Source organism: Microcaecilia unicolor, chromosome 4, assembly GCF_901765095.1.
Source record: "Microcaecilia unicolor chromosome 4, aMicUni1.1, whole genome shotgun sequence".
Taxonomy (NCBI): Eukaryota; Metazoa; Chordata; class Amphibia; order Gymnophiona; family Siphonopidae; genus Microcaecilia; species Microcaecilia unicolor.
Window position 1 is genome coordinate 90229707 of NC_044034.1, and position 72089 is coordinate 90301795.

The 72089-nt window shown below is 43.9% G+C and overlaps 1 protein-coding gene across 3 annotated transcripts; it reads right to left on the reverse strand.

The window, feature by feature from the left end:
* Positions 1-476: 476 nt before the first annotated feature.
* Positions 477-52260, reverse strand: FAM124A (family with sequence similarity 124 member A). Of its 3 annotated transcripts, none has more exons than XM_030199413.1 (4): positions 52194-52260; positions 30437-30468; positions 17917-18656; positions 477-2122 (listed from the first exon to the last, which is right to left on the reverse strand). In XM_030199413.1, exons 1-4 carry the CDS (start codon positions 52247-52249, stop codon positions 1310-1312), a joined length of 1641 nt encoding a protein of 546 aa, XP_030055273.1. In that variant the 5' UTR covers positions 52250-52260; the 3' UTR covers positions 477-1309. The 3 variants fall into 3 exon arrangements, with proteins under 3 accessions (XP_030055273.1, XP_030055272.1, XP_030055274.1); XM_030199412.1 differs by having other exon boundaries at positions 477-2125; XM_030199414.1 differs by having other exon boundaries at positions 477-2125; positions 52190-52253.
* Between the last annotated feature and the right edge of the window lie 19829 nt (positions 52261-72089).

Below are 72089 nucleotides of genomic sequence, written 5' to 3' on the forward strand. Positions count from 1 at the left end.
GCGACTGTTCACGCTATCCAAAAATACTAGGACTAGAGGGCATGAGTTGAAGCTACAGTGTGGTAAATTTAAAACGAATCGGAGAAAACTTTTCTTCACCCAACGTGTAATTAGACTCTGGAATTCGTTGCCGGAGAACGTGGTACGGGCGGTTAGCTTGACGGAGTTTAAAAAGGGGTTAGATAGATTCCTAAAGGACAAGTCCATAGACCGCTATTAAATGGACTTGGAAAAATTCCGCATTTTTAGGTATAACTTGTCTGGAATGTTTTTACGTTTGGGGAGTGTGCCAGGTGCCCTTGACCTGGATTGGCCACTGTCGGTGACAGGATGCTGGGCTAGATGGACCTTTGGTCTTTCCCAGTATGGCACTACTTATGTACTTATGTACTAATCAGGTTTTCAGGATGCCCACAATGAATATGTATGAGACAGATTTGCATGCAATGGAGGTAGCGAATGCAAATTTATCTCATGCATATTCATTATGGATATCCTGAAAACCTGATTGGCTACTGTGTCCCGAGGACTGGATTGAGAACCCTTCCGTAGGCACTGGGACAGCCAGCTGCCCACTAAAGCTAAGGGGCCCCCTCAAAGTCATAAGCTGTGGCAGGCTCAGAAGGGTCCCCTTCAATGTCATGTCAGTTGATTAGCCTAAAGGAAGGACGGGTTCATGCAGTATCAGTGATTCCAGTGGCAGCGGCAGACTTTCAGTGAAGGGGTGGCTGCCATAGATGTTTATCTGCTCGGCCTATTGGGAAATCTACTTCTACTGAAACTTTTTTTTTATGGGATTAACTGAACACATTTCTTGACAAGCTTTTGGCAGCTAACATTCCCTTCCTTAGGTCAGAACAGAATGAGAAAAAGATGGCATTTACCATGTTGGACCCTAACTACCATGCTATCTTTTCTTCATTCTCTTTTGATCTGAAGGAATGTTAGCTCCCAAAAGCTAACCAAGAAATGTAGTTTTAGTCCCCAATATAAAGGTACCACCTTCTATTCTTTTCCCCCCATTTGTTACCCTTTTTTGGGGGGCAAGATTTGGTGAATCTTGAAAGAGCCAGCATAATGCAGGTTATCACGACCAGCAGGCACAGGTTCCTGCTGATTTTTCTTTCTTGTGCCACCTCCAGATTAAAGTTGTCTTCTAGCAAAATACCTTGCGCATTCATTTCTGCTTCTGGACTTTTCTTTAGAAACGTTATTAGTTATCTAAATAGAATTCATATTTTATGCTGTAGATATATAAGGCATACATTAGTCACTTCGTCAGTCTTAACTGCAGCAGCACAGGAAGACCTCAGATAAAGAATTCTTCTTCTTCGCCACCTGGAGACATTTGGATTTCCGAAGGCTGTCGCATACCCTTAGTTGTTTGACTGCTTTCCGAAGAGGTTGCTTTATGAGATGGTTTCATTGACAAGTCAGGCACACAGGGAGGTGTTGAAGATGATATGCAAGAGCTGGAAGACCAATCAGAGAGTGAAGGAAGGGAACTATTGGAAACCTCAATGACACTGCTTTTTGCCGACAGCAATTTCACCCTTGAGACCTCTTGTTTTGAACTACTGACACTATGCTCTTTTGAAGGCAGTGAAGCTTCTAGATCACTACAGAATCCATTAAGAGATGAATAGGCAGAGACAACAGATAGGTCAGAGCAAGACAATTTCATTCCCGTGTCGACATCTGTCTCTTGTGTGCCCTCCAGGTCATCTATACTAAATTTGGGATGACACCTCCATGCAGGTGCTCTGACTGTTGGGAGTCCATTGCTTAAAACTTGGAAAGATGGTTCACTCAAAGGAAAGGACTCACAGGATGGAAAGGAGGTTGTTGTTGGCAGGCAAAACAGAGACCTACTTCGCTGAAAAGACCACGAAGCACTGGATGCACTACTGGATCTTCTGGAGAGATCTCCATGATCATTGTCCATCAGATCCCACTGGGAACCACCAAGGTACTGGTCAAGACTGCTGGTGTGATGCAGCTCAGGTTTTTCAGGTGCAGATCTGAGATTGTGAGGGATGAGTGAAGAGGTGATACCACAACTCTTTGATGCACAGCTTAGGAGCCTACTCTGTCTGGCAGACTTCCTGTGTATCTGGCGTACCTGCTAAAAAAAAAACAAGAGAAGAAATTAGCATTAATAAGTAAGCCTTTGGCAGCATCATCATCAGGATCCTGAAATTCCTCACTACAGCAGGTCATTGATCATTGCACTGGTGGGAGCCATCGGGTATAGATTACTGCTCAGGATTGCAAAGTCACAAACATTGCCATGACATTTACAATAACTACTCCTGGGGGAGTGGAAGAGTAGCTTAATGGTTAGTACAGTGGCCTGAGAACCTAGGGAATTGGGTTCAATTCACACTGCAGCTCTGTCTGATTCTGGACAAGTCACTTTACCCTCCACTGCCTCAGGTACAAAATAAGTACCTGCATATTTATATGTAAACTGCTTTGATTGTAACCACAGAAAGGTAGTCTATCAAGCCTTATCCCTTTTCCAATGTGCACTGAAGAATTTGTACAGATTTCCCTAGGGTGCAGATAGAATTTAACTCAAGCTGGAAAGGTGGAGGCATGGTTCAAATGTAACTGTTGCTGAAGCCTTCCTGCACTGTGTGGCTCTTCCAGCATGTGAGACTTTGAGAGCAACATAGGATTTTGAGAACCACGTTGACTGCATGTTGCATAAATTGTATGGTGCAGGAAGGCCACAGCAGCTGCATTTGAACCAAGGAGCGACATATCATCCAACGATAGTGCTGGGGGAGACAAAGTTTATGGACAGAAGCTGAGGAAGATACTTATTGGGGGAACAAAAGGCTAAGAAAAAATGGGAGAATAAGAAGTGAATAAGTAGAGATAGTCAGCTTCCTCCTTTTCCTTTTGGCATCTATCTTAGTCACACCAGGCCTCTACGGCATCCATCTCAGTCACACCAGACCTCTATCAGGTTATGATATCATGCACTTTCATTCACATGATCTCTTATTTCATACCCCCACTCTATTTATTGGGATTTATTAACCACCTTTATGTAGAGATCAACCAAGGCAGTGTACAGCAGGTACATCTCCCTTAGCTTGATCACTGCAATGACAGCACTCAACAGTGGCTACACAGCTCAAAGTTGGTCTCTTTCTGGAACCCTGTAACTGAGACCTGTATTCAGCCATTCAGACTGGCATGATGCTTGGACTTCTGTCTACGATGTATAAAACAGTAGAGGAAAAAAAGAAGAGGAGTCTCTCACAGATGGTGTCCAAAGAACTTTAATTCAAAAATCTTCAGGAACATTAAAAGATACCCGATATGAATCGCGTTTCGGACCTACTGGTCTGCATCAGGGGTCTAAAGAAAGATACAGAAATTGCATAAACACACATTAAAACAATAACAATATTGTTTATATATATATATATTTATGTATATATTTTTTATGCAATTTCAGTATCACTGATGGCACAAAATAAGACGCAATGGTGATCATTTTAGGAGAGCTTGCATCTGTAGCCTGCATACATGCATATATGGTGATATCAGAAAGCTGCCATTTACACATGGAGATGGCCCACGATGTCCAGATTCAAATGTGGCATGTCTTGGGTGTGATTTAAGCAGGCTAAAATTTATAATCCTTAGTCCTTCTATCTTGGTCTTATTAGTCTTGCTCTTGCCTCCCAATTTTACTTTGTAAATGCTCAGATTTCCCTGATGATCTGTGGTATAAACAAGAAATATAAAATAAGTAGATCTCACACTTTACAAAGAGAATGCACCTATACTTTGGAAACCTTTGCCTTTTGCAGAGTGCTTGTTTGGACACTGTATAAATGAGTGATTTAGGAGGGGGCATTGTGCTTCGACCCCTCCCCCCAATACTGTACAAGCTTGGGGTTTTGCTCCCTAATTGGTTGCACTTATATGTATAAATGTCTGGAGTATGGCATTTATATGTGGAAAATGGTATAAAAATCAGCATTTTAACATACAGTCTGTATTAGGCAATATAACCAGCAATCAATCAAGAATAATCGCTGACAAATTCATGGAAACTTCTGGGTGATGCCGTTCTTTTTCTGCATTTCTAGGTTTGTAGCAGCATCAGAGAGGGCGGGGCCTGGAGTATTGAAAACACAGCCACACAGAGATTTTAAAGTTTAAACAAAAATAAATTCATAATGTGCAAGGAGATGACGCTCTAGTCTGGCTCTCAAAAGGTAGTACAAACCGCTTGTTTGTGGACTAGAATCCTACTACTACTACTCATCATTTCTATAGCGCTACTAGACGTACGCAGCACTGTACACTTGAACATGAAGAGAAAGTCCCTGCTCAACAGAGCTTACAATCTAATTAGGACAGACGAACAAGAGATAAGGGAATAGTAAAGTGAGGATGATAAAATAAGGGTTCTGAACAAGTGAATAAGGGTTAGGAGTTAAAAGCAGCATCAAAAAGGTGGGCTTTTAGCTTAGATTTGAAGACGGCCAGAGATGGAGCTTGACGTACCGGCTCAGGAAGTCTATTCCAGGCATATGGTGCAGCAAGATAAAAGGAATGGAGTCTGGAGTTAGCGGTGGAGGAGAAGGGTGCAGATAAGAGAGATTTACCCAGTGAACGGAGTTAAAGCTCTGGCATCCAGTCCAGCACAGTTGGGCTCATGGTTGGCCCTCAATTCCAATTCCAACAATACAGGGCTCCAAGATAAACTTGGACTACCTGAGCAGAGCTTCTCCAGCTTACACTTCTGTAGTGGAGGCATAGGGTGGAGGGCTTCTCTTCTAGCCTCTGAGCCTCCATGACTGATCTGTGAGGTGGGTCTTTATCAGGGCCGCAGAGAAACAGAGCTGGGCAGGGCTGCCACAGCTGCCCCTCCTCTCCCGGGCTGCAGTCACTGCACCCCCTCCACTTGGGCTGCTGCTGCCGCCCCGACTACCGCTGCCCCCCTCACTTGGGCTACTGCCTCCACCCCTTACCATCCTGTGTCTGTTTCTTCCTCAGTCTGTCACTCTCCTGCTCCTGTGTGATGAGAGTCGGGTTACCATGTTAACACAATCACCAGGGTCCCAACATACAGCATCAGGAGAGAGACAGACCAAGGGAGCAGAATCTTCTGCCTAACTCCAGAAGCCTTGTGGGTGTTGAGCTCCCCTTGGAGGCCAGGCCCAGGGAATCTTGTCCCGCCCCCCTCGACCCTGGCCTTTAAACTCCCTTGACCATGCCATCCCTAATCTGCTCCTGTTGAGTCATATCTTCCTTGCACTGTGATCTGCCTTTTAAGGTGGCTCTGTGATTGTGAGAGAGTGCTGTTAAGGGGGAATGGTAATTTCCTATAGACTCCTTCACAGGTTCTTGAAATCGATACTCCCCGCTGTATGTGCCAGCAAGTACACATTTGTTTACAAGTGTCCTTATACTGTACTTATTTTTTAAAAGGCTCTGTTTTTAAAAAATATATATATAAAATATTGGGGGAATTGTGAACACCCCAACCTGGACGTCTCAATTCTTAAGTCAACATTCTATGCGAAATGAGGCTTCCCATACTTAAACATTTGAGAGGTACAGCTTCATTGTTCGACAGGCATAGCATCGATACCAAATGTAGGTCTGTGTCCCCAAACATTGCTTAAAACATAATGTGCTTCTGTGGAATAAAGATAAAGGCATAATACAAACTGAATGTTTTTACAAAAATGAGGCCTATGGTTCTACCAATGTTAATACAGAGTGCCAATATGCTAATGAGTGAGGTCTAATTGGAAACCAATGGGACAAGCAGCACTTTTGAAAAGAAAGGAAACCTCTTTGGTGATGCTAAGTAAGGAAACAGGAGGCTATTCAATCCTGAACAGCAATCCCAGTGAAAGATAACAGATGCCAGGTTTCATAAAGGGGTGAGGGTAGTGAGAGGGGAAACTGGAGGCCAGCAAAGACTTTGCCTGCATGTTAAACCATGGCAGACTTCATAGCCTCAAACAAGACCTAGACAAAACACTTGTTTCTTCAATGTGTAGTTTTAATGTCTTCCCCATATGCTTTAATACATTGCACTCAAGTCGTACGGGTTACAAAATAACCCTACAGTATTCGGTTGAAATGCAAAGCATTTTGCCTTGTGAGAACCATTATAGTTTATAAAAAAATACAGGACAAGGAGGGGAAGTCAGTTTTGTGGCCCGATAGTCAAAAGCTCTATTTTTCACATCTTGCCTTAAAATTCTTAAGCAATGTTGTTGAGTTAGGCAGAATGCCTTGCGATGGAGGGCTTTATTGTCACAATAAAATTCCTAGTAACCTTTCACAACTAAAATAATGTCACACTACTACTACTAATCATTTCTATAGCGCTACTAGACGTACGCAGCGCTGTACACTTGAACATGAAGAGACAGTCCCTGCTCAATAGAGCTTACAATTTAATTAGGACAGACAAACAGGACAAACAAGAGATAAGGGAATATTATTATTATTATTACATTTGTACCCCGTGCTTTCCCACTCAAAGCAGGTTCAATGCGGCTTACATAGTAATAGGGATTACAGGATATTGATAAAGAAAATAAAAGTTATTAAAGTGAGGGTGATAAAATAAGGGTTCTGAACAAGTGAATAAGGGTTAGGAGTTAAAAGCAGCATCAAAAAGGTGGGCTTTTAGCTTAGATTTGAAGAGGGCCAGAGATGGGGCTTGATGTACTGGCTCAGGAAGTCTATTCCAGGCTTATGGTGCAACAACCCCTAATTTCAGCCTCTGCACTTTCCCTATCAGTTCCACACAAAGTAAACATATTGAATGATCTATTTACATCAGGAGAATCACAAGGGCAGAAAATGGCAGTAAACATACAAAGGAGCCAATACTAGAACTGGGCGCTTCTATTTAAGCACCCTGAGGGCGTTCAATAGAAGCCTACTCTACAAAGGACCTAGGCACCAAGGTTCCTGTATAAGAGGGGTCCCCAAATCCAGTCCTCGAGGTCCACAACCCAGCCTGGTTTTCAGGATTCCACAATGAATATGTATGAGATCTATTTGCATACAATGGAAGCAGTGAATGCAAATAGATCTTACACGTATTCATTGTGGAAATCCTGAAAACCAGGCTGGGTTGTGGACCTCAAGGACTGGGTCTGAAGACCCTTACTTTATACAATACTAACATAACCTGATATATATGTGCCTTAACCTTTTGTGCTCACAATTACACCAGCCATAGAGCTCGTGTAAGTGCGAGCCCCTACGTACGGCAGGGACATGTGCAACTTACACTATTCTGCAACTTACATGTGTAAGTGGAAGCCCCGCTTATGTCCTGCCCATGCCCTGCCACCTTGTATGCCCCTAGCAAATTATATAATGCAAGTCACATGTGTTGTTGGTACAGAATAGTGCTTAGGTGGCACGCTAGCATACACACATGTAAATGCACATATACATGTGTATATGCTAGTGTGCTAAACATGTACAAGTGTAATTTATTTTATTTATATCCCGCTTTAACCAAAACAGGCAACAGCCAAACATACATAAATAAAATCAGAAAAACATCAATTAACAATTAACTAGCTTTAAAACTAGCCTTAAACTCTGAGGCCCCAATGCTCAAAACTGCGCTGAAAAATAACACTGCAACAATGCTGGAAAGGATTTACCAATGCTCAATGCTAATGGCATACAAATTTTATGTGCACTTAGTGCTGAGCGATATGGAAGTAAGAAGGGGGGAACATGCCCGGCACATGCACACAAGAGGGAGTCCTGACTGGCTAGGGGCAGGAGGCACCAGCTCTGCAGTTTTGCGCAGGAGGAGGAAGAGGTAATAAATAGAAAAAAACTGTAACCATGGGGCTAGGTTTGCATCTTGCCTAGGAGAAGAAAAGTCCAGATTTTTTTTTTGTCATGCAATGCACTGCTTTGTTCCTTCTGAATTCACAAAAGAAATCGACTTTATCTTGGCCGCTGCCAGTTCTGTAAAGCTTGTTCGGGGGTGGAGGAGGGTGGAAGATGTGCTTTGGTAAGGCCAGCAGTTGAGAATAGAATAAAATCCCCCTGCTGCCATCCCAAAATGGCTTTGCTGGGCACAGAATCACCGTTATATTCATGGGATGTAACTCTCCCTATTCCTCTCCACGGCTTGGCACAACCCTAATGCCAGCTCCGAGCTGGCGTAGGGGTTATGGTGGGAGGAGCACCCTTGTTTGGCTTGCTGCCAGCAGAGCATTAGGGAGGAATACAGGATGACCTATTGTGCTCAGAGCCGGTGAGCTTGTTGTTTTGCACATTCTGGTTAGCTTGTTGTTTTGCAGGAGGAGTGGCCTAGTGGTTAGAGCACCAGTCTTGCAATCCAGAGGTGGCCCGTTCAAATCCCACTGCTGCTCCTTGTGATCTTGGGCAAGTCACTTAACCCTCCATTGCCTGAGGTACAAACTTAGATTGTGAGCCGTCCTGGAACAGAAAAATATCCAGAGTACCTGAATGTAACTCACCTTGAGCTACTACTGAAAAAGGTGTGAGCAAAATCTAAATAAATAAAAAATACTGGGCAGTTGGGGCACTTTTTTGGGACTTGTTCATGAAAAAAAAGGGTCCAAAAAAGGGACCCAAAATCGCAGTATAAACGCCTTTTTTTTTTGATTATCAGCTAAAGACGCCCATCTCTCCTCAGCTGATAACCACGCCCCAGTTCCACCTCCACCACGCCTCCAACACGCCCATGTCAACTTTATTCGTTTCCGCGACGGAGTGCGGTTGGAAACGCCCAAAATCGGCTTTCGATTATACCGATTTGGGCACCTTTGCGAGATAAACGTCTATCTCCCGATTTAGGTCGCACTATAGGCGTTTTTCTCTTTCGAAAATAAGCAGGATAGGGGCCCTTTTACTAAGCCATATAAGTGTCTACTTGTGCCCAACACGCACCAAAATGGCGTTACCGCTCGGCTAACACGTGGCTCTTGCAGTAATTTTATTTTTGGCGCACGTCTGACACACGTAGGTCATTACAGCCTGGTTATCGTGCGAGACTTTACCGCTAAATCAATGGCTGGCGGTAAGGTCACAGACACAAAATGGATGCGAGGCGATTTTGATTTTGCCGCATGTTCATTTCCGGCAAAATTTTTTTAAAAAAGGCCATTTTACAGGCGCGCTGAAAAATGGATCGGCACGCGCCCAAAACCCAAGCCTACACTACCACAAGCCATTTTTCAGCGCACATTAGTAAAAGGACCCCATAGTTGATTTGATGTTCCTGATCTCAAAGATAATTTCTGGTAATACACACTCAAAGCATTAGCAAAATATATGGGCACATTAGCATAGTCAAGTTGATGAATCAATACTAGAACGTTAAACATTACTCTGTATATTACTGGTAGCCAATGAAGTTTTTTTTTTTTAACACTGGAGTATTGTGTACTGATCTCAAAACTCCTGTAATTAAGCATGCCGAGACGATGACATACTTAAATAAAGTGAATTACAAAAAATCAGTTTTTGCTAATACCAGGCTCTGCACGATCGTCTGGAAGTCTGATGCTGGCACCATCCTTTTTAACTTACTCAACATCCGTAGTTGATAGAAAACATAAATGTTAGTATCTAGGTTACAGAATTGCCTTCAAAATGTCAAAACACAAAAGGGGAAGTTATCAGTGTGGGCTACTGTTAAGTTGGGTTATTTTAGCACCAAGTCACATTTTATGACATGAGACCCTGTGCTAAAATAAACCAACTTAACAGTAGCCCACGTTGTAGATAACTTCCCCCAAAAAAACTCTTAGCTAGGCCCCCTCAAAAACCTAGATGATATAAACATATTACAACAAATAAGTTTTGGGGTTCCTTAGAGTTCTAGCCATTAATTTTTCTTTTCTTTGATTCCAAAGAAGGTACATTTTTTGGAACCAATGTATTAATCGAGTATGAAGTACTGAAACAATGTTTGTTCTGTTTTTTTTTTTTTTTTGCTAATCTAGTATGTGATGGTTTATAGTGGTCTCATTGCTATTTACAGCAGCACCTCATCTTCTCAAGTACTCCTCTTCTCTGGAGTGTGGCAAGACTATGCGCGGCTTTTATTTTCAAAGCCTTCTGGAGTCTGCTTACAGAGAGGAGAGTGATATATTACTGCATTGAAGCACATAATCCATCTTAGTGGGATGCATTATTGTTTTACCCCCTTCAAGCCAAACGGGGACAGCAGTCTTGATGAAATAATGACCTGCCATGCTTCACAATGTGAGCCGCTACCTAAGCTTCCTGCCAGTTACCATTCAAAGCAGTAGCTAAAGCAATTAATTTTGACCAACAGTTCTGTGCAGTGATTAAAGCTGTGAAACTTGGAGACCCAAGCTTGATTCTCTGGTCACTGTTGTTTATCTGAGCTTAGAACAAATATAGGCTTTCTGGGATAGACATATTATAACCATGCCATACATTCTACAGCTGCTGTGCCCTCCACTCTCCATTTACTTCTAGGTCCTAGGTGTGGTTGCACCTAGACAGAAACCAGAATGATTTTCTTAGCTTTGTTCTCCATTCCTTTTTGGAAAATCTGTAGCATTTTATTTGCTTTGTTTGTTTTTTTGTCATCCATGGCTCATTGGGCTGAAAATGTCAACATATTGTCCACAATGACTTCAAGATCCTTCTTTTGGATGGCAACTCCTAACTTAGAACTCAGTATTTAGTATCTGTAGTTGGAATTATTTTTCCTTATGTGCATATTTGACATTTGTCCACATTAAATTTCACCTGTCATTTAGATGGCCTGTGGTCTCACAAGATCATTCTGTAATTCCTCATAATCCTATGCTGTTTTAAATAATGTTCAATAATTTTATGTCATCTGCAAATTTGACCCCTACCAAAATTAGATTGTTTATATTTAACCATTTATAAACAAATTATCTTGTACAACTTTCCATGCTCATTGGTGTTAATTTTGAAAGGATTAACTACTGTACTTTCTGAGATATAAGCTTTCATACCTAGAAAAGCTGAAGGGGTGAAATTCACTCTTTTGACATTTCAGCCCTTCTTTCTATGGCTTTCTTCAGGGTGAAGCAGTGGAGTCTGCTTCACCCATCTCTCTCCTCTTCAATCTGTTCAAAATTCTGCTGCACGATTAATATTTCGCAAACGTTGCTATGCCCATATCAGCCCTCTCCTGAAGTCACTTCACTGGCTCCCTATCCATTTCCATATACAGTTCAAGCTCCTCTTATTAACCTATAAGTGCATTCACTCTGCTGCCCCTCACTACCTCTCCACCCTCATCTCTCCCTACACTCCTTCCCAGGAACTCCGTTCACTAGGCAAATCTCTCCTAATTGCACCCTTCTCCTCCATCGATAACTCCAGACTCCGTTCCTTTTATCTCGCCGCACCTTATGCCTGGAGTAGACTTCCTGAGCCATGACGTCAAGCTCCATCCCTGGCCGCCTTCAAATCCGGGCTAAAGGCCTACCTGTTTGATGCTGCTTTTAATTCCTAACTTGTCACCTGCTCGTAACCTTTATCTTGTCTTCCTCTCTTCAATAGTCCCTTTTCCCCTATGAGTCCTATTTGTCTGTCCTACCCTTATCCCTTATTTGTCCTGTCTGTCTGTCCTGATTTAGATTGTAAGCTCTTTTGAGCAGGGACTGCCTTTTCTTCATGTTCAATTGTGAAGCGCTGCGTACGACTGGTAGCGCTATAGAAATGATTTGTAGTAGTAGTAGTAGTAGTAGTAGTAGACTGTTTCTCTTTAATACTTCTCAGTCTGGATTGTTTGATGTGGAAAGAGTCATTGATATCTGCCTAATAACTTTAGCACCTCCATAGACTAAGGAGGGGGTATGGGTCTTTGCCTATTCAGTTTTAAAAAGGTGGTGAAATTGTTGGCTGCTGAATAATTGGAGTTTACTACTACTACTCATCATTTCTCCTTCTACATTTATGTGCTAAGTGGAATGAGATTATCTTTAAACACGACGAAGTTACATACTTTTAGCGTGACCACCCAGTGATTTTCATGCACTGAAAAATGTTTGCACTTTAAAACTACTATTATTTGAAAAAAAAGAAACAGGGATCCAGCTTACTGTTAATGATGTCACAGTGACGTAGACTTTTGTAAATGATAATTTGAATCTGAATAATTTGTATTTTATAATACCCCCCCCCCCCCCCCCCCCGTCAGTAACCAAAGCAATCGAGTGTTGGCGACTGAGAAGAAACCTGACATCAAGCCAGCTCGTCTCTTGGTCCAGTGCGAAACGTTTGCACAGACAATGATGGTCTCAGCTGGTGTGTGTTTTGATGGCAGGGGGTAACTGCACTTTGTAGACAAGAAAGCTAAAATTGACTGTGCATATAACGTTGGCTGTCTTCTTCCTAATCTCGTCAAGGACCACAATTGACTGCTGCCCACTGGGTTGATCTTCCAGCAAGATGGTGTGTCAGCACACACAGCACGTATTACGCAGGACTAGCTCTGGGCCAACTGTCCAGATTTTATTATAAAGGACCAGTGACCTCCAAATTCACCAGACCCATAAGAGCTAACTTTCCAAAATGATTGGGGGGGGGGGGGGGCTAAATCCAACAAAACTTACCCCTCCCTGGACACACTCAAGGAGTATGCTCAATATTGGGGTGCTCAAGCCACCCACAGAGCTAGTTCCTATGGCCAGACCTAAACCTCTTGGATTACCATGTTGGAGGCCTATCACAAGTAACACCCAAAGTCGTAAAGAATTGTTGAACTCAAGGTAGCGCTGTAGATGAGCTGGGACAGCCTGCCACAGGGACCAATCGACAAGGTTGTTAAGAACTTCCCAAAGTGACTAAAGGCTAGTGCTGAAGCTGAGGGTGGACACTTTCAGTATTCACAGTGACTGCAAAATTCTGACATATTGTTAATTGTATCTTTTGAATGACGTTATTTTACTGTGTTTTAGCTTGAACATTTTTAGTGTGCAAAAATCGCTAGGGAGTAATGCTAAAATGTCAGTAACATAAACATAGTTAAAGTAAATTACCTTTTGTTTAATAGTAATATGCAAGTATGATGACTAAATAAGTACATAAAATTTCTCAATGAAATTCAAAGCGGTTGCTGAGAAAACTGCGAAAAACAGTAGCCTGCTTTAATACTGTCAAAAAAAATCAACAAACAGAGTGATAGGAAAACACAGGGGATATGCTCTGTTTGGTGGAGTTTTTTTTTTTGCTGTGATTTTGCTTATGGCAGCATGGACTTTTATTAATTGAGCTGTTACTTAAATCTGAGGTCTTTTTTTCAGTAGTTTTATAAGAACGTTCATTGAGAGTGTTTAAGGTATAGGAATCACTGGGCATAACATTTTATATAATTAAAATACCCCATTGTTAGCTAAATTTGTTATCCTTCCTCATTTCAGCATTTCACTGTCTGTCTCTTCCTTCTCTTGAGAAGGCTAGAAAAAGACGAGTACCTTGGGCTGAGGAAAAGAGACGGGCAGATATGGGTATCAGAGAGAAAGTCTGCTGGGTTTGACAGGAAAGAGAGAAAGAGATGCTGGGCCTAAGCTAGCAAGACTGGGGGGGGGGGGGGGGGGGGGGGGCTGCTGGGGCCAGAGAATGAGAGATGGAGGAGCTGGTAGCACTGAGATGGGGATAGTGAGAGAAAGGTACTGGAGGGGAAAGATAGGGAGTCTGCTGGAGAGGAAAAGAAAGGGAGGAGCTGCTGGGGCACAGAGAGGGACAGAGTGACTGCAGTTGGCATTAGAAGGGGGAATGGTGGCTAGGGAAAAGAAATAGGGAGTTACTGGGGCTGAGGGAGAAGAGAGAAGGTGCTGCTGCTGGAGCTCAGGAGTGGAGAGGTAGATGCTGTGCGAGAGTCATCACAGTAGGTAACTTTGTACCGGGGGAGGGGGGAATGAAGAGGGGGTACAAGACTGAAGGTTTGTCTATAGAGCCTAATACCTTTGCACTGGTCCTGCTCAGAAGAAGAATGGTGGAGAGATGAGAGGAAATACTGCTTTTGTCACCACTACTGCTGCCTCATGCCATGATTGCTGCGTTGGCCTGGCCTAGCCCCTGTGTTTCAGGGTGTGTTTTATGCTGCTTGCTTGCTCTAGACACTAGAATACTTAATTCTGGTTCTTGGGGTTTGTTTTAACTCTGTTTCAGAATCAGGCACAGTTGTACAGTTTTTGTTTGGCAATAAATTGTGTAAATCTTGCCTCCCAAATGATGCCAAGTCTTACTTAATAGTGCAGAGGGCTCCCAGAGTATTCCTATTGGCTGGAGTACCTGGGGAGAACCTAGGGAAGAGGAGCAGCCCTCACTCAGTAGAGATTGTTACCCTGTAATTGCCAGAAGCAGAGGCTTCCTTGGAGCCTAAGTTAAGAAAGTCTGAGTTGAGAGGAAGTGACTAGATATTTAACCTGTGAAAGCTGTGTCTGGGACAAGCTGCAGGGACCCTGAATCAAGAAAGAAAAGTAGTATGCATATGCCAAGGTTCAAAGACTGTGTTTGAGACTTTATTGAGAGTGCAAAATCTGTGAGGAAACAGACTTATTTCCATTTTGACCAGTAATAAAGCTTTCCTTCTGACCTTGCACTGCCCTCTGTCTGTATTTTATGAGGATTCCATGCCTTTCCGTCTCTCATACTACCACAACCCTTTCAGAGTCACTACAGAAAAACAAATATTTCATGCTGCTTTTTATCACTTGCAAAGCAATAGGTCACTCAGGGACCCTTTTGCTAAAGCTTAGCACACGCTAAATGCTAAGAAGCCCATAGATATAAAATGGGTTTCTTAGCATTAAGCTAGTGCTAATGGAAGCTTTAGTAAAAGGGCCCCTTAAATTTTTTTTTAGATTCATACCCCCGTTAAATCTACTGTCTAAAAAAAATCTCACTCTTTGGCCTTCTCTCTCACTCTTTGGGATAGGCAACTTTTGCCACCTTTTCCCAGGACTATCTTCTGTTGTTTCTTTCTAAGACTCCAAGCTACCCACGTCTCCAGAAGGCCCTAAAATGAGTTGTACACTACAGGAAACGCTTCCAGCCTTGGTCTGTTTCCTACTGTGTGCACATGCAACACTGCACGCATGTGTTCTCTTGGTAGTCATAAAATTGTGAATATTTGCACCTAATTCATACTCAAACCACAGCAAGTCACACAGGTACAGATAGTATCTAAGTTCATCTGCAAGTCTGTCCTGCTTTGTGACCGACTGCTGAGAACCTCTTTATCATAGTGGAGTGGAGGAGTGGCCTAATGGTTAGAGCACTGGTCTAGTTCAAATCCCACTGCTGCTCCTTGTGGCAAGTCACTCAACCTTCAAGTGTCTCCGGTACAAACAGATTGTGAGTCCTCCCGGGACAGAGAAATATCCAGAATACCTGAATGAGCTACTACTGAAAAAAGTGTGAGCAAAATCTAAATAAATAATAATAATAATAGTTTGGGGTTTGGATTCCATTGCAACCAATTTGTCCAATTCAAATAAACATTGTGATCAGAACAACATTTTCCATCTTCTAATGGTACAATGATGATCAGGTATGAATTGCCAACTAAAAATTAAGTCTGACGTGCCTAAATCTTCTGTACTGTAACATCAACAGGCTCTATAAAACATGAAAATCGTATTTGGTCTGGCCTTATGAAGTGAGGTATAAAATACTGTAAGAATCTGCATATCCTGCATTTAAAAAAAAAAGGTTTTCATAGTGATTGCTTTCATTGAAAAAAACACAAAGCCAGTGCTCTGTCTTTAACCCTCCCCCTAAACATCATCAGCTGTGACATTATTTTCAACCTGAATAGAGCTGTTTACTTTCTACTGTTGGCATTACCTCACTGCAGACTGAAAAGCACTACCTAGAATGGCTGCTCTGCTCATGCCAGAAACCAAACAGCTACATGGGGAAACACTCATCGGATCCCCTCCTATCTCCACCCCCTACAAAGAAACAAAGACTCTGTGTGTAGACTGACTCGCCACTTACTTCTCACCTTCTCAGAATAGCAAAAACACTGCTCTGGACCAAAATTCTCTCCATCTCCAAGGACAGCTTGCGGGATACCTCTATTCAGAAAACCTAATCCCTTGAGAGAATTCACATAATGAAAAACCTATTGACTAAAAAGATTAGTCTAATAACAAGAAAACTGTAACACCGTTTAAAGCTTTGGCGTTACTGGCTACCCATAGTTAGATCTCAACAAGTCTCTGGGAAGGCAACCAAGAATGGTAATATTGCCACAATCAAAAATTTAAAAATCTGCACAGAGCAATAATTCAAGAAACTAATCACACTGTTGCCCTGAACTCACGATATTGGCCATACAGTTCTAGGAATAATATTGCAATATATCAATTAATATATTTGAAATAAATAAAGCCTCATAAACCCAGGGTACCAAATGTTTGGACAACACCTTAATGGGCTCTCATCATTGGCTCCCGCCACCTCCAAAAACACCTGCAGAGCAAAACAACTCCAGTTGGAGAAAAAAGGTCTGCAGTAAAAAAACGGAGGAAGCTAACTATAACTATTTTATCCAAGAGGTGTACAGACAATAACTCAAACCCTTTCAGTATTAAAAAAATCGGAAGAAATAATCCTAAATGTCACACATGTGCACAGAAGAACAAAAAAGAGTACTCTCTGTCCAGCGGCAGCAGGAAATGCTTTCATAAAACAACATCTTCTCCTGCCATGGGGCATGGGATCAGCAGTAGCAGGAGAAGGTGCTTTATGAAGGCCCTTCCTGCTGTCAGTGCATGGGAGGCCACTCAGTGGGAGATCCCGATTTCTTGATGGGAAATGACTCGCGAAAGCGGGAGACTTGGCAGGTCTGCAGAGGGCTGCACAGGTGCAGAATTTTGAACTAAGCACTGAGTTCTGGAAAAGCTACATCATCCCAGAGATGTGCAATGATGTCATCCACTTGAATGCCTAACTCAGTCTGACTTGTTGTCAGAAAACAGTGATATTTATTACCTACAATGGAATATTATTCTCAGACCGCCACCTCCCTCCCCCAGTTCACAAAGAAAAGACAAGCCTGCCATACTCAGACCTCACAAGTCTCTGGCTAAGTAGGCTCAAGCCTTAAAAAATGTCCTGTGAGTGTTCTTAAAGTGGTAGGTGGCAAGAACCATCCACCTAATATTCAGTGCTATTTAACCAGCCAGGAACGTTTCTTGGCCGGTTAAATAGCACTTAACTGGCTATCCATGAATATTCAGTGGGAGACAGCTGGTTATCTCAAAGTGAATATTCCTGGTCAACACTTAGCGGGTAACCGGCTAAATCATGCGATATAGCCGGCCACCTGTGAATATTCAGCGCATCACCAGTTAAAGGCCCTGTTTACTAAGCAGCGTTATAGGCGTGTTAATGTTTTTAACGAATGTTAACCATGTACGCGCCTACAATATCCCTCCATGTTTAGCGCGTGTGCTAAGTGTAGGCACGCTAAACACACTAACGCACCTTAGTAAACAGGGCCCTAAGTTTGGTGGCCAAATTGGGCCACAGAAATAGCAGGCCTATCTTAAGCCAGTTTAAACTTAACTGGCCAGCGCTGAATATCAACTTGGCCAGTTAAGTTTAAACCGGCCAAAAATAAACCAAGCACTACCTTCATTCTGTGCAAATCTATCTCATTCACATTCCTTTTGCGTAACCTGAAATCCTGACTGGCTAGGTGTGTCCCAAGGACTGGGTTAGGATTGAGAACCCCCTGTTCTAGGGTACTGTGGCACACTTAAGACTTTCACTGTAATTAAGGCACAGTGGTGGAAGTACGAAGTGTTGAGTCCCGATAATGAAATTTACTCGCTGCTATCTAAAAAAAAATGAACTGACAATGTTATAGGAATGAAGAAGAGAATACAATACCTGTAAAAGGATCTTATTGCCATCATGGTCTTCTGTCTGCCATCTACCCTCACTAATTGGGCTGCTAGGATTAGGCAGGAGAGGAATGAGCTGCCCAAAATTCTTGATTCGGAATTCCAGTACTGCAGATTCCATAGGAGACACACTCTGGCCCTTTGGGAGCCTCTTGAGAGAGAACTGAATATCCACGTCCATGTTTGAATACACTGGAAAAATACAGAAATCAATTTTCTTCTGCCACGCTGCTCTTTTCAGAATCAGACTGTACAACTTCATCATGTCAGGAAAGTTTTCATAACGGCAATATATGGTGAACCGGACAATTTCTTTCCCATAATGCACCTGCCGGATGGCCCAGAGTGGAGTCCCAGTGGCTAGAGTGAAGAAGTCTTGATGACATGGCATGTAGGGAAGGAATCGACCATGCACATGCTCGGTGTGATGAAACTGCCAAGGTGACCGTTGGAAGGTTTCATGGAGCTGCAGAATCTGTTCTTCTCCATATTCCTCTTGCAGGAAAAGAATGACAGCAAGGGCAGGTTGGGATACAGAACTCTTGCAAGCCTTTTTCTTCTTCCGAGATACCCGTCTTTCTGAAACACGGAAGAGCTGGAGATCAGGGTGGATCCATGCTAGCAGCTTGTCGATGGTCTCCTGAAGAATTTTGGATTCCCCTGGGTCTGTGATAATGTGGATGCTGACAAGGAAAGGGTCCTGCACATCTTCTACTGAAAGCTCACCTGATAAAACAAAAGAACAAGTGATTTGTTTTATTTTCAAAAGAGTCACTTCACTGAGTTGTCAGGGGCATTTTTGGTCTGCAATTTATGAGTAGCGGTTCCAATATTTCAAATATGAAAATTAATTTGCATCTTACACCAACCTCATGCAAATATACCCCATGAATATTAACAGAGTATATCCGGAACAGAATAGATAAGACCTGCTATTTAAACTGGGCTTTGTGTATTGGGTATTTCTGCTGCTATGCAATACTAGGTTAAAACTAAAAATTGTGCACAGCATGCTAAATTAAACTGTTCTCGCTGGACATCCATGCAACAAAGTCACTGTTAGCATATTTCATGTTTGGTTTTAATAGCAACTGCAGAATAGAAAAATTTGTCCTGGTTTTAGAAACAATTCCGCATTTTTAGGTATAACTTGTCTGGAATGTTTTTACGTTTAGGGAGCGTGCCAGGTGCCCTTGACCTGGATTGGCCACTGTCGGTGACAGGATGCTGGGCTAGATGGACCTTTGGTCTTTCCCAGTATGGCACTACTTATGTACTTATGTAAAGGGAGTGCAGCGCAGCCACATGGAGAGTGGACCTATTGAGGGGAATTTTATAACAGGTTGCCTGGGTGGGGAAGTCAAGTAGGCATCCAGAGAGCAGTGGTAAATTGAGTTTGCTTTGAGGGAAAGGGTGTTGTCAGTGGTGTACCGCAGAGATCGATCCTTGTACCAGCTCTTAACATCTTTGTGAGTGATATTGTGGAAGGTAAAGTTTGTTTCTTTATGGATGATACCAAACTTTGTAATACGGTAGACACCCTGGAGGGTGTGGATAGCATGAGGAGTGATCTAGCGAAGCTTCAAGAATGGTTCAGAAATTGGCAACTATAAGATTTAATGCTAAAAAAATGCAGGGTCATGCACTTGAGTTGCAAAAATCCAAGGGAACAGTATAGTATAAAGGAAGTACTTCTGTGTACAAAAGAACAGCGGGACTTGGGGGTGATTGTATCTGATGATCTTAGAAGGATGCTCGGCTGCACAGGGAGAAGAATGGCCAGCAAGAAAAAAAAAAAGAGGCAATAATGCCCTTGTATAAGAACACTCTGGAATGAGAGGGCATAGGATGGTTATAGGCTCAGGAGTAATCTAAAGAAATACTTTTTTATGGAAAGGGTAGTGAACACATGGAATTGCCTCCTGGTGGAGGAGGTGGAGACAAGGACTATGTCTGAATTTAAGAAAGCATGGGACGGGCACATGGGATTTCTTAGGGAAAGGAGGAGCTAGTGGATGCTGAGGATGTGCAGACTGGATGGACCATTTGGTCCTTGTCTGCTTCTATCAAGACACATACAAAGTTTGTAAGCACAAACATGCCTTTATATGAATATCCAGACCTTCTATAAAACTACTTCATGCGCAAAAGTCTGTGCTATGACAAGTAGGTGCATTCCTGTACGCAGTCTAGGTGTAGGTGTGTTCAGGGAAGGAGTTTGGACAGATCATGGGTGGAGTCAAAGTATGCACACAGGTTATAAAAGTTTCCAAGTTTATTTAAAATTTGATACACCGTTCAACGATAGGCCTCCTGGGCGGTTTACAAAATTAGAATTTGCAAAACAAGACCCCCCCCCCCCCCAGGTTAGTGAACAAATAGTAAATGCACAAATACAGCAGGAAATGCAAAGTGTTACTTCAGGGACCATATGTGAATCAATACTGGATACATGAATGGTTAAGGAGAAGTAAAAGAAGAGAGGTTGATTGTTGCAGGCCAGGACAGTGGATTTCAGACATTATGGCACACAGCAAGCATCGGAATAAACTGGTAAAATAAATACAAGTCGATTTTGTTAGGAAAAGCTTGAAATGATTACTCCTCTCAACTGACCTAAAAGCTCTGAAGCCATGAACACTTGGGACATTCCCATTCCAACCAATAAAAAGCTGGATGCAAGAAAATCAGACATAGTAGTGAAGGAGAAAAAAAAATAAGAACAGCAGTGATTATAAAGGAATCAGTGCCAACTGATTATTCTGTGCGTTGAGTGGAGAGAGAGAAGATCCTCCAGAAAATGTGACAGAAAGATATAGAACAAACTTAGATTGTGAGCCCTCCTGGGACAGAGAAATATCCAGTGTACCTGAATGTAACTCACCTTGAGCTACTACTGAAAACGGTGTGAGCAAAATCTAAATAAATAAATAAAACCTCCAAACAAGCCATAATAGGTTGCCTATATGTATTATTTCCTGTGCTCCGGAAGGCAGCTCTCTTTGGTGCAGCGCAAGTTCTAGGGTGATCATTAACAGTAAATCTGAGAGACTGACATCATACTCCAAATCCCCTGGCTTAGGACTAAGGTTCATTATTGTCATGCCAAGACTAACCCATTTGGAGACACTGCCACCCAAGAGAGAGAGAGAGAGTGGTTATAGAACTGCTTCTTTGAAACTGCATCTCCCCTATCCTCTCCTCTCCTGTCACATCACACGTACACACACACAGATACAGACATATACACATACACATACACACATAGGCAGGATTGGAAATTATTCTATGAGACATACTCCACTTGCTTTCGCCACCAGGAATCCTCTCTTCCTCTTCTACAACATCTCTGTCCCTGCTGGGCTGCATCTTAGTGATTCAGATGCATATTTCATTTTGTTAGTTATAAATTCTACTAGGAATTTTACTGACTGAACTGTATAGTTTTTCTTTAACAGTTACTATATAGGATGACACAGGGAAGTAGCCAGACACCCAATTTTGTGCGGGTCTGAAGCCAAAGTGGGTGGGCACCATAACCCCACTGCTCCCCAACCCCACCCAGCATCTCTCACTACCCCCCAGGCAATTGGGGGAACTTAACTCCACTCCTTGTCCCCCCCCCACCAGGACCTTTAAATCATTTAGGTCTTCGCTGACAGCAAGTAGCAACAGATTCCCCTTGCTTGTGCTAGCTTCGAGCCTTCCCTCTGATGCTACTTCCTGGTCACGTGAAGAGATTTGGACGGACTTCTGATGGACTTCAGAGAAAAACGTCTAAAAAGAAGTTTCGAAAATACGGATTTGGACGTTTTTGTGAGAAAAAACCTCCAAATGCAGACTTATGTCACTTTTTGGACATTTTTCTCTTTTGAAAATGAGCCTGATATTAATTTTAATAAAATTTTTAAAAATCCTAGAACTTTTTAGTGCATATTAATTGATTTAACATGGGTTAATTCACAGGTTAAGAAGCATTAAATCAATTTAATTTGCACTAAATTTTTAAGGCACATTAACAGATTGAATGCAGTCTAACGAATGCACATTCATATTAGCAAAGGGTACACAGTGGCCTTTACCCCTTCTGCAAACTCAGGTGCCCTTTTATTAGGCTGCGGTAAAAAGTGGCCTGCGGTAGTGTAGGCACGTGTATTGGGTGTGCGCTGGAACAGATTTTATCGCATCTACAAAACGGGTTTTTAAAAAATGGGATGGGAAAAGGGCCTGTGGTAAAAATTAAACCAGCGTGCGCCCAAAACTGGCTTGAGCCCTTAATGCCACCCGTTGATCTAGTGGTACAGGCTCACACACTGTGACCGGTCGTCGTGTGCCAAGTGCCAATTACCGCTGGAACCAGAACGTATAGGAGGAAATAAATAAATAATTCATCCATTCAATATGGGCACAAGCCAAATCTGAAATTACTGCCAGGCGGGCACACTGGCCTGGTGGTAGTCTCATTTGGGCGTGTAGAGCCTACCGCGGCTTAGTAAAAGGGCTCCTCAGTGAGAATGCGTATCTACCACTTTGGGAATGCAATTCTTGAAAATTAGTATGTCTGTTTTATTTAGTTACTGTTTATAAAGAGGGGCGTAATCAAAAGGGGCGCCCAAGTTTTCCTGAGGACGTCCTCGCAGGATGTCCTGGCGAAGGGGCAGAGAAACCCGTATTATCGAAACAAGATGGGCGGCCATCTTTCGTTTCAATAATACGGTCGTGGACGCCCAAATCTTGACATTTAGGTCGTCCCTAGAGATGGTCGTTTCTGATTTTCTGCGATAATGGAAACTAAGGACGTCCATCTCAGAAACGACCGGCCTCGGTTTTTGCCCAAAATGGAAACCAAAGCCGGCGATCCCAAATCCGGTCAAATCCAAGGCATTTGGGCATGGGAAGGGTCAGGATTCGTAGTGCTCTGGTCCCCCTCACATGCCAGGACACCAACTGGGCACCCTAGGGGGCACTGCAGTGGACTTCAGAAATTGCTCCCACGTGCATTCCTCCCTTACCTTGGGTGCTGATCCCCCCAAAACCTACTCCCCACAACTATACACCACTACCATAGCCCTTATGGGTGAAGGGGGGCACCTACATGTGGGTACAGTGGGTTTGTGGTGGGTTTTGGAGGGCTCACATTTACCACCACAAGTGTAACAGGTAGGTGGGGGGGATGGGCCTGGGTCCGCCTGCCTGAAGTGCACTGCATCCACTAAAACTGCTCCAGGGACCTGCATACTGCTGCGATGGACCTGAGTATGACATTTGAGGCTGGTAAAAAATATTTTTAAAGTTCTTTTTTGAGGGTGGGAGGGGGTTAGTGACCACTGGGGGAGTAAGGGGAGGTCATCCCCAATTCCCTCCGGTGGTCATCTGGTCAGTTCGGGCACCTTTTATGCCTTGGTCGTAAGAAAAACTGGACCAGGTAAAGTCGTCCAAATGCTCATCAGGGACGCCCTTTTTTTCCATTATTGGTCGAGGACGCCCATGTGTTAGGCATGCCCAAGTCCCGCCTTCGCTACACCTCCAACACCCCCACCCCGGGAACTTTGGTTGTCCCCATGACGGAAAGCAGTTGGGGATGCCCAAAATCGGCTTATTTGGGTGACCCTGTGAGAAGGACGCCCATCTTCCGATTTGTGTCGAAAGATGGGCGTCCTCCTCTTTTGAAAATAAGCCTGAAAGTGTGCTTTATTAACTGTTGCTGTTTCTTGCTCACAAAACCTCTTCTGGTTAATGGGGTAGAAAAAACAAAAAAATCGGGCAGACTGAGAGTTACCAATGTATGAAGTTAGTCCAGTATAGCTGTGCTACAATTTAGTTGCTGACCTTTTTTTCATGCATCCAAAAAGACTAATGGGGCAGCCACACTGCTTCCCATCCTAGCTGTGGAAAATGAAGAAAATAAAATAATGTATCAGCTCAATTTCAAGAGAAAAAGGGAAGCCAACATATGCCAGTCTTGGATGCACTTTTTTCCTTGCTCAGAATAAAGCTGCCACAATATCTTATTTTGGCACTCATGCAAATTAAAGGGTCAGAATTGTAAGGGGTCGCTCAGCATCAAAATGTAGAGCCATTTTGTAAATTAGCTGCTTACTCTGTATTTAGACATAAATTCATCTAACCAGGATCTCCTTGGCCTCCTATCTTGGCGTATGATCCACGGCAGGGGGGGCTGAAAGATCCAAGTCTTTCTTTAGAAGAAAAGCCTTGTGAAAACATATGATACAATTAGTATTCCAAAGCTCTCTGAATGTGCCATCAGCGCAAGATCTAAAACAGCCTCAGAGGACCACCAGTGCTCTGAACAAAGCCGTCATTAGGAGCTAAGGTTATGTGTACACCAGAGAAAATCTTCTTTTGTTGAGCTAGGCAAAACCAAGAACCTAGCCAAAATGGGGAAGTGTAACTAATCACTGCTGAAAGAGCCTCGGTGCCCACTTCACAGAAAGAGAGACCCTTTTACTCTCACCCTGCTTTCTATATTCTCTACCTGCTATAATACAGCTTTTCAGATCCCTTCAAAAAGCCAGTCTTTCACTGAGGTGAGAAATACGACAGAAAGATGAAGCCATGGCCTCCCCGAGGACCAATTACATGGTGTGAACGGTTTCTATACTGCTAACCAGACTTTCAAATCAGCCTGCACTCATCCAAGAAAAAAATATGATGCTGGCACTTACACTGGCACAATTCAACCACCTCCCTAGCAAAGTGTGTGAAGAGCACAGAGAACAGTAAATATGCATTAGGTCTTTAACCTTGCTGGATGATCTCAAAGAACCACAGAAAGCCTCAATCCGTTCAACAGCCTGTTTTCTTACAACCTGCACTGTTATTAAACTTATATTCTATCCCTGGTTTTATGCTCTGTAATATAATTATTTATACAGTATACTTATTTCTCTAATTAAGTAAAACAGAGGATAGGAAGCAATCTTGAAAATGTTTATGAGCCTGCAACACAAAAGTTTCAGTCATGGTTGACGGACAGGGTAGGATGGGGTGGATTGGAGAAGTTAATGCTCTGTCATAGATTTTTGGACTTCAGCCAGATTAGAAAGCTCTTTTAAACTAAGGTTAAAAAAAAAAAAGTGTTTCCTTTCCACTGTGCGGTTCCAGTTGTGAGATTATTTTCCAAGCCCAGATCTTGAAACATTTTATTTGAATTTTAGAACAGCGCAAAAACGTAGGAACCAGCGCCTAACACCTCTATCAGTATCCTCTCTCCCTCAATTATCCCCACCAAAAGAGCTGAAGGGGCAGGGGTATCCCCTGTGAGGTCTACCACAGCTCCTTTACATCCTGATTTACTATTTTATTAGGATTTGTTTACTGCCTTGTTGAAGAAATTCACTCAAGGTAGTGTACAGCAAGCATAACAAATATTGAAATAACAGTTCACATTATAACACAGCATGCTACTTACAATATCCACATAATACATTAGATCATCCTAATAGACAGCAAATGGGACAAGAGGAGTTGGAACATGTGAAAAAACCCATTTTAGATAGATACTGGAATTGATATGTCCAGGTTGGGGAATGTATACTTCCCTTTATCGCGTTCAAGGTATGTTCTCTAGTTCATAAAATCATTCACAGAGATGCCCCAGACTACATGTCAGACCTGGTAGACTTGCCACCCAGGAACGCTACAAGATCATCCCGCACATTCCTTAATCTTCACTTCCCCAGCTGTAAAGGTCTAAAATACAAACAACGCATGCGTCAAGCTTTTCTTACCTGAGCACGCAGTTATGGAACGCATTGCCGCTCAACTTAAAAACTATTTATGAACTAACCAACTTTCGTTAATCTCTGAAGACCCACCTCTTCAACAAAGCATACCACAAAGATCAACAATTGTAAATGTAACACATCTCCTTCTTACCTATAATCGGAACTGTTTTTTCTTATATCTGCCTGTGGAATTCTATTATGTCACCCATGATCTCTATGTAACACCAATTGTAATCTTCCAATCTGATATCTACCAATAACGATACATTGTAAGCCACATTGAGCCTGCAAATAGGTGGGAAAATGTGGGATACAAATGCAACAAATAAAATACTTCTGGTAGTATTTTAGAAAAGGGTCTGCTAGAAATCTCAACATTGAAATATTGGTTCATACACATGCATTCCCTTTATGAAATGGGAAAATGCACCTGTAGATTTTTGACTCGCTCAAAACCATGCCCCTGAATATTTATACTTGGCGAGCATTTGCAGGCATAAATATCAGCTTTCTGAAATTGAGTTTTAAATGTGTTTACGATATATTGATGTAAATGTCCATATTTACATGTGTAAATAAGCTTCTAAAATAAGGGCCTTAGACAGATAAGAGAGTAACAGGAGTTTAGATAGATGAAAGGGTGAGTAATTCTACAAGGAAAGATTACACGGGCAGTCAAACAAGGTGCATGCAACTGGTCTCAGCATGAGAGATGGAGCTTGATGACCAGCTCAGGAAGTCTATTCCAGGCATATGGTGCAGCAAGATAAAAGGAACAGAGTCTGGAGTTAGTGGTGGAGGAGAGATTTACCCAGTGAACGGAGTTCCCGGGGAGGAGTGTAGGGAGAGATGAGAGTGGAGAGGTACTGAGGAGCTTTTCTATGTTTGATTTATTTCTATTTATTACCTTTAAAAATAGACTTACACAGCTACCATACCACTTTTCAGTAAAACAAAATCAGAATTTTAATTGATCTGTACTTTATCTGCTTTATCTTCTGAGCAGGATAAAATCAAGCCTGTGAAATTGCTAAGTCACACAAACAGCTGAATATCTGGAGATACACAAGTCTGTAGCATTTTTTTCCACACTGCAAAAAGAATGTTTGATTCAGCATGTGGGATATTTCTCTCTCCCGTGCAGAGCTAATCCTGGAGGCACCTCTGAATGTTACAGAATAGAGGCCAACGGGTTATGTTTTGTTAGAAAGATAATGCTTGGCAGGACCGGCAAGTGACTGATGTGAAAATAGGGTACTAATACCCCCCCCCCATGCAGAACTGCGATGACCAGCAGAGTTTCAAATGCATTGGAGCTCAGCCCCTCCAAACACAGATGTCATACTAACTTTACTGTTTATAGAATGGAAAACCTACTGAAAGACTCTGCAAATTCACTGGGCATCATAGTTACTAATGCAAGTAATTTAAGTCCAAATTTGGATGAAGCCTGTAGTAAAAACCAAAGTTATGGAGAGTTCAAGGCCCCCTCCTGGCCTGTTTATCTTTTCTATTTCTTATCTTTCTTGCTCCCATAAACTGCCCACACAGGAAGTTTCTTCTGCCTGGGTGCTGTAGAAAATATACTGTTCAGACATGGCTGAGTAATCTAAACATTCAAAGCAGTTTTCAGGGAGATAAGACCACAGTCTGCAACCTCACTCTCCAATAGGAAGACATCTAGGACCATTACATCCCTGCAGACCAACAGCACAGCTAAACAAAATCATTGACATTTCTCTTTTTTTCTGAAAAATGTCTCCCTAGAAATATCACCATTTCTAGTTTTTCAAAACTCTTCCTACTTTTTCTACTCAAGTAAACTGGGCCTTGGATTTACTAATTCTTCTGAGCAGGAGGTAGCTGTCTCACAGACAGAGGTACACACGCTGCAAGGCAGCTGAAGGGAAAGGATTTTTGGAGCCGGGTGTGTGGTCACAATAAAATGGGCCCGGGGTCTGTCTTTCTTCTGCTCCTATTGGGAACCGGTCCCAGCACCCTGGAGTAGGTGAGAGACAGACCGCGGTGCCAGGCCCCCCTTGGAGACTGGGGAGGAGCAGACATACTGATGTAGGGGGACGGGTGTCCCCACGTCAGTGCGTCTGCTCCTCCCCAGCCTCCAAGGGGGGCCCGGTGCAAGGTAGCAGCCTGAGAGTGAGTGAGGGGCAGCAATGGCAGCTGCGTTCTGGGTTGGGCCTGGTGGCTGTATCCCAAGTGTGGGTGGGGGGCCCAGAGGATGCGTCTCGAGTGGGGATGGGGGGCCTGGCGGTGGCGGCAGCCCTGCCTCTTGGGAGCCCTGGGAGAGCCACCAAATATCTTCCCATGTGGGATCGAAACTGCTTACCAGCATGTGACAATGACATACATCCCTTCAAGCCCACTTTTAAACTTTTCATTGGGTGTATCCTCAAGGAGATGGGCATTTCCAAGTGCATTCTCTTTCTCTATTAAGAAATGTCTTGTTCTTCAAACATGCAGCCCTCCCCCCCCCCCCCCCATCTACGTCCTGCTGTCACCAACTCAGGAATTGAGACAGAGTAGAGAAGCAAAAATAGAAGGATGATGGGGGGCCGCTCCAGGGGCCGCCAATGGCCCCTGGGCCTTGCGTTAAAGAGCAATGGCACATTCTTTTCAGTTGGGTGTTCACATGGGCAAAGTCTGGGTATAGTGTGGCTGGGACTCAAACACTTATAATGTAAGGAATACCTATCACTACAAGCTAGATATGAGCATTCACATCAGCTCTGGCTGGTTTAAGTACTCACGCCTCTACACTCAATTACACTAGTGTTCTATAAGGGAACGGAGGCACCTACTTTCTTTCATACAATAGGCTCCAAATAGGTGTTTTCTTGTTGCCTGAAAATAGGAGCCTTTTACACAATTACCCTCATAGTTATTAATGTGAGCTACCAGCTTTGCATGCGTTAACATGATTAACACAACTTCTGTTTTATGCATTGAGATCTAGTTACTCATAAAACACATGAGCATATGCAAAATTGGTAGCACAAGTTAGGAATTAGCTGCTCAATATTCCAAATTATTTAAGTGGGCAGGAGAGGGCGCTCGGCAGGCCAGCTGCTTATATTCAGCAGCACTTAATGGGCAGAGAAAATGAATATCAGCTCTGACTGACCATTCTTGAAGTGGGCTGGAGCTGGACAGGGGCAATTCCAAGACAGGAACTAGCACTTATGCAGGTTCCGGAACTTCGAGTCCCTGCCTGAAGTGTGCTGAACCCCCTCCTTCCCTCCCACCCCCCAAAACATCCAGCCACCTCTGCAGGATCTCCCTCCCTCCCTCCATGGATAAACATAGAACCCCCCCATTTGATCCCCCCTCCCATCCCTCTGGAAGAACATTCAGAATTCCCCAGATCCTCCCTCCATCCCTCTCACTCCCCCCAGAACATCCAGACCCCCCCCCCAAGGATCCTTCCTCCATCCCTCTCTCCCTCCTTCCCTTCTTCCACCCCCTCAAAAAATGCACCCCCCCCCCAGTGGCGTAGCCACAGGTGGGCCTGGGTGGGCCAGGGCCCACCCACTTAGGGTTCAGGCCCACCCAACAGTAGCACACATTTAGTGGTAGCTGGTGAAGATCCCAAGCTTTACCAGCTGAAGACTTCCCCATGATGGTAACAAAAACACTACTCTCCACGATACCGGCATCTGTACATGCTCAGTTTTCAGCGCATGCCTGCTGCAGACTGCCAAGGTGGAAAGAAGCGTTTTCTCATCAGCTGAGATATTTTTTGGTGGGGGGGGGGGGGAACACTTGGTGCCCACCCAGTTCTTGCCTAGGCCCACCCAAAATCTGTTTTCTGGCTATGCCCCTGCCCCCCCCCCCCCCCCCCAGGATTGTTCAAGCCTATCTGCCTGATCCTTGGTGGTCTAGCAGGAAACAGGCAGGAGCGACAATGCCCACTCACTACTGCCTTTCGTGACTACCTTTTCAAAATAGCTATCGCAACCTCTAGAGGTAACTGGGGTGGGGGGGGGGGGGGGAATAGTCAGCACAGAGCCACATAAGATCCAGTAGTTGGCACATAATGAATTAACCCTGGATATTGAATATTTGGGGTCAGAAAAACGCTGTCCACCACAAGCTGAATATTGACCATTATGTCTTTTAGGGCCCCTTTTACAAAGTGGCAGTAAGCCCAATGTGGGCTTACCGCTCACTAAAAAGGAACTACCGCTGGGCTACTGCAGCAGCCTGGCGATAGTTCCCACCCCCCAGAGTGCCGTCATATCCGGCGCTACAAAAATATATATTTTTTTGTAGTGCCGGTGTGTACCCAGCGGTAACTGAGCAGTGCCGCGAGCTGCCAGGTTAGCACGGGAGCCCTTACCGCCACCTCAATGGATGGTGGTAAGGGTTCCCATTTCCTGCAGAAAAGAAAGACCAACCTTTTACTCTGCTGTGGTAAATGGGAGACTCGGTGCTTGTCAAAAACACGCGCTGATGCCAGCGCAGGCCCCCTTTTGCACAAGCTTGGTAAAAGAGGCCCTTAATGCATTGCAGAATAAAACCAGTGAAAGACTGATAAATCAAATCACAACTTTTGCAGAACCTGAGCATTTGTAGCTGAGTTGCAAAACAGATGGTAAGTTGGATTGTCTCTGGTTTTCTTGGCTGTAGAAATATTAGTCTGTCATTAGCTGTTGGATGCACTCATTAACAGAGTGGCAGGAATGAAAACAAAGAAAAGAATTTTCTAACATGCTTTACAAATGATAATTAAATGGTACTCACTGCTGGTGGATGACATGTGGCTGTAGTCTGACCTGTAAAACAAATACATTGCCTATGTTTAGAAAGAACGCTTTGGATTTCGCAGACGGCTAGCCTGTCCTTCTCACCACACACACACACACAATTTTGGCGCCTAACATCCGTTAAGTCCTGTTGTTAAATCAAAAGTTTGGCGCCTAATTTGTACTTAACTTCTGGCGCTATTTATAGAATTCCCCTCTTATGTATATTGTCTGAAAAATGAAACAGTTAATACAATCAAATAAGTTTAAAAAATTCCCAGTGGAAAACAATTTGCATCTGGAACAGGTTTTGAAATACAGTGTTTGTCATTTCCATCACAGTCTCTTGGGGCCTCACTGATTTACACATGCGGATCTATATTTAAACCTGGCAGCCAATGTCACAGCTTTGAAAATAATCCGGTCAATATTCAGCCCGTGACGGTTGGCAATTTTAAACACTGACCGCCATGGGCAGAATTAACCCTGGATATTCAGGGCTGGGCCACATCCAGGCACCGACTCTGAACACCTAGAGCTCACCTGTGCCCCTCCAATTCCCCGCTTCACCCTCCCCATCTCTGTGGTGGGGGGAGAAGGGCATACATATTTGACTCTGGAAGGAACCAGAAACAGTGACTTGACTGTGACATTGACTGCAGTGGCTGAGCCAGATAAAGAAGGGGCATAGAGAAGTAGCCTAATGGTTGGTGCAGTGGCCTGGGAACTGGGTTCAGTTCCCACTGCAGGTCCTTGTGACTCTGGACAAGTCACTTAACCCTCCATTGTCTCACATACAAAATAAGTGCCTGTGTATATAATATGATATATACCAGAAAGGTGGTATATATCAAATCCCATCCCCTTTCCCGTTCCCTAAAATAGAGGAAAAGCCCTGGACAGTTGTGAGTGAAGGCCCCTGATACCATAATCCATATATGCTGGTCCAGTTCTGCTGTAAGCCCAAAGGAATAGAAACAAAATAACAGGGAGGACAACCAGTTCATTGCAGAGTACTCAAGTCAGCCCTTTTCATCTGTGTCTCCTCCTGATAACATTTGACAGATGTCATACTTTGGGGGTGGGGGAGGGGATCAGACAATGGCAATATTCAATGCCATTATCTGGATAACACAAGGCAGCGATGGGGCGGTCTGCAGAGATTTCTGTGGTATTGTCCAGATAATGCTGCTGAAAATCCAGGTATGGCCTGGGCAACAGCACTTACATGAGCAGCAGATGCTGCAAACCGAACAGGTACCAGAGAATGTTTGGCGGAAGGTGATAATGCTGGAGCTTACAAGCAGGGTTGCAAACTGGCTCCAGAATCCAGATTCACCTGACAGGGTTGATGCAGTCCATGTTTTACCCCATTGCATGCAGGGACCTGCAGACTTGCTTTTTATTTTAGGGAATCCAGTTTCAAAATCAGAACTACAAGTCCCTATAATCCTGTCAGGTGACTCTGGAGCCAGCTGGCAACCCTGCTTGGAAGGAAAGCTAGTTCTCTTTTAATGAATTTGACATCTTTTTGGAAGATTTTAGACAAGGAAGTATTAGAGCTCCATTACTTTGAGGAGGATGTAAGCCTTGTCATGTGTTTATACTTCTGAAAATCTGAAGAACTGTTTGTGGAGAAGCAGCGCTGGATTTATCCAAATGTTGTTACCCAGGAAAGGAGACAAGAACTTTCCAATACAAACGGAAAAAAGTGCTTACTTTTTAAAAAAAAATTTGTTATAGTTTAATGGTGTGAATGATATATTCTTTACCCCTGAATAGCTGAGGGTTTTACTAATTCAAATGAAATGTCTTCTCTTCTGTACCTGAAGGTGGATCTACAAATTGAAATGTTGAGATAATATTAATGTCTCTTTTTTTTTGCCTATACTTTCCCCTGGTTTTTAAAAAATTTTCCCTTTATTAAATCCTTAGTTATATCTTTGCTCCCTAATGTTAATGGTCTAATGTAAGTTGTGACTGGCTGATAATTTTCCTGGAATATTGCTGCGAATAAATTTGAGAGGTGGGATTGCAATTCATTTCTTCAGCAAGATTATCTTGTAATGCGCTTTGTAACGCTTAATAAATAGACTGGTCGATATTCAGCCCATGATGGACATCATACTTCTAAACGCTGCCCGGTGTGGGCTGAATTGGATCCAGATATTCAGGTATGGCTGATATTCAATGATGTACCCAGATAACTAAGAGGGCATAGTTGAGACAGCATTATCCCCGATTCTATAAAGGTCACCAAAAACTGTATGTGCAAATTTAGGTGCAGCCCTGACGCGCAATTTAATAGCATAACAAGGGTGTGGTTTTGAGTTCTGTATACAAATAAAAAAAGGCAACACTGGGCCTTCAAGACTGGGACAATTTAAATTCTTTATTAGTGACCCGACACGGGCCATGTTTCGGCGCTAAGCAGCGCCTGCTTCAGGGGTCAACAGGAGAGCACAGTCAGGTATACACGAAGTGAGTTCAGTGCCCCAGTATATGCAGTAGAAAAATCGCCGTTCGCCACAATAGCGAAACTGCAGCTCTATGTGCCCTTTCGTCCGCATGAAAGCGAAAGTGCAGTGCCTGCTTCAGGGGTCAACAGGAGCGCCGAAACATGGCCCCTGTCGGGTCACTAATAAAGAATTTAAATTGTCCCAGTCTTGAAGGCCCAGTGTTGCTTTTTTTGTTTTTATACTTTCTGTGTATGCTGTATTACCCTCTCTGTTTGTGCTTTGAGTTATGTATGCAATTGCGGAATAGCGATGCTCCATGTGCAACTTTAGGCATGAGTATTTGCACGCAACCTGTCCTCTTAAGAGTACTCAGATCTATGCAAGATTTTAGAATGACAGTGTCCTCAAGAACTAGAGTAAGGGGAGATTGGGCAAGGGATAGAGCATTCTCTTGCCTAGCGCCTTCCTTATGGAATACTATACCAAAGGACAGATACGTGGAATTGAATTTAATGAAGTTTAAAGACTATGCTTAAAAGTTTTTATTTTTGGCAGGCATTTGATTTTACTGAAAAAGAGGACATAAGGATTTACCAGGACTGTTAATGGGGAGATAATATTTCTGTGTGAACATCTTGGTGATTGAGTCTCTTAGGTCTTTTGTGTTATATGGAATGGTGTTCTGTTCTTTTAAACTTATGATTTTATCTATTCTTTTAAACATGATTTTAAAGTTTTGTTAACTACCATGATTCTGTATAAGCCAGGTGGTACATTCAAGTTTTATAATAAACATTTTATAAACGGCACCAAAGTCATGGCTTATAGAATACCGCTTAAGCGGGTTTTTTCAGCTCTATATATAGAAGCTAGCCCTATATGCAGTTCTGTTATTTATACAAGCACCAGCACTGAATATCAAAGATGCCCAGATAACTCTTTAGTCACTACCAGATCACCTCGGTACTAATTGAATAGTTCTGCAGTGGTCTGTCTGGAGACTCAGTAGCACTATCTGGGTAAGTGCTGCTGAAAATCCAGAAATGGCCCAGTCAGCAGGACTTATCTCGGTACCAGAAGAATCAGAGCCACCACCACCTGTGGAGGACTGTCTATTCTCCCTCCCCCCCTCCCCCATGCGCTTCATACCTACTGCTTTCTCCTCTGCATTCAGAACCAAGATGGGCCCCGTCTGTGGGAGTTTTAAAATGTTTTTATATTAAGATGTGGGTGCCCAATGCACTTATTTGCTTTGGGCCTACCTAAGGGTTAATCCTGCCCTGTAGCAAGGAATAACAGTCCACGTTACTGTATAGTCATTTAACACCCTTTATGACATTTAAGAAACATTTTTTCGCTTTTGTCTGTCCGTCCATCCTGATTATGATGTCAAATATGATGTCATAGAGGAACTAGACCTCTGACAGACAAAAGGGAACAGGAGCCCTGGAGGTGAAGAGAACAAGAAACCATGGTGACGAGCGTCCTGAGCCAGAAACCCCACCCTGTGAAGCACACCCCCAAGTGCTCTCACCACGCTCACTGCATCACAGCATGTCATAGCCAAGCAAGTGAAGTCAATGGATGGAATGCATCCCTACCTCCCTTGCAGCCTGTGTGGCTGCAGCAGCTGCACACAGCTTGCAATGGGTCTGGAGCCCAAGCACCACCACCCAAAAAAGATCTGGTTCCAGCTGAAATGAGCTTTGGAAATTACCTGTCACCATATCAGAGGATTTGCAGCTGCAATTAAAAAAATATAGGAATAGGAAGTCCAGGACCCCCAAGTCAAAGATCAGGAGAGCTAGTGTTTGAAGCATGTGCTCATTTCACAGCCAGAACTGTCAACTCCTTCATCTGCCACCTGTACCATCAGCTGCAGCACAGGAGGGAGGAGAGATAGCAACAGGAGGAAAGAGTGCTGAAGGGTGGGGAGAACAAGTGAGGAAGAGGAGGAAGGGGAAAGGAAATGGGGAAGCTGATAGCAAGTGAGGGGAGGATAAGTGAGAGAAGGAGGTAACATGGGATTTGTAGGGGGACGCAATGAGGAGAACAATTCACAAGTAGCAAAACCTCTCAAGAGTTTAAAGATCATAGCAAAAGATGGAACTATGCATGGGAAACGCCTAGCAGCCAATGCAACATAAGGCTGAGACAGACATGCAAGGAGCAGTCATCCAGAGGAAGTGACGGAGGTGAGAGCTCTATCAGATCAAGAAAGCATGGGACAAGCTGCTGAGGATTTCTGGGCAAGTGTTGTATAGATCAGCAGACTAGACAGACCTTATGGCATTTACTTGGTGTCATATTCTGTAGGATTTTACAAGGGAAAGGCTCTATACAGAAAACCAGGCAAAATTGCCAACACTTATTTCACTAGCTACCCATAAACTGGTGTGGCTCTACGGAAGGTGACACCTTTTTCTCTAGCCCTGTTCTGTACTGTTTATGATGGGGGGGGGGGGGGGGGGGGGGGTTCAAGAAAACAGCAAAGCAGACAATCTGCAAACTCCAAGATGGAAACACAAACAAAGCAGATCAATAGAAGGAAAACATACATTTATTGAACGAAAACCAAATAATCAAATCAACCTGACACAGGCCATGTTTTGCCCAGCAGGGCTGCGTCAAGGGCTACACAGTTTTCTTTTATTGTCAATGTTGAGTAAATACATATATTGGTGTAAAAAATGTATAGAAGTCTTCTAAAATATAATTAAAAAACAGCCAAATACTCAAAAAAGTGATGACATGAAATTCGTCAAACACTCTAGCAACTCCATAGGAGTTTAGGAAGATAACGTAGCAGGGTTTAAAAAAGGTTTGGCTAACTGCTTTTACCACATTCTCTGGCAATGAATTCCAGAGTTTAATTACTCATTGAGTGAAGAAATATTTTCTCCGATTTATTTTAAATTTACTACTTTGTAGCTTCATTATGTGCCCCCTAGTCCTAGTATTTTGGAAATAGTAAACAAGCAATTCATGTCTACCCGTTCCACTCCACTCATTATTTTATAGACCTCTATCATATCTCCCCTCAGCCTGTCTTTTCTCCAAGTTGAGCTGACCTAGCTGCTTTAGGCCCAGATGCACAAAACTTTAACAACCCTTTATCGAAGAAATTGCCAACCGTTTCATGTACTAAAGCCCATTTTTGGAGGACCGTAGCAGCTAACGAAAATGGAATGCAGATGAGCAATTAGTGTAGAAACCCTTTTGAAATGACATGCACTAACGTTTTCCGATTGGTTTAACGAAGGAAAACGCAGAGAAATCTAATGAGAGGTCTGTACCTCTCGTTAGGGCTCTCCGGCTAAAAACTCTAATGTAGAACTAAAAAAAAAAAAGAACAAAGGGGGTGAAAACACGCGCCAGGGGCGTCCTTTATTGATGCCCCAGGTCGCCGCTGCTCCCCGCTCCCTCTGCAAGCAATCCAGAAGTTAAAAAATAAAGGACCGGGAGGGGGCAAAGGCGCTCGTCAGGAGCGTCCTGTTTGAACGGCCTTGCCCCCCCACCCCGTCCGAGGTCGCCGCTGCTCCCCGCATTATAAATTTAAAAAGCAAAACGAAGAAATCCTTACTTTAGAAGCCCCAGCCGGCCCCCCTCCATTCCTCTGTACTCTTCTGTCAACCCCACAGCTCCGCCTCCTGACTGACACCCTCCGCCCTGTGCCTCCGCCCTGTGCCACGCCTCCTCCGCGGGTCCTCGCCGCCATTCCCCCCTCCATCGGGCCCCCCTGCCTCTTACCGGGCCTGTGCAGTGCCTCTCACCTCTATGTGAAGGCGCTGCACGGGCAAGAAGATCAGCTGACGCCTCTGTCTTCCATTCTTCCTTCGCGTCTCTCTCCTTTTGGGCCCGCCCCCGTCTGACGTTGGTTACTTACGTCAGACAGGGGTGGGCCCAAAAGGAGAGAGACGCGAAGGAAGAATGGAAGACAGAGGCGTCAGCTGATCTTCTTGCCCGTGCAGCGCCTTCACATAGAGGTGAGAGGCACTGCACGGGCCCGGTAAGAGGGAGGGGGGCCCGATGGAGGGGGGGAATGGCGGCGAGGACCCGCGGAGGAGGCGTGGCACAGGGCGGAGGGTGTCAGTCAGGAGGCGGAGCTGTGGGGTTGACAGAAGAGTACAGAGGAATGGAGGGGGGCCGGCCGGGGCTTCTAAAGTAAGGATTTCTTCGTTTTGCTTTTTAAATTTATAATGCGGGGAGCAGCGGCGACCTCGGACGGGGTGGGGGTGGGGGCAAAGCCGTTCAAACAGGACGCTCCTGACGAGCGCCTTTGCCCCCTCCCGGTCCTTTTTTGAGTTTTGTTTTTATTTTGGGAGCCACGTGTTTGTTTTTTTTTGTTTTGACAGTGGCATGCGCAGAGCAGCCAGCATAACGCTTGGCTGCTCTGCACATGCTTTAGGGGCCTTTTACCGACGGGGATTACGGACGTATGATACCTTGTACTTTTCAATACCGCACCGAACATTTCTGAACTGTTTTTTTACTGCATTCTTCGTTTTTTAAAATTCGCTAAGTACTTTTACGATTTTGATTTTTTTACGTTTGGTTGATGCATTTGGGCCTTAGTCTTTCCTCATAGGGAAGTAATCCTATCCTCTTTATCATTTTCATCGCCTTTCTCTGTACCTTTTCTAATTCCACTATATCTTTTTTGAGATGTGGTAACCAGAATTGCAAATGGTATTCAAGGTGTCATAGCACCATGGAGCGATATACATAGGCATTATAACATTCTCACTTTTGTTTTTCATTCCTTTCCTAATAATATCTAACATTCTATTTGCTTTCTTAGCTGCTGCCATACACTGAGCAGAGGATTTCAACGTATCATTGATGACACCTAGATCCCTTTCCTGGTCGGTGACTCCATATATGGAACCGTGCCTCATATAGCTATAGTTTGGGTTTCTCGTTCCCACATGCATCACTTTGCACTTGCTCACATTAAGCATCATCTACCATTTGGATGCCTAGTCTCCCAGTCTCATAAAGTCCTCTTTTAATTTTTCACAATCCTCTTGCGATTTAACAACCTTTAATAACTTTGCGTCGTCAGCAAATTTAATTACCTCACTAGTTATTCCCATCTCTAGTTCATTTATAAGTATGTTAAAAAGCAGTGGTTCCAGCACAGACCCTTGGGGAACCCTACTATCTACCCTTCTCCATTGAGAATACTGGCCACTTCACCCTACTCTCTGTTTTCTATCTTTTAACCAGCTTTTAATCCACAATAGAACCAACACTACCTCCTATTCCATGACACTCCAATTTCCTCTGGAGTCTTTCATGAGGTACTTTGTCAAATGCCTTTTGAAAATCCAGATACACAATATCAACCGGCTCACCTTTATGCTTTTATAAGCATGCAGCAGAAGGTGCTTTAATATTGCTTATAGGCCTCCTAACCTGGGATTCTCTGCTGCTGCAAACCAGAACTTACATCGTTAACTATGCAGCTAAAGGAGTCCAAGTAATAAAATACTGAAACTGTTAGCAGCTCTGATGCTTCTTACTCCCCACCTCCCTTTATGACTATTGGAGAGCCAATCAAGTGTGGGACCCATGCACTGAGGAATGAGATGTCATCACAGAAGGGAGGGGCTCTGTTCTTTTCCACTTGGTGAAGGTCTGATAAGAAAGATTTGGAACTCTCTTAGATATTAGCTCCCAGTGAAGGTAAGCTACAGAGTTTTTCAGTTATAGCTCAAGGCAAGTCACAACCAGGCAGTGGTGTCGTGAGGGCAGCTGACACCCGGGGCGGGTCGCCGCTGCGCACCCCCCCCCCCCGGGTGCAGCGCGACGCACCCTCCCCCCTCCGTAGCGCAACACCCCCCCCCCGCCCACGAGAACATACCTGGAAGGCGGTAGAGGGGCGGGTGGGCGGGCCAACCCGCCGACAGCACGCCGCTGGGAGGGTGTCGGCGCCTCGCTGGTTCCTTGCTCTCTCTGCCCCGGAACAGGAAGTAACCTGTTCTGGGGCAAAGAGAGCAAGGAACCAGCGAGGCGCCGACACCCCCCCGCGGCGTGCACCGGGGCGGACCGCCCCCCCCTTCCTACGCCACTGCAACCAGGAATAGTAAATCAGAGGCGTAATAAGACTCGGTATTTTGGATGGGCCCAGAGGTAAACTGGATGGGCCCTTCCATGTGCTTGTGCCCATTCCCCCCCCCCCCCCCAACCACACCACATGACAAAATCTTCGCGGAGATATTTTTTAAGAACACAGAGTTTTTTATACCTACCCCACAACTTCTCCATCTCCTCTGCGGTGTCCTGGCATTGCGCTCTGGTCTCTGAATTCCGTTCCTCCCTGATGTCGGTACAGGCGTCCTCAGCGCCTGCAGCTATTCCTTCTTGCTGTTTGCACCAGCCCCACAGGCTTCCATCTGCCGTGTCCCGCCCTCGCTGATGTCATTGTCTGTTTCCTGTCTGGCAGAACGTGACAGATGGCAGCCTACGAGGCCGGCGCAAGCAGCGAGAATTAATTGCTGTAGGCGCCAAGGACGCCTATACCAACATTGGGGTTCAGAGACCAGAACACAGATGCCGGGACACCGCAGAGGAGAGCAGTGTGGCACTGCAGCTGGGTGGGCCTGTACCCACCCAGGCCCACCTGTAGCTACGCCACTGCAGTAAGTATTTTTCTGTTTCTGGATGACTTACAATCTATGTTTGTACCTGAGCCAATGGAGGGTTAAGTGACTTCACAGGACTGAGGTCCTTTCCACACCAGGGAAAGACTGGATTCCAAAAGGTCATCTCACCCTCTGAGAGACCCGTGTAGTTGTGCGTTAGAACCATGTGCTGAGCAGAGGTGTGCAGCTAGAAAAGTTTCATTATGTGTCATTTCCCATGCTGTTTCCGAGATTTTGTTCATTTTCTCTCTTATGTTGTCACAGAAGCAATGATGTTAACAGTGGGCCCTCTTGCAGAAAAGTGTGCACTATTCAAAAAGTGTGTATGCTCTTTCACACATGTATGCACTATTGGAAAACAATGTGCACGGAGAGAAACATGCACACTCTTTCAGAAGAAAATGCACAATTGACAGAAAATGAAAAACATAAAATTTTGCATGTTTTCTGCTTTTTGTTTGCCAATGACATAAAACGACATAGGATATGCTGAGCTTTAGTGTTGAGTTTCCTAATACACATACTAAAAGAAAGGTTTACTGCAGAGGCAATAAGTCAATGGTATGCAAATAATCTGTGTCCAAAATAATGTGCACAAAAGCAGGAAAGTGCACTTATCTGCCACATTAGCAGGTAGAGTTTACCACATGGGGTGTTGGCAGCAGAATTATCACAGACCTAGTATTGCCACACCGGGACAGTCCAAAGGTCCATCAAGCCCAGCATTCTGTTTCCAACAGTGGCCAATCCAGGTCACAAATACCTGGCAAAATCCCGAAAAAGTTCAATACATTTTATGCTGCTTATCCCAGAAATAAGCAGTGGATTTTCCCCAAGTCAATTTAATAATGGTCTATGGACTTTTTCTTTAGGAAGCCGTCCAGACCTTTTTAAAACCCTGGTAAAGGTGGTTAGCTTAGCAAGGGTGGTGGGTGCCTGGAATGCCCTCCCGCGAGAGGTGTGAAGACAGAAACTGTGATGGATTTCAAGAAGCCTAGGATAAACACAGAGGAACACTATACAGAAAAAGGATGGAATCCAATTAAAGCAAAACTTAAAACAATCTCATAACTGGAGTGAGCTTTGACGGCAGCTTCAGAGGCTGGGAATTAAGACCAATGCCAGGCAGATTTCTATGGTCTGGGTCCCATAAATGGCAAAAACAGATCAGGATCGAGGCTGGAGTAGGCTTTGATGGCAACTCCAGTAGTTAGGAAGTAGGACTGGTGCCGGACAGATTTCTATGGTCTGTGCCCCAAAACTGTTAGGAAGAGACGGAGGAGTGGCCTAGTGGTTAGGGTGGTGGACTTTGGTCCTGGGGAACTGAGTTCGATTCCCACTTCAGGCACAGGCAGCTCCTTGTGACTCTGGGCAAGTCACTTAACCCTCCATTGCTCCAGGTACAAATAAGTACCTGTATACAATATGTAAGCCACATTGAGCCTGCCATGAGTGGGAAAGCACGGGGTACAAATGTAACAAAAAAAAAAGATAAAGTATACCAGGATTTAATCCTGAAGAAGTGGAGCCTGTGCAAAGTGGCAGATTCAACTCTGGCCACCTTGATGGGCAGACTGGATGGACAGTGCATTTACTCCATGTAGATCAGGCAGAGATTATAAGGAGACCAGTAACAGTGCCATATACATATGAAAATGAACATTTATACATATACTGATTTTTGTGCCTCAGGATTATGCACATATATGGGGTTATGTGTATCTCTTGTAAATGGCAAACATTTATTTTTGTGTGTATTGGTATATCATCAGTGTTTTCCCAATCATTATTTGTGGCTGTAAAGTGAGTACTTACTAACAAGTGGCTCAAATTATGAAAGTGTTGTAGAAGTGTTTTACAGCTGGCAGACACAGAAAAACAAGAAAAAAGTTTTGGTTACAAAAGAAAAGAAACTGGCACGAAATCCTCACTAATGCTAGCCACAGAAAAATGAGCTAGCTAGACTGGAAAAAGCAGGGGTCCAGGATTGAAATGCAGAGGCCAAGAATCGCTAAGTCCCAGGGTCGGGGGCCTAAATCAGTGAACATTCTATAGGCAGTGAATTTCCTGAAGGCCTGTGTTACATCACATTGAGCTTAATGAACCTGACCTGCCTGTTACTCCATGCTATTTGTTATCCAGGGCTATAGGATTTAACCCAGCAGGAGCTGTGGGAAGCCAGATTCCTCAAACTAGCCTGCTACAGACGTTTTGCATTATAGCAACTCTTAACAGTATCTGCTGAGAAGCTTCAGCCACACAGAGTAACTACCTCCCTTCTGTCAATCTGTGCCAGATGATAGGCCTTTGGTGCAGTGGGGTAAAGGACTGACTGAGGGACCCTATCCCATTCTACTCAACTGTGAATGTTCAAAGCATGTGGAAAATCACTGACCTATTTTTTTTTCTGTGAAACTCTAAATGTTTCATTATTCATCTGTATAGTTTCCTAAGTTGCACCTACAGTAAAGATCAAGCTGGTTTCTTTTAGTGCGTGTCACTTGCAAAGTTTATAACAGTGTTCACTTTTGACACAGTTATTTCCAAGCATTCTGAAGGGAAGCGGTGGCCTGGACTGGGATATTTAGAGAAACAGTCTGACTCTGTTTACAGACATAAAATCTCTTTTTACTGTTCCTCCACCTGGGCAGAACATTCCAGACCGCGAGTATGGTGTTTCCTCTGGGACTTACCCCTCCATTGGTAGTGAATACTATCCTTTAGCTAGGGGTGAGATGGATCTGAAGTGCTGTACCTATAATGGTTAACGTTTTCAGCTAACATGGACTTGGTAGGAACCTAGATTAGCAAAGCAGTTTAAACTAACTGCCAACACGCAAAACTGATAGTATTGTATAAGCTACACATGCCACTTGGCAACACACCCATGGCCTGCCCATGCTCTACCCATCTGTATGCTCCTCTCACAGTTATGTGCTAAGCGCTAGCACGTGCTTACCACAAGGCTTACTGTGGGACGTGTTGAGGTTTCCTATAGTACTTTTGCAATCTCTGTGCGCAAACTGCATGCTATAATCTTTTTACCATTTTTCTGTGAAGGGGTGTTTCTGGGGATGGAGAGTGGGCATGACAGCATGAATCAGTTAGCACAGCTACATTACCGACAGGCAGATGATCAAAAGCCCCGCGTTGTTCCAAACTCTACAACTGAATACAAAAGCTACCACTACCTTTTCCACTTCGAGTCTATCTCTTCAAAAACGCTATGAATAACCGCACGAACTATAGATGCCCTCTCAACATTGCACAACACTATTGTACCTCCACCAAAATGTAAATTGTAAGCCACTTTGAACTGAAACTTGTTTTTGGATAATAGTGGGACACAAGAATGCATTAATAAATAAATAAATACAATTTGGAAAATGGCCACAGAAAAAGTAGCCTTACCAGATGTGACAGACCTGGTAAGGCCACTTTTTGCTACTGCTTTGTAAAAGGGCCCCTAAATTTTTTTACTTATTTATTAGGATTTATTTACCACCTTTTTGAAGGAATTCACTAAAGGCGGTGTACAGTAAGAATAAATCAAACATGAGCAATAGACAATTACAACAGTAAAAATATTCAAATAATAATACAAAGTATGGCGTTGTATACTACTTACAATGTCAATACAATATATAATAGAACATTTTAATTGACAGTGTAGGGTATAAGCAAAGATGGAACATATAGATAGGTAAGAGAGGAAGAAGAGTTAGAAAGTAAGGTGACTAATTTAAAGAAAGTTGCACATGAGGTCAGAGAGATGGTTAACATATAGATAAGTAAGAGAGTAAGAGGAGTTAGACAGTAATGACTGGCACATACACATAACTGCCAATTATTGGTGCCTCTGATGTGTGAAAATGCTATATATTCTATACCACACATGCACACTCCGCACCAAGTTATAAAATGAGGGGATAGTGTTGGTTTGGGGATAACTGTAGGCACAACATGTACTTTCCCCACACCCTCACTGTAAGCCCCATGGAGCCTGGATGGAAGGTGGGCCACTGTGCTTCCTTTCCAGCAGACCTTACAGAGCATTTTAAAGCAGAGATTTCTAGCAAGATCCTGAAACAGCTGGTGTTCAGGATATGAACCATGACAATTCATCAGATACATCAGCACACATATAAACTCAGAGAAGGCAAATTTACAGAGCTTGGTTGTCTTGAATCTCACACGTTTGTGGCCCACAAGACCACAGTTAAGAAGCCCTGGTTTAGAGGGTATTCACCGCCTTTCTTAAGACCGAAACACCCAAGAGGGCAATTCTATCACTGGGAGTCCCTGTTTAGGTCACCCAGTGCCATATGGTGAAAGCGTATTCTATAATCCCAGTACATAAATGTTTGTGTTATGAAAGAGCAACATAGATGTTTATGTGCTAGAACATAACTCTTTCTGTCAGCCATTTTCAGGGGTAACTTCCCATAATCCCTCCAGTTAGAGCACTGCTCCATACAATCAGTTTTCTTTTTTTACTTTTTAATTTGAGCTATCAACAATAATCATATCACTGACGTAATAACGACACCTGTGCTCAGTTGTCTCTTCAAGGCACCAGCTCAAATACAGATTCTGAACCCCAGACATCCCGAGCAGCTGCTATAAATTCTAATGTCCATCTTTTTGAACATAGACATGCTATGCTACCCGGGATGTTTAGGTTTTAGAACAAGCCCTAAAAATTAAATGTGCATTCCCCTTCTGAAATGGGAAATACATTTTTGATTTATTAATCTCGCCCTGGTCCCATCCAAAACATGCCAGAACACGCCCCTTATCAGCTACACATTTTTCAGTTTTTGCCCGCTTTTGTAAACATTGGGATTTAGACATTTATGCAATACAAATGTCTAAATGCCGGTTTGTGCATGTCTAAGGGAGACTTTTACAAAGTCTCACTAGCGTTTTTAGCTTGTGGTCCACAAGCTAAAAACGCTAGCATGGTTTTGTAAAAGACCTCCTAAAACCCAAACAGCAGTTCTAAAATACTGGGTCTTGAACATAATATTCTCTTGTACTCCTCTGAAGTAGAAGTCATACAAATGAGAAGGATAACTAATCTCTTTGAACAGTTTTGGGTAAGGAATTAACTAATATTACTAACTTTTAGGAATGTTATCATGTTTGTAACTCACCTCGACCTAATTGGTGAGGTCTGTCATCAAATCTGATAAAGTAAAGCATATCACATGTGGAAAGACACTATTTGCACCTGGAGATCCACATCATGCAGAGATTCTAAGGGGTATAGTTTGGGCAAGAATAAAAGCTACAAAAGGGGGGGGAGGGAAATCCTCATGTTGGGTTTTACACCTGCTCAATGGCACGTATAAGTTTTTAAAAAGTGCTCATTTCAGCCAGGGCTTTACATGAGGGATTAAGGGAGTCGTTTTCCTTACTCCCATGTAGTTTATTTCCATCTCAAAAATGAAGCTAAGTTATAATTGTGGCCTCATTACTCTTTGGTGAATCTCTTTATAAAGGTGGCTAATAAATCCCACTACATAAATAAATCAGGGGCGTAGCCAGACTTCGGCGGTAGGGGGGTCCAGAGCCCGAGGTGAGGGGGCATACTTTAGCCCCCCCTGGCGCCGCCGCCACCACCACCACCACCACCAATTTTGACTCCCCCCATGCCGACGACCCTCTCAACCCCCCTCCTGCCGCCAACCCTCCCCGCCAGCCGAGGTCCTCTTCTTCCTTCGTTCTGTTTCTGAGTCTGACGTCCCCCACCAGCAAAGGTGGTAGACAGCGACGGCGGGTTGTCGGCAGGAGGGGGGGTCGAGAGGGTTGTCGGCAGGGGGGTCCAGGGCCAAATCTACGGGGGCCCAGGCCCCCATGGCCCCACGTACCTACGCCCCTGAAATAAATAAGTGGCACAGGTTTATAAAATGGGGCAGCTGCAGGTGGAGGTGTTGTCACTTCCACAGGGATGTTGTGAAATTGTCACTTCCACAGGGATGTTGTGAAATTGCCACTTTCACATGGAAGCTGCCGGGTCTGTGCCATTAATTTTTTCAATGTGGATATTTGTATAATGGCTGCTCCCTCTGCAGACCCTGGCAAATACACATGCCATCCTGCAGATAGTTAAAAAAGGCTTTGCATTAGCAGATCCTTGTATAAAATACCACTGTTATTGAGCATGTCCCAACCTAGCCATCCCTACTTTCTATGGAAAATGGGACTCCACTCAAAGCAAGCTGGACACTATGAGAATAGACCAGAATATTGCATATTGGGAAAGGTTGCGTGAAAAGACACAGAGAGCGATGGTTCAGTACTAGGACTTCTTTCTAACTGACATTGCTGGAGAACTTGAGGGAACAACATGACTGTATACAGATGAAACTTCAATCTGTAGGAACAGGTGTATAGGAAGGGCTGAATAAAATAAAAGGGGACTTGAAAAAAATGGAAGAATGGCCCTTTTAGTATACACGTTCATGCGTTTAGGTTGCAAAATCCATTAGCCACTTACATATGGGGCCAAAAACAAGAAACTACCAAAGAACAAGATCTAGAATTAAGTATCTCAGATGACCATAAGGCAGCCAGAGCATGTAACAAAATGGCAGGAAAGTTACAGTAAGAGATGTTAGCAGGGAAGAAGGAGGACATTTTGCCTCTGAATGGGTCAGACTGTAAACCAATTTCATGTTCCAACTTCCCAACAAAGGGCAGAATAAAAAGAACTGCTCTAAACATAAACAAAGTTATGAGGACTCTTCCCCCCCCCAAACCTGGAAAACTGTTTATTGGATATTAGGAAGATGAAAAGTGGGTCAGGAAATGTTTTCTAAAATGAGATAAGGACTGCAAGACCAACCCTAGAAGGAAAGAGCTTAAAATACTCAAAACACACCCATTAGAGGAAGGAAGGGAAGGGAGGACATGAGAAAAACACTCACAGATTTGACAGATGCCAGTAACATATGGAAAGGGGTCATGATCTGAAAGAGAAGGGCGACGGTACAAAGGAAACTTGTGGGAATACTTTTTTGCTGAGAGGGTAGTAGGTGCCTGGAATGCTGTCAACCAAAACTATGACAAAATTGAAAACATGCTTGGGACAGGCGTTCAGCACAGTGGAATGGCAGGTGGGGGAAAACCAGGGCCAATGTTAGACAGTGTTCCCTCTAAGTTGTGCAGTTGTGCGCGTCACGTTCCTGAGAGCATGAAATTTTGTGGTAGTGCACACATACCCTAGCTCTTGGAATTGCCGCCTGGCAGGGGAAACTGATGTCTATAGCCAGGGGCGTAGCCAGACCTCAAGTTGGGAGGGGGCCAGAGCCCAAGGTGGGGGGGCACATTTTGGTCTGCTGCCCCCCTGCTTCCGCCTCGCCGCCCTGCCGCTTCCCACCCACTGCCGCAGCAAATATCTTGGCTGGCGTTGTCCAGTGCCAGCCACTGGTGCCACCACATTGCCTGCCCTGCTCTGTCTTCCCTTCATGTCCTGCATGCTCCTTTTAGTGAAATTGAGCATACTTAGTTTCACTAAAAGGAGAATGCCGGACGTGAGGGGAAGACAGAGCAGCGCAGGCAATGTGGCAGCGACAGAGACCGGCGCTGGGCAACTCTTCAGCTGGCAGGGGTTGGGGACCCCCGCCAGCAAAACCAGGGACCCACAGGAAATTTTTTTGGGGGGGGGCCCAGGCCCCTGTGGCTAAGCCACTGCCTGTAGCAGAGAGCTCACATCCTGCCAGCCCGGGTCCAGCATCTCTTTCCCTCTTCTCCTGCTCGTGGTCTGGCACCTCTCCCTTTCTCTCAACCCCCTTCCCACCTAGCCTACCTTCAAACTTGTCTTTAGTGCAGCGGCAATTCACATGTACTGCCTGTGGCTGGCCCCAGAACCTTCTTTCATTAATGTCCCACTCCGTTGGAAAAGGAAATTGCATCAGAAGGAGTGAGACCCGGTAGAAGGAAGGCTCTAGAGCCATCTGCAGGCAACATGTGTGAACTGCTGCTGCTGTCAGAGACCTTTGGCGCTAAAGACAAGTTTGAAGTTAGATGGGGTGGGGGTGGGTGGGTCTGTTAGAGAAAGAAGACGCTCGGAATGCAGACAGGAAGAGGGTGAGGACAGATGATAGACTTAGGGTGGGGGGGGGTGGAGTGACAATATGTTTGTGTGTAGGGACTTGGGAGTGTAAGTGTGAAATAATTGCTTTAGGATAAGTGTATTGTTGGGTGTATGTGTTTATGAGAGCGTGTTAGAAGAATGTGCATGGGGGGGGGGGGGGGGGGGGGGGAGCAGTATGCATGTGTATTGTGGAGGCTGAGAAGTTAAAATAAGTCCTGTGAATCCTCAAAATAAAGTTGCCATTTCAATAAAGACATTTTGAAATACATTCTATAATGAATTACCATATCACGTAATGGTGACTAGCACTCACGGGGAAATGTAACTGAAAATTTTTGCTCACAGCAACCTGGTCCTTAGAGGGAAGTGTAGTTGTAGACATGCTGGGGCCCAGGGCATTAATATGTGGGAAGGTGTCTCTAAAGTTATGCCACCTTCAGCTGTGGACACGTGTGGAGCCCCCTGTTGCATGGGGTCCAGGGAAACTGCCTGCTTGCACCCCTCTAATGCCAGCCCTGGGGGAAACAGGTAGAATAAGAGGAGGGAGATTGTGAGAGGAAGGGGACAACCGGCGGTCAGCCGCCGATGGCCAACATTTTGTCCCCTGAGAAGCAAGTGCGGGACTGCTGCATGACGAACTGCCCACAGATGAAAGGGTTGGCGAGTCCTTTGATTAGCGCCGGCGAAGGAGCGTCGATGCTCTTGGACCTGGAAAAAACAACTCCATCACTCCCGAATTATTCAACCACCATGTCCAAAGGAGTGGAGGAGTGAGTTAGAGGCATATGCTGAAATGGAGGACGTTTACAGCAGAACCCGAATCGGCAGAACTACTCCTAAACACCTAAGAGAAATCAACTTGGAGTTTTTGGCTCCCGTGGAGGTTACATTGAATACCATCTGGAAGGCGCTTCAGGACCTAACGGTGGCAGTAAATAATTTTGTTTCAGATATAATTTTATTAGAGAGTTACATGGACAATTTAACTGAACCCTTTGAGAGTGAAAAATTGATATAACAAATAATTCTACATGAGCAAGAAGTGGTTATGATTTTGAAAATGATAATAGACCAGAAACTTTGAATAATAAAATGAATATTATTATAGATGATTAATATCGAGATTATTGTTTTTCCCAGAGTTCCGGGTATGACTCCTAAAGTTTTCCTCAGAAATATTTCCTCAAATTATTACTTTAAAAGGAGTGAAGCCTGTGAAAACTGGGATTACTTTAATCAGTGGGATTGGAATTAGAGACTTAAGTATATGTATTGTTAAATAACGTCTGGTTTTTAAAAGAGAAAGAATGAAATCAGATGTATTATTTCTAACTAATGTTGGACAAGAAGTATGTTTTCAATTAAATGATTTGACTATACACCGTATTGGCCTTGAAGAAGCCAACCAGATGATCAATGTGGAATAATGAATTAGACGAGTAATATCTGGGAATAATCAGGTTAATACCATGGTTTTTTTTCTGTTTATTGTTTAATTGATCTCCTTGTCTTGTTTCACTCTCCCTATTTAGTGGTCTAAGGAAGAGAATAGAATTACCTGACTGAAATAATTCCTATATATTACTTTCTCTGTATTTCCAGCAATTTGTTTTATCGCTTGTAAAAATTTAAAAGGTTATAAATAAAAAATTTAAAAAAAAAAAAAAGAGGAGGGAGATTGGAAAGAAAAATACAAGTCAGTGGTTGGAGAGTGGTGACACAGCTGCTTCAGGTTTCCAAGACTGAAGTAGCCTGCATGGAGTGAAAGCTGCACCCTGACTGCAGTGATATAACTGCACAGGGCTCCCATGAAGGCTGAACAACCTGAACAGAACAACCACAATTAAAGCCCAAACACTTTGAAACTGGGTGTTGGGTTGTTTTTTTTTTTACAGATTATGGTGGCTGAATTAATTATTACAATACTTGGTAATAAGACATAGAAGGGGACCTAAGTATTGGCTTGAGTACTAGTCTTGTAAGAATCAATGAGGAAAAGGAAGGCTAAAATGACCTCCAAACAGCAGTGATGGAGGCCAGCACTGAAACAAGAGTTTGGACAGGCTTGGGATAGAGAATGCAATGCAGAGAGGCCAATGCTCAAAGCAACCGCCAGCATTAATGCGTGGTTAATGCCAGGTTTGTACGCATGTTATTGTGCGCCAAATGCTCAGAGAGCTCGAACGCCAGTGTTAGCGTGCACAGTAAAGATACTGTATTGAAATATATAGTAAAGAGGCCAGTAAGCATTCCTTTGCAGTGCACAGATGGGATCGCTGGAATGCACAGAAGGAAATGATGGCCTATAATTGCAGGTCGGGGGCAGCATAGAAGGTTTTGAGGAGAGGATTTCTTGTTTTCACATCAAACTGTTGGTCATATCTTCTTTTACAAGCAGATGAAAGCATCCAAATGGCAGATGGCGTTTAATGTGAGCAACTGCAAAGTGATGCACGTGGGAAAGAGGACCCCAAACCATAGCCATGTGATGCAAGTTTCCACATTAGGAATCACCGCCCAGGAAAAGGATCTAGGTGTCATTGTTAATGATACGTTTAAACCCTCTGCTCAGTGTGCATTGGTGAATGGGAAAGCAAATAGCATGTTAGGAATTATTAGGAAAGGAATGGAAAACAAAAATGAGAATGCCTTTGTAATGCTCCAAGATGCGACTGCACCTTGAATACAATTCTGATCATCAACATCTCAAAAAAGATATAGCGGAATTAGAAAAGATATTGAGTGATATTTCTTCACTCAATGTGTAATTAAACTCTGGAATTCATTGCCAGAGAATGTGGTAAAAGCAGTTAGCAGGGTTTAGAAAAGATACAGAGAAGGGCAACGAAAATGATAAAGGGGATGGGACTTCCCTATGAGGAAAGGCTAATGCAGCTAGGGCTCTTCAGTTTACTACTACTACTACTATAAATCATTTCTATAGCGCTACTTGCAGAAGAGATAGCTGAGGAGAGATATGATAGAGGTCTATAAAATACTGAGTGGAGTGGAACAGGTAGACGTGAACTGCTTGTTTACTTTCTCCAGAAACAGCAGGACTAGATGGCATACAATGAATCTACTAAGTAGTAAGTTTAAAACAAACCAGAGAAAATATTTCTTCACTCAATGTGTAATTAAACTCTGGAATTCATTGCCAGAGAATGTGGTAAAAGCAGTTAGCTTAGCAGGGTTTTAAAAAGGTTTGAATAATTTCCTAAAGGAAAAATCCATAAGTCATTATTAGGATGGACTTGGGAAAATCCACTGCTTATTTCTAGGATAAGCAGCATAAAATCTGCTGAATGTTCTGGATTCTTGCCAAGGACTTGTGACCTGGATTGGCCAATGTTGGAAACAGGATACTGGGCTTGATGGGCCTTTGGTCTGTCCCAGTATGGCAGCGCTTATGTTCTAAAGACAGATGGGGAAAGAACAAATGTGTGCGCGTATCTGAGCAAAACCAAACGAAAAAGCACGTGTCCGCTCTTGTTCTTCTGCGCCTAAATACGAGTCTTGCAAAAATTCCGTGTGCTTGAAATAGGCACTGAAGAAAAAGAGTTGGATGTGTTCTGGCACCTCCATTGTTTGGGCATGCACAGAAGAGCTAGGCTTACTGTAAAACATGTGTGCGCATTTGTCAGGCCCGAACCTCCCCTCACTTTCCATTTAATAGTGCAGTTTAAGTATGATTTGCTTAGAGCATTTGCTGAGCTAGGTTTTTTTTTTTTGCGATGCTGTTGAATTGTGGGCCCACTTGCCTGCCTGTGGCTTTGAAGCATCTACCTCAGAGATTGAAACAAAGCAGGGTGGGGGGGGGGGGGGGGGGGGGGGGGGGGTCTGGTAAAAGACATTGTTGGGGGGGGGGGGGGGGGGAACACCCATTACCCAGTTTAAGCTGGAGCTTTTAGAACCACATTCTCAGCTAATCTAGGAAAAATAAGTAAACCATCTTAACTGGTTTATAACTTTCAATATAAAGAACATCATAGAAAATTTTACACTAATATTATCTAAAGGCAGGTCATACTTGCACAAGAGTAATACGTTTTAAAACTAATCACCTTAGAAACAAACCGTTTCTGTTGCACTTTAAAATACCGGGAAACTAAAAAAAGCTATCAAAAAGTCCTGCTTCCCCTCTAAAATATAATATGGGTACGAAATCCGTTTTAACAAAGATGTTCGCTCTTGCAAGCGGATGGTAAGAGGCAGCAGTCAAGGGGGCTCGAAAGGATCCGATCAGCTGTGTCCGTGTAAACTGCGATACCAAAGTCTCCTGTCCAGCCAGCCAGGGGCTGCAAAACACTTCTCTTTCCAAACCATTGCCTTTGCTAGGCTCTCCCTGCCTGATCATGAAGCCAGAGAGAAGAAAGCCCGAGGTCTGCACAGTTCCAAAAACTCCTGGGGTTAGAATCAGTCACAACAACAAAGGGAGAAAAAGCCGGTTAAGCTCTTCCCAGACTACAGACAAGTCAAACCCGGTACTTTCCCGCCCCTTCTCTCCTGCCTTTGCAGATCGCAGCCCCGTTTCAAGCTCTCACCTACCCTCCCGTCTCGGCTCCCGAGTCCACACAGTCATCTTCGGCTGTTTGGCAGTCCATGGCGGTCCCGGCGCCCCCCACCCTTGTCCCTCCCCGACCTCTCCTTCTGTCTTTGGGAGCCGACTGTTCCACCTCCCTCCCTCCATCCCTCCTTCCCTCTAGTCTTCACCACCTCTAGCTCCTCCTCCAGACCTCCACCCACTATCTGCATCCTCTAAACAGCGGCACCAGTAAACGGCAAAAGCAGTTGACCAGTTACCCCTGGCCCTGATATTGCGGAACTGTCCTCTGTCACTTCTCCCACAGGCCTTAAAAGTTTGTTTAAAGCAGCTGCACTACGGGAAACCATTAAAAACAGTTGTCAAGGAAAATCGGCAACATTTTAAAAATCATTCTGTACCCTCAGATTTTGTGGTTCATGTTCCTTCACAGCTTTTCAGGTATTCCTAACCCACTGCTCCACATTTCTGAATGGATGCTATTAATGATTAAATCCTGACTGATTCCTCCAAACAAGGAAAATCTACAACCCCCCCCCCCCCATAACATAGGAGCCAACTTTTCAAAATTATTGGGGTGCTAAGCCTAATGGAAATAACCCCTCCCTGAACACATACAAGGAATTTTCTCAATATTGGGGGTGCTTAAACACCCACAGCACCCACAGAGTCGGCTCCTATGCCCCATAATCATCTCTAGGAAGATTGCTTCTTCACTTGAAACGACAAGGAAAAATTTACTGCAGGAAAGCAGGGCCGTGCCCAGTGGCGTTCCTAGGGGGGCGGACACCCAGGGCGGCGCCCCGCCCCCTGGGTGCAGCGCCCCCCCCCGATGCAGCGCGGACCCCCCCCGCGATAGAGCCCCCCCCGGGTGCATGCCGCAGCTCGCGCCTGCTGCGAGTTTACTAACTTTGCTCGTTCGCTGCAGCTCCCTCTGCCCCGGAACAGGAAGTAACCTATTCTGGGGCAGAGGGAGCTGCAGCGAACGAGAGAAGTTAGCGAACTCTCGCAGCAGGCGCGTGCCGTGGCACCCCCCCAGTGGCGTGCACCCAGGGCGGACCGCCCCCACCGTCCCCCCTTGGTACGCCACTGGCCGTGCCTAGGGTCTCTGGTGCCCCTCTGCAGACTATCAGTTGGCGCCCCCTGTGTGGCACAAGATGCAAAGGAAATAGGAGCTGAAAGATGGAGTGCATCTTTGTGGGATTGCTGAACAAATAGAGGGTTTACAACCACTTAGCTTTTCGTGCTTTCATGTTCACGAAATTAGTAATTAAATCTTTGATATCTAACTGGGCACATATATCATTCTCAATAGCAATCATGGCAAGGCTTACAAGCCTTTCTTGCAAAATACTTGATCGCAAATAATCCTATATAATAATTCTCACCTCCAACAGGATGTGCCTGGGACCGTGCCTCCCTCGGAGGTGGTCTGCTAGGCAGGCACGCACTGACGTCAGTGACAGCTGATACCAAAGCAAGGGGAGGAGTAGGGAAACACGCGGAGTGTGTTTCCATACTCCTCCCCTTGTGTTACAGCCCACTGCACCCACCTTCCGTGACCCAGTCGACCCCCCTTCTTGGCAAAAAACGTCCCCGCCGCCGTCCAATACCTGTGCTGACGGGGGACCCCAACCCCTGTCAGCCGAAGTCCTATGCTGGCCTTTGCGCCGTTGCTTCTTCAATGATCTTCGGTTCAAGTTCCTCTGCATGCGTCTGATGTCAGACGCACGCAGAGCAACTTGGTCACAAAAGCATTGAAGAAGCAACGCCTCGAAGGCCAGCACAGGACTTCTGCTGCAGGGGGTTGGGGTCCCCCTTCAGCACAGGTACTGGACGGCGGCAGGGGACGGTTTTCACCGAGAAGGGGGGGTCGACTGGGTTGCGGAAAAGGGGGAGGGTGAAAATGGAGGGATGGCAGAGTCTGGAACAGCGAGGGAGGGAGGGAGGGTGGGGGATGGCCTTGCTAGCGCCCGTTTCTTCCCTTTTGAAACGGGCATTTTTTACTAGCTTTTTAAATTATTTTTAACCGTGAAAATGATCGCTCACCACTTGCCACACTGACAGGAATTGTCAGCAATATTCTTAGAAACAAATTGCTATACATTGCAAAATATGATAGCAGATGTAAATTCTCAAAGTGGACATATTCCAAACACTAAAATGATTTTTCTCTACCTTGGTTGTCTGGTGACTTTCTTTTTCTGATCATTGATAAGTCTCTGACTCTAAAGTTTAGCAATTTCATTAAAGCAAAATATATTTTCACATATCACAGACTCTTCCTATCCAAGGAGAATCTTTTATATAAAAACAAACACCAAAAAAAACAATCAGATTTTCACTTACCAGCTCTTCTACACTACACATCAGCCAAACTTCCTCTTTTGAAACTACTTTTGGAACCAAATGGCTTTTAGCTGTAGATATCTGGTTACCTGATAATTATGCACACATGGTTGCAGTCATGCCCTCCTCTCAGTGTACAAGCTCAGAAAAAAAAAACAACAACTTTGAACCACTTACAGATTTTAAGAATTACACTATTTAGTTTTTATTTCTTCCCAGTCTCACTTGCACACCTCCCTCCAAACCTGGCTGTTCTCTTTAATTTGAATGTTGTTCAAGCTAACCCTGAATGAGGAGTTCTTCCTACACCAAAGACATATATAGCACTGGTTGTATTCTTTCAAACAACTTCAGCAGAGCCTGCCTGCCTCAGTGAGCACTGCAGAGGGGAGGGCAGGGGAGAGAGGAGAATCACAGCTTCAGGTAAAACATTTTGCAAGTGAGCTGACCTCAGGAAAAAGTGCTGGTAGGCGCCCTCCAGAGGTCAGCGCCCCCCTGCGGTGCTTACCCCGCTTACCGTGTTGGCACGGCCCTGCAGGAAAGGCTAAAGGTTAGGGCTCTTCAGCTTGGAACAGAGATGGTTAAGGGGAGATATGATTGAGGTCTATAAAATCCGGAGTGGTGTAGAACTAGTAGAAAGTGAATCGATTTGTTATGCTTTCAAAAAGTACAAAGTTGTATGGAAACACTTTTAAAAAAATAGAAGGAAATATTTTTTCAGTCAATGAATAGTTAAGCTCTGGAACTCTTTGCCGGAGGGCGTAGTAACAGCGGTTAGCGTATCTGGGTTTAAAAAAGGTTTGGACAAGTTCCTGGAGGAAAAGTCCATAGTCTGCTATTGAGACAGACATAGGGAAGCCACTGCTTGCCCTGGGATTGGTAGCAAGGAATGCTGTTATCTGTGGAGTAGCCACTGGGCCCTTGGGGGGTCTGGGCCCCCCAAGGTCTGCTGGTTTGGCTGGCGGGGGTTCCCAAGCCCCACCAGCAGAAGCTTTCCTGTGGCGATATTTGCCACCGCGCTGCCTGCCCTGCTTTCCCCCTCCCACATGCTCATTTTTATTGTATATAATTTTTATTAATTTTATAAACTTAACACAGACATAAACTGTTTAAGTAAAATACAGCCTTAGGTATATCATCAATATTATTACAAAAATACATTCTTTTCAAAACATAATTATAAACATTGGCTTCATTAGACCTCAATTTTTAAGGAGAGGGGTAGGAAATTAGTGAAGATTACTTTTAAATTTCAAACAATAATTAAAGAAACTATGGCCTCGTTTTTCTCATGTGTTTTTGTCTCTAACGTTGTTTAGCTTCTAGGAAGATCTTAAGCTGATCAGGTATATAGAAAACATATTTTGTCTAGTTTAACCTTATGACACATTTACACGGATATGCAAGAAGAAAAGAACCTCCTAATTCAAGTATTTTAGACCTCATAGAAAGAAACTTTTTCCTCTTTTCTTGAGTAGTCTTAGTTACATCAGGGTAAAGCCAAATTTTTTGGCCCCCAAACATGCAGTTAGCTGATTTAAAGTCTCATTATTGAATTTAAATCTTGCTGAAAAACAAAAGAAACTATCAGCGTCCCCCTTTCAGACACATCTTCAAGTGATTGTTCCAATATGGCTGTAACATTTTGCAAGTCAATAGATCTTTCTCCCTCTGCTTTTTTCATTGTACTTGGTACATAATAAATTTTATTCAATGGAGGAATAACTTCTTGAGGAAACTTCAAATTCTCTTTCAGAAATCTAGTAAACATATCCAGTGGAGACACTCTCAAAAGTCTAGGAAAATTTAAGTAACCGGAGATTCAATCTCCTATTGAAGTTCTCCATTTGTTCAATCTTTCTTCTTATTTCTGAGTTATCTTTTATTACAGCCAACTTAAATTCATCCTTTTGTTTAGTCTCTCTCTGCAAAGCCTCTATTTCCAAGGAAAAATCTTGTCTTACCGTGGCTATAGAGCTCTTCACTTCCTGCATATTCAAATTCAAAATTTTTACCTCTTCAGATGACTGCCGTAAGGTTTTCTCCATTTCAAGCAATTTCAGCCAGATCGTACCCAGATTCACCTCCGTTTCTAAGCCCGCAGCTGATGTTATCGCTGCAAGTTCAGGTTCCACACAGGGCTCACCGGATTCACCCCTTCCGTGTTCCGCTGGAAACCCCGCCCGACTTGCTACAGTTGCTGGGCACGGAGAGACCTTAGAGCTTGGTGGGGGGAGAAAGAGATGTTTCAGCTTCCAGTGGGGGGGCTGCTTCACCGGCTCCACCCGCTACGAAATCCGCCCCGCTTGTTTGAGAAATAGCGGGGAAGAAGCGTTCCAAACCAAGTCTCACCGGGGTGGACGTCTCAGTAGGTAGGGGAATCCCCCGAATCGTCCCCTTATGCTTTGTATGAGGCATAATTAAAGTAAAAGTTGATATTCGGTAGAGACGAAGTAGGAGCTCACTTGCTTCACAACCACTCACGGCGCCATCTTGACACGCCCCTCGCCTCCCATGCTCATTTTTAATTATGCTTTTTGCTAATCCCCCTTTTATGTGCTGATGGGCCACATGGTGGCTTCCAATGCAAGACAACTGAGCTTCCTTCTGTTCATCCTCCCCATTCCTATCACTAATGGAGTGCTGCCCCTCTTTTCCTTATTACTGTCCGTCTCATGTAGAATTTCTTTTTCTACCCCTCCTTATATAGGTTGTAAGCTGCCTAGATGGCTTGTCCACAAGGTGAGATAGTAGATATCAATAAAACTTAAAACTTGAATTCTTTATGCACTACAGAAGGGTGCATTTTGCTGATGGAGTGCTTGGTTAGAGGTTATGTGTGATGGGGGCAATTCTACAATCAGGCCCTTCCATTTTAGCGCCCCAATAAGCACACAGAGCCTATCTATAACTGCATCTGGGTGTAACCTAGTATTAACACACTGTACATTTCCATGCCCACAGTTACACCAGCCATAAATGTGGCGTAACTTTGGTTGCGTAAATGCAGCAGGGAGACGCATAACTGATAGTATTCTATAAGTTCTGTGCATACGTGGGAGCCTCTTGCATTTATGCGTTATGCCACTTAGAGGTCGACAGAAGCCGAATCCGCGGCCAAAATTTGCCACTCGGTTTTGACTGGAACAGAAGCTGAAGCAGAAAACTACTTGGCCAACTGGCAAAAAACGGGCACCACCACACCCCCACCCCAAAGAAAATAGGTCTTGCCACCGCCCTCCCTGGCAGAGACCTGCCCCCCCCAGACTGCCCAACCACCCTGTAGGCCCTCCCCAGGCCCATCTTAAAACCCCTGGTAGTCTAGTGGCCTTTTCAAGTCAGGAACAGAGCCCACTCATTTCTTCTGCTGCTGCTGAATCAAAATGGCTGATGTATAAGCTGGGTGCCAATCTCAAAATGGCTGTGGGACCTCCTGCAGCAAGTCTCAGCAGCCATTTTGATTCAGCAGCAGCACCGGGCAGGAATTAGTGGGCTCTGTTCCTGCCCCTGAAGAGGCTACTAGACCACCAGGGTTTGTTAAGGTAGGCCTGGGGAGGGCCTACAGGGTGGTCAGGCAGACTGGAGGGTCAGGTCTCTGCCGGGGGGGGGGGGGGGGGAGGAGGGTGGCAGTGTGACCTATTTTCTGCAGGGGGGTGACAGTAGTGAAAAGTGATCATGGGTGGGGGTGGGGGCAGGAGTATGGAGAGTTTTGGCTGCATTTTCAGCAGAAACCTGAAGCTGGACTGAATCCAAAACCGAAATTCGGTCAGCTTCTAATGCCATTTCTGCATGTTGTTGTCTAATTTCAATTAGTCACCCTGCTGTCACTGTCACGCATATGTGTACACTTATACATATGACAGTATTCTATACATTTATATGCTCATGTGTTGTGTACATGTAGGCACCTTGTTATAGAATTGCCTTTTGAATGACTAGATGGTAGAGCTGTACCAAAAAGCATATTTTACTATTTGTCCGAATATGAATAATGAAAAATATTATTCAGCTAAAACCAAATACTGAATACGAATAATGGGCATTGAGCTTTAACATAAATAATAAAAGAAGCAACGTGAAATCAGAGATCATGTGTTTATTTCAGTAAGATTTAGCACAGTAGAGCCCCAGATTATTCATATTCAAATTTAAATTACTATTCGGCCAAATACGAATAATCTGTTCAGGGCGCTGTTCAGGGCCCTACCAGAAGGTGTCACAAGGTGAAGGGTTGGTTATGAGAGAATGGTAGTGATGCCAGTGAATAAGTGGATGGGGCTAATCAGTAGCAGGGGTCTGAATGTGGAAGTTATGAGTGGTAGTGGAGACTCAACGAGAAAATTACTGGATGGGAAGTTGGGTGTGCCAGATGGGCTGAGTGAGTAGATAGCAGTTGGAGTAGGAAAGGGGTGCTGCAAGTGAGCAAATGGGATGCTAAGAATGGCACAGGGTCTCACTGAGTGAATAAAGGATTACAAGTGGTGGGAGGGCTGACTGAGTTGATGGGGGCACTTATGATAGTGGTAGAAGAATGAACGCAAGGAAAACTGGAGTATTATGGAGAAGTGTCTTGTGTTGATTTCACTGGGCTGGAGGGACTAAGTGCTGAGGAAGTTTTTGAGTCAACTCATCCCCTCTCCATGTTTCCCTTCATAGGCGCCAACACAGTCAAAGAGGTTGCTCAATATTGGGAGTGCTCAAGCACAGCCAGCTCCTATGCTCCCCTCTCTTCCCTTCCTTTGTCCTTGTCTTCCCTTCCTTCTGTCTCCTCCGCTTTCTCAACCTATTCTGTTCAGGTCCTTCTACTTCCTCCCTCTCTTCACTACTTTCTCACCCTTGCAGCTCCAGAATTTTCTTAGTCTTGTGTTGATGGCACTAAGGAACAGTATGGCTGTCTCTTTCTTCTGCCAGTCTTCAGCAGCAGCTGCAGTGTGAGAACGCACCATTGCCTCCTTCTGTGTTAGTTTTCAATAGGGTCTCCAGGCAGAAGCATTGCCAGGCTTTGATGTCAGGGGGAGCAGACCTTTTGTAAAATAGGTGCTAGTGCCAGGCTGAAGAGCTGATCTACATAGGCACCATTTCAATCAAAATCCGTTTGGGGGAGTGGTTGCTTCCCTTGCACCCCATCTAGCTAAGCCTCTGGCTCCAAGGATTGAACCACATCGCTGATTTCTTCTTCTTGCCATTTTTCAGCATCAGCTGTGGAGTAGGAATCATGCCACTGCTGTCTTCTTGCAGCCATCTTTAGGAGCGACCATGGGGTGGAAACCATACTTCTGCCTCCTATCCTTCAGGAGCCACGAGGAACACTGGCATGTCATTCAGAATTTAGAACTTTTTTCTAAGAAGGGATTCATGATTGCATATAAAAGGGAGATAAACTTAAAAGAGATGCTTGTGCCATCTGCCTTGCCTATGAGCAATAAAATAGACTATCTAAGGGACATAACAAATGTGGGAACTGTTCTGTGTGTAAGGTTAATATGACCACTTAGACTTTTGTCAATCCCTCCACTGGTAAGGAGTTTGTGTTTGGACAGTTTTCTAACATTAACACTGAAGGTGTCATATATGCTGCCCAGTGCCCTGTGGGCTAGTCTACATTGGCAAGACATCAGAATTATGGAGCACAAGAGCGCTATGAAGCGACAGAATAAAGAGAAACTGAGGGCATCCTTTTTTTTTTTTACTTTTAATTGACTGTGCAATCACTTTGTTTAAGAGTGTGAGTCTATGACCTATGACCTGGACGTATTTAAGGGCATTCTGGCTTTTGAGCAGTAATACTGATGCTAGTTTTGCTCCTGAACTAATATGTGAGTCTGCCATCTCTTGGAATAAATTGGTAAGGAAGCCTTTTTTATACACATTGGATATGAGAATTGGCTTATGTTTTTTTTATAATAAAGAAGTTTTGCCTCTCTTTAGTTTTGAATCATGGTGCTGAAGAGGTGGTAGATGTTCTTATTTTACAGTTTTTCAAATTATTATATGTGTGATTATTTGTTTATCTATTATGCTATTTATGGTATGTTGGTTGAATATTGGTTCACTTTACATGTTGTGGTATTTTACTATTATAATTTTTATTATGTATTTATGTATTAATATCTTAACTAATGAGTCTTTATTTAATTCTTAACTAATGTGTTTTATTTGTTATTAGTTATTTTTAGCCCCTGATGCAGCCCTTAGTGGGTGAAACATGGGCAGTGTCAGGCTTATTTGATTTTATTTCTAGACCTCACAAAAGTAAAATGCTGTGAAAGAACTTCTCCTATCAAGATAGAAAGAAGATGGTGAAACCAAAAGTGTCAAGGATAAAGCATTAGTTACTCTAGAAGAGTATTGGAAAATGTTGTACAAACTAAATGACAATACTTTCCCACCAAAAGTCCATTGGCCATATGAGTATTCTGAGCATATTTAAAGAAGCAATGTGGTGATAGAAGTGTGGGTCGGCATTTTGAATGTTGTGTCCTTAGTTTGAATTGACCTCACAGGGCAAGTATGCTGCGTGGGCTTTCTCCACCCAGGTCTAGATGTTGTGGACGTTGGGAGAGCACCTCCATTCATCAGGACAGTTATAATGAGGGCTGATAATGCGTTTCCAAGAAGAAGCAGGCATAAAAATCAATGTGAAGGAATTTATTCATTTTTCTGAATTATGAAGGCTTTCTGAACCCAGTGTATGTACTGTTATGTTTACTGAGATCTGAAAGGGATATACTAGTTCAGATTACCACTGTTACAGGGTGTTGAATGGTAACAATTAGAAACTGAACACTGAAGGGAGCAGGCCACAAAGTTTCGAACATAATCATTTCCAGTTTTTGAAAAAAACTGAAACAGCTGTTCTCACAATGGCTGAGTTAATCAAAATTGCTCATGTCTGATTTATTCTTACTGTATACCGCCTTGAGTGAATTTCTTCAAAACGGCGGTAAATAAATCCTAATAAATAAATAAATAAATAAATAAAATCATTACCGTTCAATGAGGAAATTAAATTTTATGGTGTTATGATATGGATTTTATGGAATGGGGTGGAAAAGGTAGCAGGACAGGATAATGTATATTTTAGTTAGTTATTCTGAATGGGAATTTTATGTGGTAAGTTATACATTGTGTACGTTAAAGTGTAAATTGCCAAGAACTGCTGGATTGAGCAGTATGGAAGAGATTGAAATAAAAATAAATAAATAAATAAATAAATACATTTTTATATATATCTTGTTCATATTAATTTGTAAACCTCATGAAACCCTAATAAGGAAAGAAGCAAAGTATAAATACCCATTTAAATTAAATTAAGTTGTGTTAACTTAGGATGGGATTGTTTTTATTCAGGGAGGTCACTGAACATCTTTCTACAAGAAAAAGGAAAAGTCTTGGGTTTGGGCAAACTAGGTTCCATATGACAGCTGAAAAGTAACAACAGGGGAAGTTTGGCTAAAAAGTAATAAACATAAAAATTACACACCTCTTTACTGTTGTCTGATGTATATGTTATTGCAGCAGCACTCAAATTCTCCAAAGATGATATTTTTGAGGATGCAGTAGTTTCTTTTCTAATATGAAAGATGTCACATGGACTTGAAACCTAAGGCACATTTTTAAATTGATCCACTAAAAAGAATCCTCCTGACCTGCCAAGAAGCCCTGTTTTCCAGGACCATGTACCATTCCACAAAGACTTAAGAAATACAATATCCAGAGACAGAAAACAGATCTGGGAATATGAACCATAACACAAGACAATCTGAGGTGTAGTCCTTTCCTATGGACTTTGGACCAATGACAATTGAAGGAGGGATAATAGCATAAACCCCTGGATTTTATTTAGCACTGACCCCGCGTTCTGCGCCAAAATCGAAATGTATTCTGTAATAGCGTGTGTAACTTAATTGGCGTTGTTAACAGCACTTAACAAGCAATAATGAGCACTAATTGTCAATAATTAGAATTTACGCACGCAACTCCCTAAGCGTATTCTGTAATGCAATGCACCTAAATTTAATGTGCGCAGACAAAAATGGGCGTAGTTATGGGCAGGGAAATGGGCGTTCCAAAATTGATGCTGATTATTATAGAATATGGCCCTCTGTGCCTAAATCTATATGCTGGAATTTACATCACATTTTCAGTGGTATAAATGGAGACAGGTAGTTTTAGGCGCTAGGATATCAATTAAACATATTCTATATCCCGTGCCTAAATCTAGGTGCCGCTTATAGAATACGCTTAGGTGGAAATGTTTTCCACATGGATTTTCTATGCACCATATATAGAATCTGGCCCCAAATGGGCAAATTCATGCTTTTTTAGAAGTACAAGTAGCTAGGATGCTTTAAGAAATGTGACACTGCGAGCATAATTGTAGCTGAGATTGATGCAAGCACACAATGTGACCAAGGTCATCAGCCGTTGGTATGTGGCTGCCTACGGGTATTGTTGGATTATTGTTATCACTGTGTGGCATTAGTGAGACAGTGGATGCCAAATTTTAGAAACAAAGAAAAAAATACAATAAATTGGCAACATAAGCCCTCCCCCCATGGGTTATTTTAATGAGATATTAAACCGAGAGAGAAAAAAAAGCAACAACACAATGCAAAGACAAAACATAGAGGGCAGCTACTGGCATGACGAGAGAGTGCATTTAGGAGCCCTTATACCAGGGACATAGCCAGACTTCAAAGGGAGGGGGGTCCAGAGCACGAAGTGAGGGGGCACATTTTAGCCCCCCCCCGGCGCCACCGACCCCCCCTCCACCCACTGCTGCTGCAACCCTCTCGACCCCCCCTTCCCGCTGCCAACCCTCTTCTGCTGAGTACCTTTGCTGGCGGGGGACCCCAACCCCTGCCAGCCGAAGTCCTTGGCCGCGCGGTGTTGCCGAATGATCTGATCAAGTTTGAATCTGTTTCTGTGCATGCATCTGACGACCAGGACGTCAGACTCACGCACAAAAACTTGATCAGATCATTCAGCAAGCAACGCCGCGTGGCCAAGAAGAGGACTTCAGCTGGCGGGGGTCCCCCGCCAGCAAAGGTATGCGGCGGGACAGGGTTGGCGGCGGGAAGGGGGGTCAAGAGGGTTGCGGCAGGGGGGTCCAGGGCCAAATCTACAGGGGCCCATGCCCCCGTGGCCCCATGATAGCTATGCCCCTGCCTTATAGTAGCACGCTAAGGAGCCCTTTTACTAAGCTGCGGTAAAAGGGGGCCTGCGCTAGCATCAGCACGTGTTTTTGATGCACATTGAGGCCCCCTTTTACCGCAGCGGGTAAAAGGCTGTCCGTTTTTGGGAAAAAGAAATGGCCGTGCTGTAAGTGAACCACTTACTGCACGGCCATTTTGGTGAGGAGCTCTTACCGCCACCCATTGAGATGGCGCTAAGGGCTCCTGCGCTAACCCAGCAGTAACTGGGCAGCATGCAGCACTGCCTGATTACCGTCAGTTAAGTTCCAGTGCTACAAAAATAGGGCATATTTTTGTAGCGCCAGAAATGGCGAGAGCTAGGGGTGGAAACTACCGCTGGGATCCTGTGGTAGCCTGGTGATAGTTCTGGATTGGCGCAATACTGCTTCTTACGAAAAGGGCTCCTACCATATTTTGCGCACACCAATGGTGAGATCCTATATATGGTGCTTAACGTTAGGTGCTACTTTTGTGCTGAGTTTTAACGGGGTGTTCTCTTAAAATGCATGCAGTGTTATAGAGTAGCATGGATCCACGCCCAGCTTGTGTTCCAGGATTTATACCTGGTTTCAGTTGGTGTAACTCCTCGCTCACAAAACTGAGCGCAGATTTCAGCGCTACATGCTATTCTGTAAAGGGTGCATGTGAAAGAATACTGTTTCGCGCTGATTTTTTTGGGTGCCGAATTTTGAGCGCCATTTACTGAATTCAGCCCTAAATGCTAAGAATCAGATAGGTATAAAATGCACTTCTTAGCATTTAGCATGTGCTAATTTCGTTAACTCATTCTAAGATCTTTCAGCATGTTACTATGTGAGATCTTATCCACAGTAGGATCTGTAAATTGACTGAACACACGCACACACACACACTGTGGAGTCTTAATGCTGGTGTAGTATATTTACTGTTGATTTTACCATTTCACAATTATTATTTTGATTGAAAGCAGCAATGCTACCAAAAATATTTACTATTGCTGCCTATGAGAATACCTAGTAACATAGTAAGTGACAGAAGATAAAGACCTGAATGGTCCATCTAGTCCGCCCAAGCATAAAGACACAATTTACTCCCCCCCCCCCCCCCCCTTTCAGCAGTTCTCTCTCCCAAAGCCTGAAAACGCTCTTCCCTTGAAAAGGTTGACAGGTTTCCCATCCACAGCAGTGCAGAGCCGTGCAGGGAGACCGCAGGAGGAGTAGAGGGAGGGACCTGGCCACCTGAGTTTGACACCCCCCCCAAGGCTTATGGAGACCCCTGCGGGCCTCAGCCTCCAGACACTGCAAGAGACACAGAATAAAGTTACTCCCTATCCCAAACAAAATAACATTTATGTTTAATTTGTTTATTGAGTTTCAATTTTTCAAGTTAACAAACTTGTTCAGAAAAATTGGACAAATGAGGTTACAATATAAGAAAATATATCATACATGAAAATTCCCTCAAACCAATACAAGTCCACAAGTAGGGAGTTCAAAATTCAAACATCATTGAAGGTATATTAATAAGAAATAAACAATTTCAAAAGAGTGGCAGAGGTGTACAGAGGACACTATATTCCAATTTCAAACAACATCATTAGTTGGAAGTATTCCAACAGTCTTCCTAGATGTAATAAATGTCTCGAGTTGAGATGGATCATAAAACACAAACTTTTCAGAGTGGTATGTGACCAAACACTTGCACGGAAATTTTAAAAAGAAAGTCGCTCCCAGCTGAATCGTTTCCTGTTTTTTTTTGAAGAAATCTTTTCCGGCGCACTTGTGTGTCCTTTGATATATCAGGGTATACACTAATTTTTAACCCTTTAAAAATTTTTTCACGATTTTTGTAAAACAATTTTAATATCCATAGTTTATCAGAAGACAAAACAACTGTAGCCAATAATGTGGCTGGTATTACTTGTTCAGAGTCTGAGGTTTCTAAGAAAGCTGTAACATCCAAGGGTTGATTTTGTACTATTTGTTGCTGTCTAGATGGAAGATAGAAAACTTGCGCTAGAGGCGGTATATTTTCTTCACTAATCTGTAAAATATCTTTAAAGTATGTTTTCAACATCTCTCTAGGAGCCACATTATCCAACAAGGGAAAATTTATAAATCGCAAGTTATTACTTTTTGAAAAATTTTCCATTATCTCTGCCTTTCTTCTTAGATTGATTAAATCTTTCACCATATTACTTTGAACTTCTTGCAGTCATTGTACTTCCTTATCTTGTTTCGCAACTTTAACATTCAATTGCTTTACCTTCTCATCTATGCAAACAACTTCCTGTTTCACTTTTTGAATCTGAGGAATTAGTGCTTTGCCCAAATCTGCGATAAGTGTCCACAAACAGTCTAACGTAACTTCGGGAGGTTTAACTTGAAAAACTGCAAGCGAAAAGGCACCTACCCCCATTTGTTGAGAGGAAATTCCTTCCATAGTCGAGGCATTTTGCTCCTCAATTGATGTTTCAGTCTGTGAGTTCAATTCAGCTCTTTGGTGATTTTCATGTGCCTCCCATCGTCCGTCGTCTTTCCCCCATTCCAGGGTAAGACTCGGAGATGCCGTACCTTGAGCTTCAATCTCACGAGGCATTGGAGGGGGAGGGGGTGTTCGAGCGTCGGGGCTTAAAGAAACTTCCAGCTCTAAGGTCTCCTGCGCTCCTTCAATCAGCACAGGAGACAACAGCGAGCCGCTCACCGGCGTTCTGGCGTCCAAAACTCGCTGCAAAAAAGAATCTATTGGACCACTTCGAGTTGGGGTACTAAGCCGCTGGGAGGCTGTAGCAGCAGCTTTTCCCCTTCTCTTAGGCATTTTAAGGTATGGCTAAACAAAGAGAAGCCTTTAAAAAGGAAAAAAATCGCAGGAGCTTCTGTAACACGTCTGCTCTACTCGGCGGCCATTTTGAACTCCACCAAAATAACATTTATATGTTTAATTTTAAAAAAACAGCAGGAAAAAAAAAAAAAAGAGAAGAAAGACTGAAGGGCTCACCACCTTCCACCTGCTGGAGACTGAGAATACAGAGTCTAGTTCTAGTTAGTCAGGGCTTTTATTGGCTCTCTCTAGAGTCACAGTTTTCAGTCTCCACCTGCTGGAAGGCATGTACAACCCATCAGTCACATTCTGGGCTGGTCCGGAGCGACACTAAGGAAGGATCCCAGATTTAAATTTTAACTATAAAGGATAGGCCATCTTGAGAATCTCCTATCAATTGACTGATCTCTAATATGTACCTGTGGGGGATTTCAAATAGGCAGTCTGTTAGATAGTCATGATTTCTAAACACACAGATGGCAAACCTCCTCCATCTCAACACACAGATGGCAAACCTCCTCCATTTGAAAGAGTAACACCTCTTCATGGAATCTTTTCTGGAAGCAAGCAAGACTCGGGAGATACCCTCTGCAGCCATTCTTTTCTTTCTGATTCCTTTTTTTTTTAAAGTAAAGTAAAATTCATTCTCCAGTTCATTACTTCTTCTCCTTCGCCACCACCTAATGATGTGACTTAATTGGGGTGCTGCTGTGTCACCAGCTGTCTCACTCCTGTGGCAGCCCAGGCCTCATGCATCTGATGTTTGACAGAAGAAAAAGGAAGGGAACTTGTAAGGGGTATTTTTCTTTTTCTTTCTTCCTTTTAAGGTGTGCTAACGAATTTAGCACAAGCTAAATGATAAGATGTCCATAGGAACACTATGGGTGCCTTATCATTTAGTGCATGCTAATCATTAATGCACGCTAAGGGGGATATTCTATATATGGTGCTTTATATCGAAGCAGAAATCAGTAAAAACATAGTAACATAGTAGATGACGGCAGAAAAAGACCTGCATGGTCCATCCAGTCTGCCCAAAGCATATTCTAGTACTGACTAAGTGTATTCTATAAGTGGTGCCTAGAGTTAGGCATGGTATATAGAATACCCTTAGTTGGCATCCTAGCGCCTAAAACTACATACATCCATTTACACCAACAAAAATGTGGTGTAAATCCTAGCATGTAGATTTAGGTGCACTGGGCCATATTCTATAACAACCCACACAAATTTCGGAATGCCCATAAAATGCCCATTTCCCGCCCTTAACCACGCCCCTTTATTCTGCACGCATTGGAAGCTAGGTACACTGCATTACAGAATGCGCTTAGCGAGTTGTGCATCTAAATTCTAATTAGTGTCAATTAGTGCTCATTATTGCTTGTTAAGAGTTGCTATCAATGCTGATTAACTTGTTAAACCAATTAAGTTATGCGCGTTGTTTTAGAATATGCTTGGATTTTGGCGCGGATCTCTAGGTGCGCTATATAGAATCTGGGGGTAAATCCATTAGCGTACCTTAGTAAAAGGACCTTTTGATATATGTGAACCAGATGTTTATGCTATGAATATCTGTGAAACCACCATTTTGGACAAAACATAGAAATTGGACAAGATACATCCAGGTTGTGACGTTTACAATTCCGGTAGTATATTAGAAAAGGAACTGCCGATGCAGAGCCTTTTGCACACTACATGCAAGGAGTGCACATGATTCACCTGCACACACAGTGGGAACAGCCATTTTACAAAGATACATGTTGAAAATCTGACCAGAGGAGATCGACAGTTGACGTGTGTAAGTTATACATGTACGTAAGTGTTTCATAACATACGCAAGTGGGTTTGCAAAATGACAGGCCTATACGTAACTTACATGTGACACGGTTCCCCACAGGAGGCTCTTAAATAAACTTGACGGGCTGAAGATAGGACCCGAAGTGGTGAACTGGATAAGGAACTGGTTGACGGACAGACGCCAGAGGGTGGTGGTGAATGGAATTCGCTCGGAGGAGGGAAAGGTGACTAGTGGAGTGCCTCAGGGATCGGTGCTGGGGCCGATTCTGTTCAATATATTTGTGAGTGACATGGCCAAAGGGTTAGAAGGTAAAGTTTGCCTTTTTGTGGATGATACTAAGATTTAACACAGAGTGGACACCCGGGAGGGAGTAGAAAACATGAAAAAGGATCTGCGAAAGCTAGAAGATTGGTCTAAGGCTTGGCAATTAAAATTCAATGCGAAGAAATGCAAAGTGATGCACTTAGGGAGTAGAAATCCACGGGAGACGTATGTGTTAGGCGGTGAGAGTCTGATAGGTACCGACGGGGAGAGGGATCTTGGGGTGATAGTATCTGAGGATCTGAAGGCGACGAAACAGTGTGACAAGGCGGTGGCCGTAAGTAGAAGGTTGCTAGGCTGTATAGAGAGGGGAGTGACCAGCAGAAGAAAAGAGGTGTTAATGCCCCTATACAAATCGTTGGTGAGGCCCCACCTGGAGTATTGTGTTCAGTTTTGGAGGTCGTATCTTGCTAAGGATGTAAAAAGAATTGAAGCGGTGCAAAGAAAAGCTACGGGGATGGTATGGGATTTGCGTTACAAGACGTATGAGGAGAGACTTGCTGACTTGAACATGTATACCCTGGAGGAAAGGAGAAACAGGGGTGATATGATACAGACGTTCAAATATTTGAAAGGTATTAATCCGCAAACGAACCTTTTCCGGAGATGGGAAGGCGGCAGAACTAGAGGGCTTGAAATGAGATTGAAGGGGGGCAGACTCAAAAAAAAATGTCAGGAAGTATTTTTTCACGGAGAGTGGAGGATGCTTGGTATGCCCTCCCGCGGGAGGTGGTGGAGAGGAAAACGGTAACGGAATTCAAACATGCGTGGGATAAACATAAAGGAATCCTGTTCAGAAGAAATGGATCCTCAGGAGCTTAGCCGAGATTGGGTGGCGGAGTTGGTGGTTGAGAGGCGGGGATAGTGCTGGGCAGACTTGTACGGTCTGTGCCCTGAAAGTGACAGTTACAAATCAAGGTAAGATATACACAAAAAGTAGCACATATGAGTTTGTCTTATTGGGCAGACTGGATGGACCATGCAGGTCTTTTTCTGCCGTCATCTACTATGTTACTATCCAGCTCATAATCGAAAGTGATCGCTGGCCATTTCCCGACACAAATCGGGAGATGGCCGGTGATCTGGGAAAAGCGGTGAAATCGGTATAATCGAAAGCTGCTTTTTTTGACAGCATCGCCGCTTTCCCGTCGCTTCAACGGCGAAAGTTCAAAGGGGTGTGTCGGCGGTGAAGCAAAGGCGGGACATGGGCGGGTATGGGCGTGACTACCAGATAGCCGGCTTTCACCGATAATGGAAAACAATACGACGTTAAGCAGTATTTTGCCGGCTTTACTTGGTCCTTTTATTTTCATGACCAAGCCTCAAAAAGGTGCCCAAACTGACCACATGACCACTGGAAGGAAGCGGAGATGACCTCCCCGTAATCCCCCAGTGGTCACTAACCCCCTCCCACCAAAAAAACCCCACTTTAAACACTTTTTTTTCCAGCCTGTATGCCAGCCTCAAATGCTGTACCCACCTCTATGACAGCAGAATGTGTTCTGTCCTCTGACAGCCTTTTCCTGCTTGTGATGTGGCTCTGGGGTGAGTGTGACACCTTTTCTGTTATTTGCACTGCAGAGTCACATCAGCAATGCATTGTGGAAGGTGTAGGTATTGGTAGTTGGTACTTCCCTGGTGCTTTCCCCCTGCTTACTGGGTCAGAGTGTGCCCTGTTTTGTTTCCTGTTGTAGTCCATGTGGTAGCGGCCATTTTTGAAAGCCAGATTTAGTTCCCTTTCCTGTGTTAGCCACGTTAGAGAATGTAGTTCTTACCTTGAATGGTGCTGAAAGAGGGCATTGTACACCATTGTGCCAGCTCTGACCTACTGCTCATCTTAGTACCAGGGGACTCTTTGACAGTGGGGCACAACCTCTGATCTGTAGTTAACTGAGTAAACGTGCTTATTCAAATAAAGGACTTTTTCAAAGAGATTAGTCTTCAGGTGTCAACTGGTGTGCCAAAGTTATACAGCAGCAATAAGTACTAGAGGCCAGTGGCGTAGCTAGGGTAGTTGACACCCGGGGCCGGTCATTTTTTAACACCCCCCCCCCCCCCCGAAATCCAGTACTAGGCATACCGAGAATACAAAACACTCAGGACCTATAGAGCAATTCTACCATACCATAAGCAGTAATTTGTACGAGTCACACAAGGAAAAGGAATGCATCTTAAACACTACAGTGAGCACTAGAACATCAATTCACCTATTGTAAAACGAAAACAGACAGATTAGTACAGATCGTCGATCCTGCACAGTCAATGCCAACCGAAAGCCATGTCTTTTTCACAAATAGATACACCCTAATCCACTATAGAATAAGTAATCATAAACGTTCTATTTAGACAAAAATTAAACTGAACCCCCGATGCCAGACTCTGCATACAATGCAACACCACAGAAACAGAAAATGTCCTCTAGTACTGTGCAAAATATAAAGACAGCAGATGTAAATTTGAAAAAACTAACAAATACCAATCACCACTTTACAAATTAACAAATAGAAATAAAACAAATAATATCATTTTATTGGACTAATACATTTAGCTTTCAGAGGCCAAAACCTCCTTCCTCAGGTCAATTCAGTATAGTACTGTTACAGTGTCCTATCCTGACCTGAGGAAGGGGGTTTTGTTCTCCGAAAGTAAAATGTATTAAAATTAGTCCAATAAAAAGATTACCTTATTTACATGTTCTATTATAAACATTTATTAACACAGCTACAATACTACTTTATCCTAAAGCAAAAAAAATAAAAATATATATTTACAGTTCGTTGTCTCTGGTTTCTGCTTTCCTCATCTTTTCACTGTCTTCCTTCTATCCAGCATCTGTCTTCGCTCTCTCTCTGCCATCCAGTGTCTGCCCTCTCTCTCTGCCCCTTCCATCCACTGTCTGCCCTCTCTCCCTTCCATCCACTTCTGCCCCTTCCATGCACCATCTGCCCCAGTCTGCCATCTCTCTCTCCCCCTTCCATCAACATCTGGCCTCTATCTCTGCCCCTTCCATCCACCATTTGCCCCAGTCTGCCCTCTTTCTCTCTCCCCTTCCACCTACCATCTGCCCTTTCTCTCTGCCCCTTCAATCCGTCTGCCCTCCCTCTCCCATCCGTCCAGGGTCTGCCCTCCCTCACGTGCCCCCCTTCCATCCAGGATCTGTCCCCTCTCTCTCTCTGCCCCCTCTTTTCAGCCCCCAGTTCCAGTCCCCTTCATCCACCACATGCCTTGCATCCCCCCCCTTTCAGCCCCAGACCCATTCTCCCACCTGCCCCAGGAATGGACCCATTTTCCCTCCTGCCCCCATGTCAGACCCCAGTTCCAGCTTCAGACCCCTTCTCCCATCTGAGCACTCCCCTCCCCCCCAATCCCCTTCTCCCCTCTATAAGCACCCATCTGAGCTCCCCCACCTTCCCTAATCCCCTTTAAGCACCCCTCTG

Coding starts and splice junctions, on each gene's coding strand:
- FAM124A (XM_030199412.1), bottom strand. CDS start 52,249: ATGGACTGCCAAACAGCCGAAGATGACTGTGTGGACTCGGGAGCCGAG. Junction 18,657..30,436: donor CCACATGTCATCCACCAGCA/GTGAGTACCATT, acceptor TTGTTTTATCAG/GTGAGCTTTCAGTAGAAGAT. Junction 2,126..17,916: donor GCAATAAGATCCTTTTACAG/GTATTGTATTCT, acceptor TTTTTTTTTTAG/CAGGTACGCCAGATACACAG.